We start from the raw sequence: 72,089 nt of genomic DNA, 5'->3' as shown, positions 1-72,089 counted from the left end.
TTTGGAGTACTATCATATTAATTACTTTCAACTATGTGGCTTTTTGTTTAGCTTTGTGCATTCATAAAATCATCATGATGAATTAGATTTATCAAACCACCAAATAAATAAGGTCTAAGCTATATCTTTTAGATTATCCTAGATCAAATGTATATACAGTAATAATTAGGGATGCCCAGATCGGGATCGGGAGAACGGGATCGGAGGAGATCGGGCCAATTTCAAAAGATCGGAAACGGGAGAAAGAGATCGGTAAACACCTTGTCTTTTATATTTAAAAAAATATATAAGCTGATGAGCTTTATTTTTAATTTGTTTTGATACAATGCTGCACTAAGTGAAAAAAGAAGCTTGGATAGAATGGATACTGTTATTTAAATTTAAAAAAACAACCTTAAAGGAGTAGTTCACCCCCAAAATGACTTTTTTTCTATTGATTACTCATGCCATGGAGAGTAGAGTTCAATAATATTTTTAGTTTTTTGTCACATTCCTAAGACATAAATGTGATAACAATAAATTTACCCCCATTCATTTCGGATGGTGACCCGTTTCGAAACGGGTCACCATCCGGAATCAATGGGGGTAAATTTACTCAAATCAAATTTTTGTCTTAGGAATGTGACAAAAACCAAAAAATATTATTGAACTCTACTCTCCATGGCATGAGTAATCAATAGAAAAAAAGTCATTTTGGGGGTGAACTACTCCTTTAAAGGACAACATAAAAGCATTTTTTCTTTTCTTTTTCCTTAATGCATTGCCGAATGATTGGATCGGGAAGGATCGGGATCGAATCGGGAGCAAAAATATTTGATCGGGATCAGGAGCAAAAAAACGTGAACGGGGCATCCCTAGTAATAATACTAATTTGTAATAATGAAATGAAAATTGGTTGTAACATTATATCAGATTGAGACTGAAACACAAGTTTAACATAACGTTAATTATGCCATAGTTTTGAACTTTTTTCTGTTGTATGTGTCTATGAAGTTAACATTATTCTAATAGGCCACCGGGTGGGGTCATAATGTGCAGATCTGTCTTCACCGTGTATTTGTGTTTACTTCCTGAAAGCTGAAAGCCTCTTATCCAAAAGGCCAAGTCGAAAAACATCCTATACTCATCCCCTCCCCTTTTACCATTCACCCAACACTGTGGGTGTGTGGCTAACTTCAAAACAAATCACCACCCACCTGACCACCCACCTGACAACCAGGGGTACTTAACTCTTTCTCAGCCACGTGGAGCCACTTAATATTAAAACCGGATTAAACCGTACTTCATCTGTACTCGGATTAGCCGACCGGAATTTTCCTAGGTCATTAAAACCGAAATAAATGATAATTATAATAAAAAATCAAAAAATAAAACGATCGGCAGCTGTCCTCAGTCTCTTCTTCGGCTGATATAAAAGGATCATTCTCTCAACCATCTGAACCGGAAGTGCTTCTGGTAGCTTTTTGTTCTCTATAGCCAAAATCCCGTTCACTTTCATTTCATTGTAGGAGGAGGACTCTCGGTGATGTTTTAGACCAGATAAAAGTTGAGATGGGGGGCTTCATACGGACTGGATTACATTTGTTTACCTCGATGTGCACAGATTTTTTTTTAAGTATAATCATAATACCTTAACATCATAGGGGAGAAACAAATCATGGTACTGCATCTTTAAGAGTAAATACAGCCTAAAAACTGTACCGTGTATGTTTCAACTCACCTTTGCTGTAGCATAGCACCCAGTGTGTTTCTGTACAGGAAGCGTCTCTCCACTTCGAGGTTATATGTATCAGGGCACAAGCCTGCTCTTCAACAACATCTGGCTCACTGTCAAACCAATATCTGAAATCGGTCTCTCCATTACCATGAAAGTCCTTGTCATCTAGACACCACTCCCAGCTGCCATGAAGCCCGATCCAGAAGTTTGGACTATTTCCTGCTACACCGACCACTTCAGCCATCCTCTCTTCATTTACAATGGTAGCCAGGTCCTTGAAGTTTTCTCTGCAGTAATGCTGGGCTTCAGTCCACGTCTTCTCCTGGTGCACGTAGTGGTACTTTATGATGAAGTTAGAGCAAAGATCCCACAGTCCTGTTGGGAGACAGAGCTTAATTCGCAGTGAGCTCCAGGGGCATGCTGGGCCCCTGATTCAGCCCGGGAAAAAGAGTTCGAGGCCCTCATTGCGCGCTATATAGAGAGAGATCTCTCCCTATAGCGCTGCTGCTACTCAAAGATTTGCCATTTCAGATCATGACAAGTGACAAGCCAGTGGGCCAATTTCATGAGTTATATTTTGTCATTTGTGTCATCAAAACCGTTTGTTTTGTATTCATCATTTTAAAAATGATTTAAACTAGTGAAAACAGCCGATCTACAAGCACACAACGCCTCGCACCGCGAGGCGTTGTGTGCTTGTAGATCGGCTGTTTACACTACTTTTGTGCAAACAGTTTAATTTTTACTTTTGTGCAAACAGTTTATTTTTTTCCTAATTGCCGGCCTGGACCGGCCGGGAATGAACCGGCCTTTCGGGAGTTGTCCTGCTTTTCCCAGTGGCCAGCACGTCCCTAGTGAGCTCGTAGATATCTGATGTTTTTGACAGATTCAGATTCACTTTATTGTCACTTATGCCCCATTTTCATTGAGCAAAACTTCTGGATTTTCTTTCTTCAAAAATGACTGCAATTTTGAAATTCAAGGCATGTGAAAACGGCCACTTGTTTTGTGTTCCGGGTTAGGGTTAGGGTTAGGGTTAGAAATTTGACGGCAAAATACCTAGTAATTTTTGCTGAAAGTACCGTGAGAATACAAATTTCCCTTCAGTGAAAACGGATACCGTGATTTTTAGTTTTTTTTTTTTTTTTTTTTTGACAAGCAGGTGTGTAAGGAGCCAATAATAACAGTTCAAGCAATGTATTTGGGATTGAAAACGATCTGAATGTGAATGGGATATACAGTAGAAATAAAATACAGACAAAATGTGCCGGTTCTGACAGTAAACTGCGACCTATGGTCGCAAGAATACATGCCTCTGAGATGTAGTGGAGTAGATTGTTAAAGTAGGCTACTGAACATTGGAAATACTCCAGTAAATAAGTAACTCAAAAAGGAGTAGGCTTTCTACTCCTGAAAAGTTGCAATGTTAAAGTGGAAGCCATTGTTCTCGCGATAATAAAAATCGAAATATTTTTTTCAAAAATATTGATTAATTATTTTTTGGGAAAATGATGATGTCACAAGACGATGGATTTCTGAACTTCCCACAGCTCTCCTAAGAGACTTGGACCGAGTAGAAAAAGAAATGGTGCTATTTTATTATGAACATTAGTGAGGACCTATTATATGAAGATGGGTTGAAAAGTGGCAAAGTCCTCCTTTAAGTACAGTCCTATACTTAGTTACTTTACACCACTGATGGGGTGTGGGCTAAACAGGGGGTATACATGCATGCATGGTTGTGTTCCTACCACAAGTGCAGTCTTTCAGAGAGTAGCCAGAGGTCGCACCCACAAGTGGCTGGAAAGGGGGCCGTCCAGGGCTGAGGTCCTTCAGGTGGCATCTAAGCCTATAATGGACACCAGGGTTAATGTGGTTAGGCTAAACATAGTATCATAAACTGTCATGACTTTTACAACTGAGGTTTGCCTCATGTTTTAGAAACACTTTAAAACCTTACATATTGAAATGTCTGTGCATGATAAAAGGTGAATACATGGATACTCAAGTCATCGGTTTATAACCCTGGTCTTTGGAGGTCTTGGTCTATCTATGGCTGGCTTTCTCATGTGCCAAATACTTTAATTGCCATTCAGGGACGTGCTGGCCATTGGGAAAAGCGGGCCAACTCCCGAACGGCTGGTTCATTCCTGGCCGGTCCAGGCCGGCCATTAGGAAAAAAATACAAATAAAATGTCGGCCCTCGTTCCATTTTGGGGGCTGGGCGGCCAACAAAGTAAATCGTCACTGTCGGGCAGAAACCTCATATCTCCAAGTTTCAAATTTGTAATTTTTTCAGATTGGCTGTTTTCACTATTTTAGTTCACTTTTTTAAATGATATAAAAAACGAATGGTTTTGGACATATAAGGTTTTCACCTGACAACAACGATAATCAAGTCAATACTGGAGATGTGGTGTACGGCATGGATTTCCACACAAAAGATGCTGCATTCAAGTTCAGGAGAAAGAGAGCATTTGCATTTCTTTGCGTAGCACATGCAAACAAGCTGTCCATCTCTAACCGACAAGGTGTGGTTATTTAAAACCATTGTTGGAAAATGGAAATAAGGAATTTAATGTCTTTATTCTATGTGCAGTGTGCATGCATGGATATGCAATTCTGGGTTAAGCAGGTGGTGGACCTAAAGCAGAAAAACATGAAAAATTATATAATGCAATTGTTTTTACTAATATTGTGAGTAATATCAATATTGCGGAATTCAACAACGTTATTGAATATCAAAGGTTTTCCTAAAATCACCCAGCCTTACTGTATACACATAAATGCACCATTTCCATTTGTCATGATGTACAGTATCGGATCTGACTCGGGTTTGAACAGCTAAGAAATGACAAAATCTAGGTGAATATTATACATTTAACTCACTGTTATGATTGAATAGCCGCATAATTGCAGCAAATCAAACCCTGAACTTACCTGCGGTAATCCTCGTGCCAGTCGGGTCGTAAATAAGTATAGAACGTGCAGGTTGGGTTCTGAGTACATGCCTTCCGACAATGTTCCACATTAGGAGAAATGAATATATCAACATCTGCTCCTGGGATGTCAAAGTCCACAAAAGTATGCTTACAGTACTCTGGACAAAAACAATAACAACACATACACACATACACACATAGAAATTATTCCTTATTAGGACTCAGATTTGAAGGTATACAATAGATGCATAGTACTTAGAGATAAATAGAAAAACAAGTTATTACCTTTTTGGCAGAGAGAGAGTCCGCACAAAGAGAGCATACCCATTAGAATCCAATAAGCCTCCATCCAGACTTATGCTGAAGTTCACCTCAAGCTACGGTAGCAAGTTTCTTCAAGCTCTAGCTGCAGCTCCCAATTGCTAAATGTAAAAGAACAACAACAACATCCTGAAAATAGCTCAAATAGTGTTGCGAATAGCCACGTCGTGATGCGTTGTGTTGTAGCCTATATTGCTGTCAGGTAGAAACCTTGTAGGCTACAGTACACTTCAAATTGATGATGGCATATGTCCAGAGATGGACAGAGTACTGAACTCCAGAAGGAGTGAGAGTATGGATACTCATGGTTAAAATTGACTCCACTCCAAGTAGCTCAGTCGAAATGTTACTCAAGTAAGAATAAAAAAGCACTTGCTTTTAAAGAGTAAAAAAGTACTTGCTTTTAAATGTACTTAAAAATGTAAGAGTAGATAGTACTCAAGTAAATGTACTTGAATACTGTACTATGTACTGTATGTGTACATATTCAGAGTATTTGTTCTTTACTTGAGTATTAGATTTCTTTGATACTTATTACTCATACTCGAATACATTTCTAGACAAATATTTGTACTCTTACTCGAGGAAGGCTTTCTAGGAAGGCTGAAACTGAGTACTTTTATGTTGTCTTTTAGTTCCCCGGTTTCATGCCAATAGAGGATTTCTGCAAAAAGAAAAAAAAAGAAAACAAAAAAAAACACTCCATTCTAATTGAAATGCATTGGCGGAATGCGGATTCCACTCTTAGGGTGCCCTCAGACCAAAATGCCTACGAGAGTGGAATCCGCGTTCCGCCAATGCATTTCAATGAGAGTGAAGCGGTTTCATGCCAGCAGAGGATTTCTGCAAAAAACGCTCCCTTTTCATTGAAATGGATTGGCGGAACGCGGATTCCACTCTCATAGGTATTTTGGTGTGAGGGCAGCCTTATAGGTATTTTGGTGTGTGGGCACCCTAAAGCAAGTATTTTTTTTACTCAAGTACATTTTTGACTGGGGTACTTTTACTCGTGTTGGTAAATTTTGACCTGTAGTATTTGTACTCTTACTCAAGTACTGGTCAAGTATTCTGTCCATCTCTGCATGGAATGCATAGCACATGCATTCCATACACTCCATAGGGCATATGGGCAAATTGCATCATCAACTTGTGACGGGAGTTGTCCCTTGAGTGAAAGATTAACTATTTTTAAAATAAATAAATAAATAAATAAATGAAATAAGGTGTTTATCTCTTTCTAATGTTAGTTATAGATGGCAATTATAGTCTATTAAGGCATACGTGTACAGCTTATAGTCCTTTTAAAGCTCTTGGACCTTAAAATGCAGAAGCAAATAGTAATTTGATTCCTATTATATTTACTCCGTTTCAATCTCATTTTAACATTTTATGCCATTTAATGTATTAAATAAATTCAAAGCATTTGTTTATTTAATTGACCCACTAAATCATGTTTTAAATCTCTGAAACATACCTGATAGAGGATTATGTTCATCTGTTGTCTCTGTCTCACACAGTCAGGACTGAGCTTTCAATTGAACTAGACAGGCTTTCAAGGAGAACCTGAATACCAAAGATGCAAACTACTTAAGAGGACGTAATCAAAGTAGAATATAGATGCAAACAAGTGCACCCCAGCTTGAACCCATTTGAGTAATTCAAATTCAATACTTTAGTTGTAACCACCATGCACGCTATGGTTTGAAGTCAAAAGGAGATGTGGCATCATTAAACAGAGTCTAGCTAAGATGTCTGTATGCTATATTATGTCAAATAATGTATATAGGTTCATGTCTAAATTACCTGTTAGAACACACAAGCAAAATGGGAGGTCTCATGCACAAGAAATCAACATTATCCAAATCGAGAAGGTGTAAAAAAATCAAACCTCGGTTCGAAGTGTGGTAAGAATATTTATAGTGTAACAAATGTATTACAAATGTGCAATATGTGTATGTAGTCTAAATCTCTCACAAGGCTACTTACTCATGTAGATGTACCTGCAGCTGTCACTCTAACAGCTGAGTTCTCTCCCCCACTACTTCACTCTGTGTCAGCATAAAACCTGTACTAAGTGAACCTATACATGGTCATTGCAACTTAACCAGTCAGCCTTATTATATACTGTATGGTACTTAGTATAGCTGTTTAGATTCTCTCTCCATCTAGGGAGAGCACCTTGGTGTATAAGAGGTGTCCCATATGACACTTCAGGAAGTCTTCTGCCCGACAGGGCAAAGCTCTGGCCAGCAGGCCAGAGCTCTCTGATGCTGTGTATGCTGTTTCTCTGTTGCTGAAATCTTCAATAAATGTTTGACTTCACCCTGACTGGATATTAATATTTTTCTATCATAATTGGCGAGCCAGCCAGGAGCAATATTTCATCTTTCACCATAGATGGATACTTGCTCAAAAGAACCTGGGGATGAAGGAATTTTTTGAAAAGGAGATTTTTGAAAGCAGACCTAAAGCAGGTCAACCACCATGAAGGACAAAGAGGAGACAACGACAGAAGCAAATTGCAAGCTATGCAAATTCAACAAGAACTGACTTTCATCAAATCTACAAGAATGGAACCTCGCGGATCGATCTATTCTGTGAAGACAGCTCCAACATCATGGACAGAGGGAAGCTTGCTGTTCACTAACAAGGAAAGCAAGCCTACCACCAAATCACACAGATTGACAGCAGAGGTGACGGAATCGACACCACGTCGAACACCAACAGACTTTTGCCACAGCAGGATACCAAGCCAAGGAGACACACATGCGGTGTGAGAGCCACTGGACGCTGGACCCCACCAGACCAGTGGAGATCGCTGAAGCAAAGACATTAACCGTCACATGCCATAAGCCAAATGAAGATGGGAGGAACGGAGAGACGCCATGAAGACTACAACAACTATGTGTTTGATATTAAGCTGAGTAATTTATATAGGAATAATATTAGCTGAAAGTTGATATCTAAAATATGAGTCAACAAGGCATTTGCCACTAATGTGAGAATATTTGTTTTTATGGTCTACATTCTGATATTCCAACATAAGAGTTGTCGCAGCTCTGCATGGTGACTAAGGGTCAAGGAATGACTGAGTCAGTTGAGAGTGGACATGCGGGCTCTTGATTTTGGAAAACAGAATTTCAAAGTACAAACAAATGGATTCACATTTACTAAATTCTAGCTCTCTTATATTTCAGTGTAAACAAGCAAGCCAGTTGGTAATGTTATAAAACATAACATAAGATACCAAGAACAAGTCAAGTTTGACTGAATGTAGGACTGTTCATTATCAAAGGTATAGATTTCACATTTACTAATGTTTCTGTTGAAAACACTTGTACGTGAGGACTAAATTCCATGTTACAAGATTCCATGTAGCGAATTGCACTATTGCAATTCCACGTGATGCTATGTTTAATTCAGACAACCCATAAAAACGAGAGAAACGTCTCAAACCCAAACAAGCAGATCTACTATTCTGTAAGGTATAGCTCAACATGTAATTGTCTGAAATGTCTATTGATTTGGCACTCTATAAATATCCTGTTGTATGTAAATGAATAGATTATTCATTCACAAAAAAAAGGATGGAATGTAGTAGAAATATTTATAGTGTAACAAATGTATTACAAATGTGCAATATGTGTATGTAGTCTAAATCTCTCACAAGGCTACTTACTCATGTAGATGTACCTGCAGCTGTCACTCTAACAGCTGAGTTCTCTCCCCCACTACTTCACTCTGTGTCAGCATAAAACCTGTACTAAGTGAACCTATACATGGTCATTGCAACTTAACCAGTCAGCCTTATTATATACTGTATGGTACTTAGTATAGCTGTTTAGATTCTCTCTCCATCTAGGGAGAGCACCTTGGTGTATAAGAGGTGTCCCATATGACACTTCAGGAAGTCTTCTGCCCGACAGGGCAAAGCTCTGGCCAGCAGGCCAGAGCTCTCTGATGCTGTGTATGCTGTTTCTCTGTTGCTGAAATCTTCAATAAATGTTTGACTTCACCCTGACTGGATATTAATATTTTTCTATCATAGAAGTGAAGCGGTGAACTGTTATTCTATGTGTTCTAGAGTTATGAACTCCGTGATCTGTACATTCTTTATATTCTGAATGAATGAATGAATGAATGATTTTATCTGGAGGGCCGAATTGTCATGTGAAGCTTGACCAATCCTCAAAGTATCCAATCATCAGACCGGGACGGACAGTACACACATATTCTGGACGTACGGGACAGATAAAACCTGTTCATTCTGGACTGAAAGGACCATATATGGACATGGGACACACATTTTGTTTTTGAAAAAACCTGTTCATTCTGGACTGAAATGACCATATATGGACATGGGACACACATTTTGTTTTTGAAAAAACCTGTTCATTCTGGACTGAAATGACCATATATGGACATGGGATACACAAAGCCACTCCTTGGTAGCGGCTTTCACCGCTTCAAAAATAGATAAGCATACTGTACAACCAAGCCTGAGTGCCTGACCCCCATGTTCTGTTCTTGTATTGACTATAAATGGTAGGCCTATGTATTCATGTAAAATATGTTGTTGATGATATGGATTCAGAGAGTAGCCACTGTAACTGTACAGTAAGCTAATAGGGATCTAATAAATACTATAAAAGGTACAGTAGACCTACATTATAATACATTATCCATTCTTAGGCGATAGATGTCTTTTCACATTTGATAGATTGTATTTTATTATATTTATTTATGGAATACACATTATGTTAAAAGGTGAGAGTTCATGCTAAACCCTATAATAAGAATGAGGGCCAGTGCTCTCAGACTATAGGGACCAAAGAAGCGGCAACCAAAGGGAGAGAGCCGGTGCATTTAGGTCATCTTAAAAACTATGAGCAAATATAATTATACCAACACAGCACAGAGTCTTCTTCTTCTTCACACTCTGATACTGTGTACTGATTTGTGTGATTTTTGGATAAAATCTGAAGGAGTAATATCGAAGAATGTATTTTACATACTGTAAGTCGGCCTTCTGGTGGCGTTATAAAAGGCAGATGTGAGAAATACAGGGCACAGGTTTTTCCTTGGCCTCTGGGAAGGATGCATACAAAGTTTTACACTAATCGGTGGAGTTATAAAAAATAAAAAATAAATTCGCCGAGACAGATCTGACCGTATTGGTCCAAAGTTCATGTAAAAAAAGTTTTGTGCGCGTGACGCGGTCAGAGGTCAAAAGTCAGAGTGTAAAAGTTGTTCGGCATGAGGAGACGCATATGTGTGTCCAGGACAGGTTTCATGGCTGTGCATCAAACAGAGCAGGAGCTATACCTGTTCAAAGTTTGCACTTTCAAAGGCTTCCTGCAGCGCCACTCTTTGGTCAATTGGTGTGAGCTTCGTGTTTTAGCCGTTTGGCATAGTCCTCTACCTTACTGCTGAGTTTCATAAAAAGCGACTGCACGGTCAAGCCACGAGAGAAAAAGTGGCGGAAGAATAGAAATGATGAAGTACAATATCAATGAGTGGCCTTTGCCACTTCATGGCTTGGCCACTAATAAAATAGAAACCTTTTTCGCCTTTTTTCTATTAACCACTTGAAAGTTGAACGCTAGCGTCCATATTCTGAGAACTTTAGCCAAAAATAGCAGATATACAAGCTCACAAAGCCTCGCAGTGTAGATCGGCTATTTTCGGCAAAGAGGTTTGGCGTAGAGGGAAAAAAAGCAGACCTAGTACAGAGTGAAATGTCAAGTTTATTAAGTATTGGCGGTTCAAGCGGTTAAATATCTGAAAACACACATAGTCCTAAATGATTGTGCTGTCAAACAATGAAACTATATGGAATCTATGAAAAGGTTGTGGGGGTCCCTGCTTCATCTCTCTCTCTCTCTCTCTCTCTCTCAAATAAGGGTTCCTTGGACTGAAAACATTGAAGACCCCTGCTCTATACACTTAAAGGAGTAGTTCACCACTTTTCAACCTGTCTTCATATAATAGGTCCTCACTAATGTTCATGATAAAACATCACAATTCTTTTCTACTCGGTCCAAGTCTCCTAGGAGAGCTGTGGGAAGTTCAGAATCCATCGTCTTGTGACATCATCATTTTCCAAAAAAAAAATAATTAATCAATATTTTTGAAAAAAATATTTAGATTTTTATTATCGCGAGAACAATGGCTTCCACTTTAAAATTGCAACTTTTCAGGAATAGAAAGCCTGCAGTTTCTATAAGATGGATTGGTAATCGATGATGTCACAAGACTATGGGTTTCTGACCTGCCCACAGCCCTCCTTTGAGAAAAAAAAAAAAAAAAAAATAGAAAAGCTATTTTTGAGTGAGGACCAATTATATGAACATAGGTTGAAAAGTGGTGGAGTGCCCCTTTAAACTTTATGTTGGTTTGTTTACTGTTGAGTGACAAAACAATGGGGCACCTCCCAAAATAATTTTGGGACCCCCCCCTGGGACCCCAGGTTGAGAACCACTGCCATATGACGTACTGTATATACTTTAAAGCATACATGGGCAACTGGCGGCCCGGGGGCCACATGCGGCCCTCACCTTCACTTAATGCGGCCCGCTGGTTAATACCGGAATACTGATATATTATTTATTAGTTATTTATTATAACTAAATGTGTTTGAAATTAAATCAAAATGTTACATTTCAGGATTCCAATTAAAAAGTAACAAAAAATAAATTAGGATTCCAATTCAAAATAGCCGATCTACAAGCTCAAAACGCATCGCAGCGCGATGCATTTTGAGCTTGTAGATCTGCTATTTTTGCTTCTTTTGTATGAGATACTAGAATTACAAAGTAGGAAGTAGCAATATGCAATGTGGCCCTCTGGAGTGAAGGTGGAAATATAGCGGCCCTTGCCATCATCAAAGTTGCCCATCCCTGCTTTAAAGGATAAACAGTAACACGAAAGCAACCTGTGGCACTTTCATGGAATGAAATATAGGTTAGGCCTAAATGGGTTAAAGATGGAGTACCATTTTTATTCATTATTCATGTGTTTGTAGGACAATGTATTGTATACATAATGGTGGGAGTAGATTGTATAGTGTTGTCTGTTGACAATGTGTTGTCCACCTGCTATCTACAGATACAACTGCTAAATGATATGTAGCCTACTGTATGCTCCACTCAGTTCCTTTAATATGCAACTCTCTGGTATAAAGGATCGGCAACCAGGGGTCCTTGAGAGGGCTCCAGGGGGTCAAGTGGATTCTTATGGGTCTGTAACTCTTAGTGTTCAAATGAAACCAAATGGATCCTAGTAATTAACACTGATGACAGTGTAGATTGGTGAGTGTCTGAGAGATGAAAATGTTATCAAATGGGGGTTGTGGTCTAATGCATATCAAACTGGGGTTCCTTGAAATTAAAATGGCTGAGAATCACTGCTAAAGCCATAACAAATCTTCTCTTATGGGGATATGTGGGCTAATATGTGTCAATGTGGGGGTCCTTGACATGATAAGGTTTGAGAAACACTGGTAGTCATATAGGGTCCTCAACCTTTTCAGGCCACTGCAGGCCGGCACTGCACTCCGCGCCGCGGCGGGGAACGAGCGTGCCGAATCTGAAGCCGGTGGGACAAATACGCGGATTACATATACACACAGACAGACAGAGAGTTCTCGCATTTATAGTAAGCGTCTTCCGCCTCTTTTACTCTAGAGGCTTGACCTTCGCTTTTTACGAAACTCTGCAATATGGTAGAGGACTATGCCAAACGGCTAAAACACGAAGCTTGCAACAATTGAACAAAGGGTGGCGCTGTAGGAAGCCTTTGAAAATGCAAATTTGAACAGGTATAGCTCATGCTCTGTTTGAGATACAGCCATGAAACCTGTATGCACTTATGCGTCTCCTCATGCCGAACAACTTTTACATTCTGACTTTTGACCTCCGATCTTTAGCTCTTCCACCATTTTGAATTATATGAAAAACTGTAAAAATCTATCTCCTCCTGGGATTTTCGCGTCACGTGCATGAAACATTTTTTAAATAAACTTTGGACCAATACGGTCAAACTGTCTGGTCAGATTTTTTTTAAAGTGAAACATTATTTTTTACTAATTCACTGAATATTGCAGTTTTATGCAAATTATTCTTCTGCCTCTAAATCATACATGCAAAGTTATTGCCTGGTTCCAGACCATAGACCCCGCCCACTCTCAGAGTGGACTGTTTCTCTGGTCTGGAGCTGAGTACATGAATTGGCAGTTTAACAGCCAAAAACTGCGTCTGATCCAATGAGCGCGGGGGGTGGGGGTGGGTTTAACGAATATCCAATCCGCGCAGCAGTCGAAACGATTCAAACGAAGTTCACACACACAGGCAGGCTGAGGCAGGCACACACACATGCACGCGCGCGCTGATTTCACCGAGCTGTTAATGTTGATTACATGTTTCTGGTCGCAGTTCTGTGTGGAAGCAGTCACTGGCACAGACAGAGACACACACACAATCACACACGCCGCGACCGTGCGTTGCGTTCACCCTGCGTCGCGATCACTCGCACGCGCGTCCACGCTCGCAAAAAAGTCCCTCCCCCGTAAATCGCTCAGAATAGGGCACAGTTTCAGACTAAAGCGTGAGCTGAGTCTGAAATCAGGCTAGCAAAGTTACACATTCATGGCATTTGGCAAAGATGTAGAGGGTTAGTTCAAATATCACTGAAACCAATCTTATTCCAATTGGCCAAAGGGGGACGCTATAGGGTGTGCCAAATGTAGTTCTAAGAGCGGCCATTTCTTGGGTAAACACAGCCTTACACAGGTGTTCTGATTAGACTATAGCATTAGTTCTATGCAATCAAACAATTGAAACACCTGTGTTTTTACCCAAGAAATGGCCGCTAAGGACTACAATGACGTAGGCGCTGGCACACACTATACAAAGCGTTTGAAAATTCAAACTTCAAACGGGCATAAGTCATGACTCATTTTGTTTGAAGACATGCAACTTGCTTACACGCGTGCCTTGACTCAAGCGGAAGACAACTGTGTCTTTGTTAAGTAAGCTCCGCCCTTAGATTTTCCGCCATTTTGAGCAGTTTGTAAAACACTTAAACCCGCTTTTATTCTGGAATTTTTGCACAGAACGTTTTAACGTGCACAGAACTTTTTTTACATGAACTTTGGACCAATATCTAAAGATCTGTCAGATACGCCTCCTTTTGAGATGAACGGGATGCGTGTGCTCCCACACGCAACACCAGCACAGAGTGAATAGGCCTTGAGTTATTCAAATCTTGTGCGTGCGTGAGCTCTTGAAGCCAACGAAAGCAGTGCTGCTCTGCGTGTAGGTCTGTCTGTGTGAAATGACAGGGACAGTGTGACTGTCATTCAACAACAGCCTTGTGGACTGAAGGCGCACATAATTGCGTTCCTATGCGCTTTTACACTGTTTTTTTTTTTGTTTTCCTTGGTGTGAATGCAGGTTTACACTAACTCAGATTGGGTTTATGCAAATAAATGAGCCTCGTCTTCACACGCACTGACGGGCGTCCCTCAAACATGAAAACAATAAATGACAGTCATATCATATTATACTACCAGTGTGCATCCCCAAGTAATGAACAGGTCATTATGTATTTATTAATATGCAGCATTATTATTATTATTATGTTTAATCTGCAGCACAAATGTAATCTAAATGACAACATTTTTAGAGGACCAGTATGTTGTACCAGTGGTTTGAAGTAACTTAGTACTTTTACTTGAGTACTGTAAGCTACTTCAGTACAATTTTGAGTTATACTTTACTTGAGTGTTTCCAATTTCCAATAGCCTACTTTAACTTTTACTTTAACTTTTTGTATTTTTACTCCACCACATTCTTTTGAAAACTTTACTAGTTACTACTGTAGTTACAAGTTAGACTGCTTTGCAGATATAAATTATAATATCATAAAACATAGGCCTACATGAACCACTTTAGCCCTATTTTATACCATGACTATTTGAAAATAGATGATCTAGAAGCTCACGTTGTGACACGTTGTGAGCTTGTAGATCGGCTGTTGTCAAACATTTTGCACTTATACTTTTGGTAGCCTACTTTAAGTACATTTTTATGACAATACTTTTGTACTTTTACTCAAGTAGGCCTACATTTTGAATTACGGACTCTTGCTTGTAACAGAGTATTTCTACGTTGCAGTATTGATCCTCTCACTTAAGTATAAAATGTGAGTACTTTTCCACCAATGTGTATTACATACTACTACAAAAATAAGAAATATGCCATGAATAATAAGCGAGTGCTGTTTATAAAGCCCTGCATTGACTTGTTTCAGCCAACAGGTGTCATGGTTATGACATGCAGTGGTCTGGTGTGCAATATGAGTGCAGTGTGCAATATGAGACAGAACATAAATGTTGTTTTTGCCTTTTGTAGTCAAACGTGTTTACATTAACTTGTTTAGGTGTAGTTACATCAATAATAATAATGCCACAGATAGTGTCTTGTTTTCTTTAACATTTTTTTATAGATTTTATTGATCTATTTAGCTCACATGCTTTCTCTCTCCTCTCTTGTTTTTCTCATGTGCTCAGCGCGCTTAATATGCGCTGTAATCAAATAGTAAATAATCGTGCTCTGTAATGACGTCAGCGCTCCGTGCTCGGGTTGCGCAGCAAGTGTCGCTTCATTTGGCCAATTTGATGTGACTTGCATGTGACCTGCATATAACTCAATGGGGTGGATGTAGTTGCTGCCATGATGGAGTCCAACGTGAACGTAAACAAAGGACCACACGCGCTGGTAGCAATGGACGAGCCGAGAGGCAACGATATGCTGAAAAAATCGAACTACCGTAATCGGTGTCGATCCGTACAAAATTAACAAGAGGGAGTCTAGTGTGAATAAGACATTGTAAACTATTCAGTGTATTTGCGCAGTGCTTACACCACAGACCAGTTCATGGCTTACAAGCCTGGAAGCCTACAAGTTCTTCACGGCTGGTTGGGTGAGAGAACCGTTGGTCACCGCTCTCAGTAACCTCCATGTAACGACTCAGTATGCAACATGCAAGCCCCAGGGTAGCTGTCCTGCTTGCCATTTGTTTTACAGGCCTGATGTCACACGGGCTGCTGCCTGACTCCATGCTGTCCGTCACTCTAGTGCCATCATCATAACGCTTCATTGTCAGGGCTAAGTAAAGCGTAATGCATGTCCATGCATTTAACATAATCTATGCTGCATCTTAAATGATTATTATGCAAGGATAATAATAATACAGTAAAATGTGGGAGCTGCAGGAATGGAAACTCATGGTATAAAAAATCCATACATTTTCAAAGTGAGAAAAAGACCACATACATTTGTCAAGTTTATTTGTCACAATGGGTGCTCAGACAGCTAAACAAGAAAGTGTGAAACTGTAAAATTACAGATTATGCAATAGAGAGACACAAATAGTATGAGGCCTACAGCATTCCAGCAACACAAACATAAGAGGCCTAATTAGCTGTTGTATACAAATTGAATATTAGTCTACAACTTCACATATGCTACAATAAGGCAATGATGCATAGTTTCGCATTTTCACCACATAAATTCACATAAAAAACCTGCATAATTCACTGCATAATCAAGAATTTTTGCCCGCAAAATCAAGCTTTGCCTGCGTTTTTCTGGAGGGTTTAACTAGAAACTCAGTTTCAGTTGACCTTGGGCATACCCCCCCCCCCCCCCCCCCCCCCATTTCCATTTGGAGAACAAGGTAACAACAAAGAGAACATGACTTTTAACACTGCTCACCCACTTTCACTTCTCCACTCATGGCGGGGAAGTGAAAGTTTTAACACACACATACGCGCGCAGGGAGGGACCCACGGACCCACTCACACAACTGCCGATTGGCATGAGACAAATTAGACATTTTGACTTAAGGGACTGTATTTGTGTGTTTATATTTGCCTAGAAAGAGAGGAACTGGAGAGGAGAAACATTTCTCTTCAATTGTTTAATAGGTAGGCCTATATTATGTTCTGGATAGTACAGTCATGCATACTGTGCGTGTTGATGTGTAAAGCCACATTTACTGTTTGAACTAAGATGTGGCACATAGATACTATAGTAGAACACCAATGGAAACAAGCCATGGGCTTTCTTGGGGGAAAATTCCTTGTATTGTAAAGTACTTCCCTGTACCTGTCTTTGCAAACTGTTAATAAAGTATTCAATCAATCAATCAATCAATCAATCAATCAATCAATCACTCACAGCATTTTAGCTAAGGCTTGGCTTACACAGGCTAAGTACATTTGTTCAAGTACTGTACTTAAGTACACTTTTGAGGTATTTTACTTTACTGGAGTATTTCCAATTTTCAGCACTTTTATGTCCTCTCCACTAGAGACAAATGTACTTAGTTACTGGTTACTTTGTAGATTTTGATTATTATTACAAAACATACCTTTGATAGCCTGTCTACAAGCTCACAATGCGTCGCGACATGATGCACTGTGTGCTATTTTCAAAGGTTTTTATGCATTTTATCTATTTGAAAACTTGTGAAATGGGATATTCTGCATAATGAGTACTTTCTACTTATGGTTACTTTAAGTACATTTTGATACCAATACTTTTGTACTTTTATTCAAGTACATTTTCAATTCTGGATGTTTACTTGTAACAGAGTATTTCTACATTGCAGTATTGATATTTTTACTTTAATAAAACATGGGAGTACTTTTTCCACCACTGACATAAACACATTTATTCATTCTGAACATCCTGAGGGTACTTCCCGTTATTACTGTTATTTCTGGGGTTTCACTTATATAAATATGCCTGTAGCTGTGGTCAAAAGGACTTCCATGTAACATGAACCGTCTCAAATGATGCTTCATTCCTTTCACACTGGACGTATGACTGTCGCCGAGTTTTAGGAGTTCAGGTAGGCTTCAATATTTAAATTTCTTGCCTTTCTTGCCATGGTACTGGAATAGTCATATTTCCCCCAAAATTGAATAAATTACTTACCAATAAAGGTAAAAAAGGGGGGTTGTGATGACCTGTAAAGGTGGCTATCGCCATTGTTAGTCCAAGGAGTGTTTTTTGTGCAAAACAAATGCTTGCAATTGATTCAGAATCATGAAAAACACCCTCTCACATGCTATCAAAGCAGCTTCATTTATGTTTTCCTGCAGTTTGTGAAGTAAACCAGGACTATGCAAGACTACTAAGATTACTGGGTACAGTAATTAATTTTTTTTTAAAGGAAATATTCACACATCCACTTAATTTGGATTTATGCGTTGAACAGTGAAAACTGAAGCAAACATGAAAACAATATTTCCATGAACAAAAACTCCCACACACTGCTCTTGCTCAGCAGCCTATTAACAGACATTTCGACACTGGTTAAATACAACTTGCAGGCAGGTACAGTTTGCTTTTTGCTTGACCGACCGGGCTAGTGCGCTTTAGTTGGTTAATTGTGACCATATAGGTCGCATTTTACAATCAGAACCATCACATCTTGACCATATCTGTTTGTCTGTCTGTATGGGTAACGCTTGTCTTTTTTGTTGATTGACTGACTCTCATGGTCTGACATCACTGTGATGTCATGTGAAACAAAACCCTTTTATTGACATATATGGAGATCCCTGTGATGCCAGGAGAACCAAATCCATTTTATGCCCATATATGGAGATCCCTGATGTCATCAATATTAAGCCCATATCTGTGAATGTCAATATATAATCACTGTGATGTCAGGGGAACCAAATCCCTTTTATTGACATAATATGGAGATCCCTGTGATGCCAGTGGAACCAAATCCAGTCCAGATGACCAACACACACACACACACACACACACACACACACACACACACACACACACACACACACACACACACACACACACACACACACACACACACACACACACACACACCTCGCCTGTGGCAGAGATGTTACTTATATTCATTGGAATACATTCTGAGGGCAGGATTACATTTTACTGGTTCTCACTTCCAATCAAAATTCAAAATTCCATAGACCATATTCACCTGGTGGCCATGTTTGATAATTGCATTGAAAACTGCACCTACATAGGGTGGCAATTAGGGTGGCATTTCATTGACCTAATGGCAATATGGCCACTGTGTGAATATGGTCTATAGAACCCCCCTGGCCCCCTCCCACCCCTGAACCCGCCTTCCACTCTTACTGATTGGACGGGCACGAGAACCAATCACATTGAATGCTGCCCTCAGAAGGTGTTCCAATGAATATAACTCACATCTGCTCAGATGTGCTGAACTGAAAGTGACTGCAGTTGTGTAAAAAGTCTGTTTGTAGTGGAAAATGTAGATTGTAATGATGAGGAGATTGTTGCTGACGTTCATGAAGCAGTTTTGAAGCTAGGGGATAACAAGGCATGTGGTATGGACACTATTACAGCAGAACATCTGGCCAGTAAGAAACTGTGTCCATTGGTTGCTATGTGTTTTATTGTTATTTTTTTGTTCTCATGGGTTTTTACCTGTTTCCATGCTCTCTGGTGTATTAGTGCCGGTAATTAAAGACAAATTGGGTAAGCTAAACAGCTCAGATAAGTATATAGTCTGGGGCCTAAAATGGTAATTTCGTCTAAAAGCGCCATATTTTGCACAGATGTAGCCCAGGGCATGATCCAATGATTTAGCTACGGCACCCGAGTCGGCGACCTTCGGGGTCGCCACAGCGGCCAAATCAAGTTGACTCCCTTCGACACTACTACTGCAGGAAGAAAATACCCAGTAAAAAATCTGCTCTAAGTAGGATGTGAGGCATCTAACTAGGGGTTTGTCATGATTCTGAATCCATTGCAAGCATTTGTTTTGCACAAAAAAAAAAAAATCCTTGTGCTAAAAATGGCCCCCACAAAACTATGAAAAGTGATGACTCATCACTAAACCCACATCTTCTGAGTGTATGCTCACAGTATGGCCTTGAATGCAATGCTAAAAAGAGTAAAATTGTGATTGTCCGAAGTATGGAAAACAGACAACCAACCTTTCCTGACTTCTATCTGGCGGACTTTTGTGTTGTTATTTTATTGTGTTGTACCTGTGATATACATAGATCTCCCTGGTTCTGAAATCAAGATTGCTTGATTGATAACTGAGCTATGAGCCATAAACATCTTAGCTAAAACAGTATTTAAATGTGGCTTTACATATTAAAATGCACACATGCCAACAGTATGCATGGCAGTATGTTCAGAACATAGAGAGAGAAAGATTGGAACATTAAATCTCCTCTCCACTTCTCTCTCTCTATAGGCATATATACGTGTACACACAAATTCGGAGACCCTTAAGTGTAAATAAACTGCACGTTCATGCACATGAGCATGTATGCACACTTAGGACAGTTTGGTAGTGCATGTGGAAAACCAGCTGATGTGTAGTATAGGCTGAGAATCTACTGAGTTAATGAAATATAAAGTTGCATGTGTAAGCTATTGTGTATTGTGTACTGTAACTGTTTTCCTATTCTCTTTAGATCATCAAAGCTGAGCAGTGTTGTCACCAGCCAGTGTCCACAGCAGTATTACTTCACCAAAAGTACCTGATACTTCACCCTGAAGACAGCAATGATGCCCCAGACAGGAATATGGCATTGTTTCCCTTTCTTACTTCTGTTGTGCACGCTTCATCTTAGTCCCATACTGGCTTACTTCCTGAAAGACTGTACTATTCTTTACTCTGACAATGTCACTGCTGGTCTTTCAGTGGATTGTGGGGACTGTGATCTTGTTACCATGCCAGATGACATTCCAAGAGACATTATATCATTAACACTCCAGAAAAATTACATTCAAATTATAAAAAAGGCAGATTTTTACAATCAGTCGAAACTCAGAGAATTGGACCTCAGTTTTAATTCAATAACTCAAGTAGATGATGGGGCTTTTGTCAAATTTTTGGAACTTAAAGTGCTCCATATGAACAGTAACAAACTAACGACACTGACAGACAATATGTTCCAGGGACTGTCTAACCTCTTGATACTGCGCTTGGACTGGAACAAAATCAAATTAATCAACCCTGTTGCTTTCCTATCACTACCCAACTTACAAGCAATAAATCTAGAGTTCAACTACATACATCAAATTACAGATATTACCACAATCTTACAACTACCGTGCTTGCATGTGCTGAACATCTCAATTCATGAGTTGGTGTCTTTTCAGTCAAAAGATCTGCCATTAAACTTGTCCTCTGAGCTCAGGGAGTTGAGAATTGATTCAGGGTCAATACAAAAGTTTAGCATCACAACAGCTATATTTCCACATCTTGAGGCAGTCGACTTTTTAGGCTGTTGTAACACTTCTGGATGGGAGTGGGACATACCAGAGAAGCATTTTCTCAGGAATATAACTAAGGTGTATTTTAGTGATCCGTATATATCTTTCAACACACTCATGAAGTCTCTACAGAGCTTTGATTCACTAGAGTACCTACAACTGTCTTTTATAGATAAGTGGATAAACAGAGGTCTCTTAAATGTTGCCTGCAAAATAACTACTCTGAGGACACTGAACCTACAGTACAACAGCATTGCCAACCTAAGTGAAAAACTTTCACCGTGTACTCAACTAACCAACCTAGATCTATCATATAATGACCTGAATGAACTGTCTAAGGATTCAATAAAACAAATAAAACAACTGAGTCACCTAAACCTCGCCAGCAATGAGCTCTCTAAAGTTCCAGATGATGTTAAGGATCTTTCCATGCTTCAAGTCCTAAACATGCGTTACAATCATCTTAACGATTTAAGCTGTTTAGACTTCTTCAATTTAACAAGACTCACACACCTGCATCTAGATAACAACCATATATCTCGTCTCAAACCATGTGTTTTTCAACGTCTCAATGAGTTAAAGGTTCTAACTGTGACAGACAATGGCTTAATTGAGTTTGGCAATACATTTGAGATTGGTCTACAGAAACTAGAATTCTTAGATTTGAATAGGAATGAAATGGGCGTTAGCATAAACGAGGGGTTTAAAAGTCTAAAATCGCTCAGGCAAATATACCTGGAATCAGCTGAATTGGGTCAAAGTAGCAGCATTCTTTTTGATGGACTCGATGAACTTGAAACTCTTCAAATCTCATGTAACCGTGACACTGTTTATCTCATGGGCCTCAAACTTAAACAAATACTTCCATCACTAAAGAGCCTGAAGAGCTTTAAAATACAATGTACTTTACAATTAGTAAATCTACACTTTATTACTCTTAACATATCATACATCACATTTAAAAACATACCAAATCTAGAGTTTCTTGATCTCTCCGAATATGGTCTGAAATCCCTGGATTTCCTGTCACATGCCAACCTGACTCAAGTCTCTTGGCTGGACCTGAGCCAGAATGAGTTGACGGTGATCAATGTCTCTGTGTTCAGTTTTCTGCCTGCTCTCAGCTATGTTAACATGACTGGCAACCCTTTTGCATGTGCTTGCTCTAATTCTGACTTTCTGCAGTGGATGCTGAACAACCAAACACAGGTAGCTGATGCTCCCAGGTACACTTGTGGTTACCCTCTTGATAAAAAGGGAACCAGGCTTCTGGACTTTGACATCCATTCCTGTGAACAGATGGATGCCAGCTTTATCTGCTACATTTCCTCCACTTGTGTGATTGTGCTAACTCTGCTCACATCCTTCACCTACCATGCCCTGAGGTTGCATCTTCTCTTTTCCTACTACCTCTTCCTGGCCTTCCTTTATGATGCCAAGAAAAGAAACAGGGGGGCTCCTCAGCGCTACGATGCCTTCATCTCCTACAACGTTCATGATGAGCTCTGGGTTTACAGAGAAATGCTTCCAGTGCTGGAGGGAGCGCAGGGCTGGAGACTTTGTCTACACCACAGAGACTTCCAACCAGGTAGAAAGCTCTCTCTGTCTGCCACTTTTATTTCATTCAAATGTATTAACTGTCTGTCTGTATCTAATTTTAAACAATTAACAACAATTATCTAAACATTTTAAAGTCTGTAAACAGGTAGGGACCTCAATGTGTCATATGTTGTTGACCTTAATGCCATTATCTATCTATCTATCTATCTATCTATCTGTCTGTCTGTCTGTCTGTCTGTCTGTCTGTCTGTCTGTCTGTCTGTGTCTGTCGGTTGTGTGAACTAACTTGAATAATGTTGGTATGTTTCCAGGTAAACCCATCATAGAGAACATTACAGGGGCAATCTACGGCAGCAGGAAGACCATCTGTGTGATCAGCCGTCATTACCTGGAGAGTGAATGGTGCTCTAGAGAGATCCAGATGGCCAGGTGGGCCATTTCTCTGAGATTTCTCAGCTAATCCTGAATATTAATTTAAATCTCTGCAAGGCGAGGCGGACCACTTGGCCCGCTTGTTACAGGTGTAAAAAATAGAGTTAAATAGAGTCACTTAAAACAAAAAACAAAAAACTTTTGGTCATTTTATCATCTAATCAGGCTTTATGAACACGCTGAACAGATTTTAAGTTGCTTCATTCAATATTTAGATATTTGATGTAAATGTAATCAGGCCCTCCAGGCTGAGGGCCTCTCCCCATACACACCCGTTGTAACTTCAAACTCCATTTTAACCATGACAAATGAATTAAAACACCCATTACTTTTTTCTGGTGACTCATACTACCCTCCTAATACGTGAGCAGGCTGTATTTTATTTTATTTTTTATATATAACTTTTTTCATTTCTTTTTAACTGTCTTACTGCTACGGACGTTCGCGTTCACCCCATTTTTGACTGCGGCGCGATGCCAATAGCTCGTTCTTTGGCTCGTTCTTTTGTACCTTGTTTTGATGTCTGTAAACTGATGAGGGGTCACGCGGGTGTGTACAGTAAAAGCGTCTCCCGTAATCCTGCTTTGAAATCTCCACCTCACGTAAACATCAACAATGTCCAAATTCACTTCTTGGCTGCTAGCTGTCGATCTATTGCTCTGATGCGACTCTGCGCCCTGAATGTATGGAAGCCAGCAGCGGCCCATTTCACATTAATTCTTGCATGAGGCTGCCCTCTGCTGCCAGTATGGCCAAAGTACATGTCATTTAAAAAAATAATAATAATCATAATAAAAAAAAAAAAAGTGGTTATTTTTCTATAATGTCGCATTTGCTGGCACCAGACCCAATAAATAAATAATAACATCTGGCAGTAAAACTGTTAATATTTTGTATTGTATTTTTTCCCCCAAATAATTATTTAAAAAGAAAAAAAAAAGAAAAAAAAACAGCCTGCTCACGTATTAGGAGGGTAGTATGAGTCACCAGAAACAATAATGGGTGTTCAGGGTGTTCATAAAAGCCGGATTAGACAATAAAAGGACCAAAAGTTTTTTTGAAAGTGAAATATCCTTTTGATTTCATTAAGCGCCCTGCAAAATTTGTATAATTTGGGATGAGGCATGTGATGTGACAACAACTAACCCATTGTGAGGTGAGGGCTATGAGTTAATTTCTTCAAGCGTCCCACTAACCAATCATAATGCGTCCCGAGAAGCTTGGTTAATGGCGTACAACAAACGTTGAGCCCTGACATTTAAAACATGTTTTCCCGCCAGTTTTCGACCGGTCAACAAACTGTTTGTGAAAGGATGTAGGGTAGGCCATATTTAAACTGGATGCATTTATGAGTTCATTTCATTAAGCGTTCTGCTAAATTTGGATTTTTTTACATACGGTATGGGATTGTGACAACAAACTTTGAGCCATTTGTGTCAGAATGTAGACCAGATTTATAAGCCGAACAGATACCTTTTTACACCTAATGTGAAGTGAGGGGTGCTATGAGTTAATTTCATCAAGCGTCCCACACGCCAATCACAACGTGTCCTGCAAAGCTTGGCCAATGGGACCCTGGTGTAAAATAAACTTTGTGGCAGAAATGTTTTAACAAATTTTTCCCCCGGGTATTCGGACAGACAGCACATTTTGAGCTATTTGTGCCAAGATGTAGGTTAGAATTGAAGGCCGCGCTTTAATTTACTGGGTACTGTCATCATAAAAAAGTGAGTATTTTATTTGTTAATATTTTTATGATGTCATTGTGGAGTTACGCAATAAGCCTATCACACAGCCAGACAGCCTCTTCCTGGTCGGGAGCAAGGAAGTTATTTAAGAAGGAAGGGAAACACGTGACCACTGGGCATGGCTATGAAGCTCAGCATGGGTGCCAGAACTCGCACCGGAAGTACGATAAAATACATGTCAGTGAAGCGACCGCAGTTTTCCCAGTGACCCTGAGCGCAAAGGTGGGGGCCGATGGGCAATAGGCTTCCCACACTCCCGCGCCCCCACCGTTGCGCTCAGGGCCAAAACTGTGGTCGCGTCAGTGAATGGAGCTGGCTTGATCAGCTCATGAACAAACCTGGAAAAAAAACTATTTATTAACTACTGAGACCTTTGTCATCTAATCTGTTCAGGAATATAAAAGAAGACATACCAAAGGTATTTTTACAATCACTTGCTTTTCGATGTGCACAGTACATAATGAAATAATAATAATAACAGTAAATAATAATCGTTTCTGTCTCCAAAGTATCGCAAGATTTGGTTCCCAGACAGGAAACGGTGGATAGTCTCGCGATACTTGGCTCGTTTAGAAACATACTTTTTGCTCTTTAGATACTGCTATAAAATGACACAGTGCACACATCGAAAATCCACACAGCACAAAAAAAATGTGTGACATGCCTTCTTTTATTTTCCTGAGCTGAGTATGTTATAAAGGTCTCACTTTTTCATAAATAGTGTTTGTTCATGTTCATGTGAGCTGCTGGGAGGCTGCTCCACAGTCTTCCACCGAACTTCCGGCTGCAGTTTGGCACCCATGGTGCGACGAATCTGCCGGTTGGAACTGCGAGATAGCGAAAGGGGCGTGGCTGTCTTTACCTCTTATTTACCTTGGTCGGGAGAAATGCTGATAAACATGGTGTTTCTGAAATTCATTTCATCAATATATCTACCCTCCTTCAAATCACTCCAACATTGGGCCTCATTCACCAATATGTTCTTAACTTTCTTCTTACATTTCTTCCTAAGTGAATTCCTAAATGAAGTCCAGTCACATTCATGAAATGTTAAGGCAAAATTGTTCTCAACTATGTTCTTATCATGATGAATGCCAATCCTCGTACAGTAACTTGAAGGGGTGTGCCCATAGAGTTATAATAAGAATAGAGAGGGCAACTGATATCCCCGCCCGTCCACTTGCATTGAGTTGCTCACCCAGCGCATGAAGCGTACTTCCGCGTTTGAAACGCCTCTGAAACGTGACGTAGTGGGTCTACTATTTGGCTTCTGAGCCAATCGCGACGGTCGGGGAGCGAGAAACGGGGAGGCGGGGGTAGCGGGGGGCTATCTGCCTCAACTGAACTAACTGTTTGAATAGTAGACCCAACTGCAGTACCTCAAACGGCCACCATGTACTTTTTGCTTCAAAGCGCCCCCAGGGTTCTGGGGGCTTGGGTGTGCCAGGTAATCCCAATTATCATAGGTAGACGCCACACTATCCTAATTTGCATCCCTATTACCATAGGGAGCCACCCACAAATCCCCATATAAGGCACAACTTCATGACACTCTCTGCAGTCACACCTGTGTTTGATTGCACAGAACTAACAAGAAATCACTCACAGAAATAAAGTTTAGAGAAAGAAGTCAAGAATAGCCTAAATAAAGTGTAAAGATGGTGGAACACGAGACACCAAACATAAAAAAAAAATATATACTTCTGTGGAGGTACTTCTGAAGTGAACAGCTAATTATTTGTATTTAATGAATGAATGTATTTTATTATTTCACTATAGACATCAATGTAAATTTGCTGAAATTAGAATGTTATCCATATTTCATGTTTGGAAATACATTAGTTGTGGATATAAAACATTTTATTACTGAAAGCTGGTAGGTGGGTATATAGGGGCTTTAAGTTAGCAGCTGCTTGATATGTAATGGGGTGGAAGTAGGGGTGTGGTGGTTGGGATTTGGTGCATGGTGAAAGGGGGGCTTTCAGGTAGGAAGGAGACAGGAAAATGGGTGTGTGTAGAGATGGGGGTAAGGGTGTAGGGAGTTGGGATATGGGGGGACAGGGGGGGACAGGGGGGTGGGGGGTGGGGGTGATGAAGGGTTGTGCCGGGGGGAGGGTGGGGGGCGTAGGGGGTGAGTATGGGGCTTGGGCTTCAACTCAACCGGCTCATTTTGGGTTGGGATGCAATTTTCAGACTTGTTGAAAACTAGTCAGTAAACCAGTGGTTCTAAACATTTTCATGTCAAGGACCCCCAAATTAACATGCATTCTGTAGACCCCCACCTGAAAATATTTTCTGCCTGGGAAGATTTTTCAAGATTTATCAAAGTGTTTCAAAAATATCCGATCTATCTACAAGCTCAAAATGGGCTGTAATGGTAATGCCTTCGGTTGTGAGCTTGTAGATCGGCTATTTTCAAACAAATTTTAAAACTGGGTTAAAATGGTAAAACTCTTCCTAAAGGACCCCTGGGGGTCCCCAAACCACACTTTGAGAACCACTGCTCTAAAGATATGATACAAATATTTTGATGTTTTAAATCATATTATTATTGCGACCGTAGGTCGCAGTTACTTGCACACTATCCAAACCTCCACCGGCTGTCCCTCCGTCACTCCCTCCGTCACTCCCTCTGTCACACGTCACACGTCACACTTTTGCCCTGCTCATATCTCTGCAACCGTTGCCCCGATCCATGCCAGATTTTGCACACACACTCCTTGCCTGCCAAACTACAACCTCCAAGGACCCCCGGAGTTTCGGGGACCCCCAGGTCCCTGGGGGACCCCCAGGTGTAAAAAATTACCAAATGTGCAAAAATGACCAAATGACCACCCCAACGGGGCTGCTCACGGGGCATTCCCGGGGACCACCCACTCCTGGTGCTCCAGAACGGATGCAAAAGTGGTGGCGCACCCAGTGGAGGACCCCCTGCCACTGCAGCTCACATAAAATGCCGTAACTCGGGCTAGGAGCGACCGGGAGAGCCGGGGCCGGTACCTATTCGTCCGCCTTGGCGGCGAGGAGACCCCACCCCTCATTTCTCACATGGCCCTCTAGCGCCACCATGAGGCCGATTCAGATTTTGCCCTAAAATCACGAAAATCACTACACAGTATGTCTACACTCATGTCAACAACATGGATCAGGAAGATTTTGGAAAAACACATTTTTGCTCTATTTATGGAGATAAGCGACCAACGGTCGCTTATCTCCCGATTAGGGAGTCTTACTGGTACAACTGTAGAATTGATGTCACACTTAAGAACTAAAAGGCCACCCTAAGAGTGCTTTACAGTGTGCGTAGATTTTTTTTCTTAACATAAGGACAAATCACAGCTAAGAAAACATTGGTGCATGCCAAATCTTCTTAAAAAACGTCTTAAAAGGGTCTAAGAACAAATTTCTTCGTAAGAACGTTCGTAAGTAGGTTGGTGAATCGGGTCCAATGTTCATAAGAAGTTGTTTTTGTATCCGTATATATTAAAAGTTAACTATAAAGCCACGGTGGTCACTGGTCGCTGGTTACATACATGAAATTAATAGTTTCAGAAACGCAGTGTTCATCAGCATTTCTGCCGACCAGGAAGAGGCTGACTGACTCCTTCTCCTCCCCGCACTAGAGGGCTGGTAGGCGGGGACAGTCAAGCCTGCCCTCTCGGTGATGAACCAGGGGGACTAATTTTAGCTTTTTCGCCATTTCAATAAATAAGTATAAACAGACATATTACCATGAACAATGTTGATGTAACAACCAGATTTGTGTGGAAATATAATTTTTATATACATAGATTTATATGTAAAATACATTTCTGTGTAGAGTTACTTCCTTGTTTGTAAACGGATTGGATTAAAGTTGGAGGGGGCTGCGGGCGATGGGATCATAGGAATCAGACTGTTCTCAGATACTATGATAATTTCAGGGCTTGTCAGCAGAACTTTAAAGAGGTGGTGGCATGATTTCCCCCCCCCCTAAAACATGATGATCAGGTATTATGATTATACTAGGAGGAAGATTTGTTTCCAAAAAAGAACGTGTTAAAATTATGTTTTTATGTGGCCACACCCACCAGTTCATTAAGTATGCCTGGTTTGCAGGTGGGTGGTGATCCAGCTGAAGTTAGCCACACCCACAGTGTTGGGTGTATGGTAAAGGGGGAGGGGTTGATTATATGATGTCATTTACTCAGAGTGGTCCATTAAGAAACTCGCCTCAAGCGCGGCTTAGCGCCACCCATATGCGTTATTGCTATTAAGAAATGCGCATTGAATGTAATCAGCGTGCTAAACGTTATGTTTTAGCGTCACTCGTATATTTAACGCAGGGGGTGTGTTTTTATTTAAATCAAGGTGCAATGCGGCAATGAAGCTTGACCTAATAAAAAAATAGAGCATAATGTTTAGATGTGCTCAGAGCTGCTTTTATGCGCTAAAAGCCATGTTTATTTGGCCAAATGAGAGGCCGCTGCTAGGCCTACTGTTGGCCTATAAAGAATCAACGGCTAGATTTGTTCACATCTCTGTCAATTCTGGTCGAATTTTATAGGCCTAAATATAAGTGTCAAAATATTCCTTGGGATGTGTACATTATTATTGTTCTCCATAGCAAACTAAATCAGGGGGAATATATTTTATTTTATTTATTGAATCATGCTGGTTCCATGAGCAGATCTTTATTTTTCGTGTGCTGTCTTTTGAGTACAGTAGAGCCACAGCTGACGTCGGGATGGAAAGCAAATCCACAGGAGCATGGATGTATCCCTTTCGATTTTTTAAATCGCTTCATAATTGACCGATCTACGGTATGAGCGAATCAATCTGCTGTGTCTTTCTTTGCTTATAGTCCTAGGCCTATAGATGCGTGATCGTGATGTGTCACTAAAAAAAAAAAAAAAAAAAAAAAGCTATCGAAGCTCTACATCATGGCATGTTGACAGCTTTTAGGTCTAAATATGTGCTGCTCATAAATGTGTCCAAAAAACAGATGTATAAACTGTCAACACGCCATGGTGTAGTGCATTGATAGCTTGTAACTCTGTTTATTTGGATTGGCGCATGCCAGGCACATCTGGTGTTGGAAGCATAAAAACACTGCAGATTGATTCGGTCATAGGCTCATAGCTGTTATTAAGAGATTTTTACAGATAAAAACATCTCCCAAATCCTTGGAGAGTACCACTTTCATGACCAATGACTAATTGTGTCCCTATTAAATCTATAATTGGCTATTCGAAACATGCCCATGAATAATTCTTCAGCCGCTGAGCGCACAATGAACAATTGTCAACAGCGCAGAAGTCATAATAACCAGCTGATCAATATTCATGCGTCCAAAACGTTAGTGGATAGACGGAATCTCCTTAGCGTGGCGCTAAACACCGCCGTCTTAATTGGGCCCAGAGGCTTTCAGCTTTCAGGAAGTAACTATTGACCACCAATACACAGGGAAGGCACATTTGCACATTATAACCCCATCCCCGTGGTCTATTAGAGTAATGTTAATAGATACATACAACACAGAAAAAGTACACAGCTATGGCACCACCTCTTTAAGCGTTTACACTTTGGAATGTGTTTTCCCATTGGGCTCTGACCGGACAAAGCCAGATGTAGGAGCTGTAGTTCCTGTTCCAGGAGCACCGCTCAAAAACATTTGCAATACATTTGTGACCAGATTTGGCCAATCAAATCTAGATGTTACTTTTGTGACATTTTGTGTCACAAACGCAACATCTAGATTTGATTGGCCAAATCTGTAATATGGGATACAAGGCACTGTGTAATTATAATTGTGGCCTATTTCTCTGCTCTCCTGTGTGCAGCTACCGTCTGTTTGATGAGAAGAAGGACGTATTGATCCTGGTGTTTCTGGAGGACATTCCAGCCCAGCAGTTGTCTCCCTACTTTCGGATGAGGAGAGTGATGAAGAGACAAACCTACCTGAGCTGGTCCCAGGCTGGACAGCACACTGCAACATTCTGGCAGAATCTACGCAGAGCTCTGGAAACAGGAGACACAAATCTGTCTATTTGAGTGAATAATGCATTTTCACACACACACACACACGCACACGCACACGCACACGCACACGCACACACACACACACACACACACACACACACACACACACACACACACACGCACACACACACACACAAATATGTGGGAAATGTGAGACATTAAAGAGATAGTTCGCCCCCAAAATGACTTTTTTTCTATCGATTACTCACCCTATTGAGACTTTTTTTTTCAGTTTTTGTCGCATTCCTAACCCAATAGTTTGTTGCCTGATTCCAGACCATAGACCTGCCCACTCTCAGAGTGGACTGTTTCTCTGGTCTGGAGTTGAGTAGGTGAATCCGTCGTTTCCCTCTCCAAAATTGTCGCTCCTCCAATGAGCGCGGCGGGTGTTGGTGGGTCTAACGAATACCCAATCCGCGCAGCAGTTGAAACGATTACGTTTCAGGAAGTTCACACACACACACACACACACACACGTGCGCGGGAGCTGATTTCACCAATCTGTTAATGTTGATTACATGTTTCTGGTTGCAGTTCTGTGTGGAAGCAGTCACTGGCACAGACAGACAACCTCACACACACGCCGTGACCGTGCATCGCGTCGGTCGCAATCATGGTGTGTCGCGATCTCCGTGCGTTGTGATCACTCGCGCGCGGCCACGCGCGTGCACGCTCGCACAAAAGTCCCTCCCTCAGAACTTGTTCAGACAGGGCACAATGTCAGACTCAAGCGCCTATTTAGCCTGAGAAATCAGGCTAAATAGTTTGAGGAGACTCTTTGTGTCTGCACAGGGAACAAAGCAGGCTCTTAGTGTCTCCATAGGGAACCACTGCTAGTCATCAATTGGCTTAGGAATCCGACAAAAACTAAAAAATGAATTAAAGTCTCCATGGGCTGAGTAGGCTAATCGATTTTTTGGTGATCTATCCTTTTTTCTGCCCTGAAAACGTAACGCAACGTAAATCAGCTACATAATTGGAATCACACCGCTGAATGAGATAATGATTCATCATTATTCGTAACAGCTTAGTTCATTTAACACGACACGCCAACACGTCGACCGCTCGGATGCTGTAGCTTGTAGCTGTAGCTTACTGTACAAGGCACCCGCGACTGAAGAGAAACACTCCAAATCCGAAAATGCAACGGGTATCACATGACCGGGAGGTCCGGGTTCCTCATAGACAGCAGTGTTATCTCAAAAGTGGAGTTTTCTCCTAATCTAACTTTTAAATCAGCTTCAAGTTTAAAACACAACCTTCTCTACCGGCCGTTACAAAAGCCCTGATACCCATGATTGTTATTTTTCTGTTCTGTGTGAAAGAAAATACTATCACAAAAGAAAACAGGACTTACTCGGATTACATCTACTCAGATTACTTTTACTCTGAATCTCCGAAATAGGGTAAAATCAATTATATTTTGGGCACTATGAGATCTTAGTTTCATCTCTCAATGTGTTAACAGGAAATGATTAATTTTTGACTTTTAGGGACATTTTCTTTAACTTTTGTGGCGTTATTGCACCACCTTGACCGTGGATAATGCTATAGGAGTTTGAAAAGCATTTATATATATATATATATTTTTTTTCTTTTTTTTAATTTCTTGACATCTTTAGAAGGTCTTGACTTCAAATGTTGTCCTGAATATGTACAACTACACAGTCACCTCTCTCTGAGGGTCTAGTTGCCTAACTTTACATTATTTAATGATTTGGGAATACTATTATAATCCAGATAATTTACTGGTATTATTTGTTCATTAGAATAATTCATTATTATTTTTTGTTTTTCTTTCTTTTTTTCTTCATTATACGCTTACATAAAGTTTACTGTTTTACTATTACGTTTGGTGTTGGCTATTCCTTTTTAATGATCATCTTGCTGTTGTATTATTAATAATGCTACTGAATATACTGTAAGTATTGGGGACAATTAACTCAACTGCTAATACATGCTTACAAACAGTTTCTATTGATTTGTTAATTATAGATGATTAAATGATTAATTCCAATTATTGGAGCATTGGGTTATTAAAGTTATTCATTCTTCAAAGTCTTTTTTTTCTGGATAATTTGCTTTGTGCTATACTGTATCAAAATGATTTAATGATATGGTTGAGATTGATTATACCGCTTATTACACAGCTATTTAAAGCTATACTATGTAACCTTTTTAATAAAACAAATCTTAAAATTGTCCTAATTATTAAATCGCTAAAGTTTTAGAACACCCACTCTGTTCATTTCAGCTCCCAAAGCCTTTTCTTTATGTGTTCTACTGAGCCCTGGTGGCCGTGACCGGGGCTGTAATGCTACTGACCACTAGTTGAGCAACTTACACAGTAGGCCTATAGCTTTAATAAATACATTTGTAAATTGACCCAAATGTAACAACAAAACACAGGCATACTTTGCTCACGGTAATTTGTCCATTAATTTCTGCCAGCTGTGTTCAGTGCATCACAGTTGCCTCGGAAAACAACAGGAAGTGGAATAGAATCTATATTCTGCTGCTGCATTGTCTATCTTGCTTCAAATGTTTCTTGAGAGCAATGTTTAGTTGTATGACACTATGGACTGATTTTTGATTGTCTTAAGTACCAGCTCTTATGCCTTAATTTAAAGGCCTGTCCATACTGTCTCCGACCACCAAACTTTTCATCAGAGAGTTTTGACTTTCCGACACACAGCTTTCCGAACACTAATTTGGGGTAATGCTTTTTCAGAAGATGGGAGTGACATCATTTTGTAGTTGAACCGGACCTTTCCGATGAAAGGTCTGTGGTCGGAGACAGTATGGATCAGTGATGATGAGTTGGAGTTTGATGATGAGATATGATGCTAATCAGTGAAATAGTGTTTTGATTACTTATATACGTATGTTATAGTTGTATCCAGCCCGTTCTTACTCCCTCTGCTTCACCCCACCGACGCATTCCCGACTCGCTTTCAGCGTCACCCGTGTGGCGCTTTGGAACGCTTATAGCGTCATCCTGTCAGACGCGAACGGAGAGTCTTAGTGCACATGTTTACTCGAACGCCTCTGTGATCATGAGCCATGCTGCCCTACCGACTGAGCTAGCAATTCTGGCTGACAAAGCCACATTTTTTGTGCTTTTATCGTTATTATATTATTATATATATTATTGACAATGTGGATTCTAACGCAACACGGAGGATTCTAACGCAAAGTGGAGGTAACGTGTCCGACCACCCAAACTATGTCTAACTCTAACCCAAACCCTAAACATAACCTTAGTAAAACTATGCCTAACCCTAACCCCCCCCCCCCCCCCCCCCCCCCCCCCCCGACACCTTGGGGGTGAGAACCTGTTGTTGTATTATGCCTAAAGGTTTGCCATTTTTATTTGGGTGTCAGTGACCTTTCCATTATATTCCTGGTGTTAAAATGGGTTTATTTGTCTTTGTATGTTGCCTGGTGGATATAAAAAGCAGCCTTTTTGCCCCTCATGTGGACATTGATTCAAAATGGTTACCAAATGAACCCCAAAGCATAGGACATTAATGTATTGGGGCAACAAGAAAAAAAATAGCGTCCTAAAAACAACAAAAGAATATATAGATGCGATTTGAACCCTTTTTTTTGGTCCTGAAATAGATTTAAGATGTGCTTGAATCTAAACAATCATGAATTACGCAAGTACATTTTATTTTGAACAATGAGTAGTACTCTATACTGCTGATGAGTACAGACCAATTTCAAGTATGTCTAGGATCGCTCTCAATTAATGACTCCTGAATAGTAGCCTACTTCCTGACAGCCTGATTGAAAGAAACTTCAGAGCAACATAATGTAGCGTGACCGCAAGGCAACAACCAGGAGGCGAACCCGGGCCGCTACTTAACAGGGCGCGTATGTTAACCAGTCAGCCAAAGAGCTGAGCTCGTTGGCGAGTGACCAACGCAGCACCCCGGAGCCTACAGTCGTCCCCTCTACCTAGATTAGAAGCACGACCACGCGCGCCGGCCAGGAGCTAAGCTGGACTTTGAAACCGCCGACCGGGGGGTCCGAAACGCAACCAGGGATGGAGGATCGACATCTCCTCCTACCACGACTCTAGTGTATCAGCAGACGTGTTAAGAGCTAAAACAAGGTGAAGCATTGTTATTCAGCTGCAGCAGCCCATTAATGACACAGCACTCACAAGTATGAATTGCAGAGACATTCAATGTTAGATACACAACTCATTTGTGAACTACACCTTGACACCAAGCCTCTATCAACAGAATATGTCATAGCCAGCCAGGTCATTGTCCAACTGCCTCCAAACGTGCCACAAGTATATGGTGAATATTATTTTCCATTCTATGACTTGTGTAGCTTGTTGGAACGGCAAGCTCCACTGCAGACTTTTGGTGATGTGTTTTGATGTTTTCATCTGGATTCAACCTCTCACAAGAGTGCAGGATGACCTTATCATAATCTAATAAAACTGCTGGTTTATTTGTGCATAGGTAACCGTAATGAGTAGCCTATGGGTAGCCAACTACACCACCTAGGAAATTGCACCATAGGAATACTTTTCTAATAGGCCTACTAATAATCTAATGCTTGAAAAGCACCTGAATACACACTCCTTACACAATTTGTCATACAAATTAAATAGTAATGGCAGAAGCTTAGGTTGGTTCTGTACAAATGGCAATCCACGTAAATCTCGTAACATACAACATTTAAGAACATGTCATACATGAGGCATCCACGGATTAAATATGTATGGGCGTGCATTTCAACAGTATAAATTGTACCTCTGCAGAGGTCGATGCTGAAGAAAGAGAAACAATACATTATTGCGGCACAGTACCATACAGTGGATTAAAAGACTTTTCACAATACCAGAGGTAATAGCATCTATAGGCGACCAGGAGTTTCACTCACACAGAGTAACCAAAATAATTCCAAAACAACAAATCAAAAAGAATAATACTACATTGCCACGTCTAAGTGGAGGGGTGTAAACGACGATGGTTTATAACAAAATATGTCATATTGCGTTAATTATTTTCCCAGCGCATTTCCCAGCTGAGTGCAGAATGTAGTATTATTATTCTTTTTGATTTATTGTTTTGGGTTTATTTTGGTTACTCTGTGTGAGTGAAACCCCTGATCGCTTATGCAGACCCCTAATGGTCTAGCGTCTTCCGTCTTTATGCACATTGGTTGTTTAAGAGGTAGGCCTATAGATGTGTGTTGTTATAGGCTGCCAAGAGTTAAATGCATCCCTGACTGATTTAAATTAGGGTTAGGTGGCCATGGGTAGCCTTGGAAAACACAATTGGCCGTATTCATTTCAGTGATAACCTCACGCAGCGCAAACTGTACCCTGACAATTGGGAAAGTCCCGAAAGCGCGAAGCCCGAAAGCGCGAAGTGGGGAAATGTCTCCTACCGCACCGTTAGCGCGAAGTGGGGAAATGTCTCCTACCGCACCGATATTGTATGGTAGTACAGCTCCTTGTGAACGTTGATAATATGCAGTGCTCGATATTGTATGGTAGTACAATGTCTCTTTTCATTCACATGCTCCACTGTGCACGCACTGAGCACGCAGCTCATAATATGCAGTGCTGTCTGCACTCAGCTTGTCTCGCAAAATAGCTGATCTGCAAGCTCACAACACGTCGACAACGTGAGCTTGTAGTAGCCCTTCACAATAAGGGTCCAGGAAGATATATTGTGTGGTAGTAGACCTACAATAGTTTCGACAGGGGGCACCCTTTTTCATTTACCTGTAGTCAAATAGCCTATATTGTGTGGTTGTGTAGTTTCTTAGGGCTTAAAATGTCCTCACGCCTCCCCTCCCCTCCCCCCGCAAAGTGAAGCCGATAGCCGAAGGGTGCTAATAGTCGGCTAATATAGCCTGCATTTGCATGCATACGTATGCATTTCCCCACTTCGCGCTAACGGTGCGGTAGGAGACATTTCCCCACTTCGCGCTTTCGGGCTTCGCGCAAAAGGTACGCACCCTGACAATTAAGGAATAAACCACAAAACCATCCCCATGGCATAAACTTCGTCACCATAATAAAGCCTGCATAGGCTACCCAAGTTATTATAAACACTCATACGACCATGTCCTATAATGTGCTTCCTATTATATTTCCTGGTGGAATTATTCATGTCAACTACTGTATGTTGGCAAACCCATGTATCTTGTCCACAATTTTCTAGATCATGTTTGCATGATTTTACTAGAATATTGTAACTAGATACTTTGCTCAAGATTTAATTAGTTCCCACATTTTGGTTAAACCGCACACAAATTGTGCAAATTCTGTGCGCAATTAATTAAATTGTGCGGATGAATTGTGGAAATTGTTCGCACAATTTAACAAATACAGTAGGCCCATACATTAACAATCTAGTAACTCGTGTGCACAAAATAGTTTTTTTTTTGCACTTGAAATGGATAAAATAAACAACCATAAAGACTTTAAAGGTCATATGACATCGATTTTCCTTTTTTTATGATTCCTGACCTCAATTACAAAAAACAAGGAAAAACAAAACAAAAAATACTTTCACATTCATTTTTTCTGCAATCTGTTATTTTTTGAATAATTAGGTCCATCGTCCAGGGGAGGGTGTGGTTTTATCACCTTTGCTGTAACATTTACAATTGTGGTTGTTGCATTACAAAAGAGGCGATGATTAACAGGAAAGTTCCTGAACTACAACACCTACTATTCTATTATCTTTGCTAGTCAAAATGCAACAGAACAAATCCTGCCAGAAAAAGAATCCTGCCATGGTTCACTGGAGTGGAGTTTTCAGTTTTAACATTTTAATACAGGTTTTAAGGACCAGGACAAAGACTGTTATGATAAAAACAGCATGTCATAATTGCCATACTGTACGGTTGCAAACCTTGTCACTTCACACTTGTACTGTGACTTAATATATATATATATATATATATATATATATATATATATATATATATATATATATTGTGTATTGTATATCTGTATCTATTTTTTAATCAGTTTTCCAAAACAATGGTGTTAATTGTTACAAACCTTTGACATCAAATAAAGGCTTAACTAGAAAGTAAAAAAAAAAAAAAAGAAACATTTACAATTAGAATAAAAGAAGAAAACCGGGTAAATAAACAAAACACCTACAGAGGTCTTAAGTGCATTACAAGTTGATACTGAATTTTCAATAATACATTTTTCTGGGACTGAATGGAATGATCACAGACTTCTTTTTCAAGAACTATCATTTATCAGTGGTATATTTTGGGTTAAGTGTCACAAAATGGTCTGTTACGCCTATTTGTAACAATATATATGTACAGTACTGTAGATTACATTGAATATTCATTCAAACACAGATCAGTGTCTGGTGTGTCCAGAGCTCTGCGTAGGTTCTGCCAGAACAGTCCAGGGTGCTGTCCAGCCTGGGACCAGCTCAGGTAGGTGTGTCTCTTCACCAGACCCCTCATGCGATAGTAGGCAGACAACTGGTGGGCTGGAATGTCCTCCAGAAACACCAGGATCAATACGTCCTTCTGTTCATCAAACAGACGGTAGCTGCACACAGGTGAGGAGAGCAACTTATTAAGCTACTTACTGTATACCTACCAAGTGATGTGAAACTTTGAATTAAGTAAACCTTATTCACAGTAAAAAGAAAAACAAAATCCTTTTGTACCCGGTATTAAGATAACGAAGACAACCTCTTCCAAGTGTACTGGGGAATGGACCACCGGATCAGAATCTCTCGTGTGAATTCACCCTAAAGTACCACTTACTGTAAGATCTAGCAGTGAAATGTCAGAGAAATATTTTCCCCACCTGGCCATCTGGATCTCTCTAGAGCACCATTCACTCTCCAGGTAACGACGGCTGATCACACAGATGGTCTTCCTGCTGCCATAGATGGCCTCTGTAATGTTCTCTATGATGGGTTTACCTAGAAATAAATAGTTCAAAGATTAAACAAATTAGGCCCAGACTGCTGGCACAGCGGTCCAGGCACCAATAGGCTCTAAAGTAGTCGGACAGTGTATTGCGGTTCGAGTCCTGTGATGCTCCAACCCCCCCATTTCCTGTCCATCTTCACTTAAAAAGGGCATATGGACCGACGGATATAATGAAATACCAGAAACACTATTTCTTTCAGACAGAGAGAGGTCCCTACCAGTAAGTATTGGTGACAGTAAGAAACAGACAGACATATTTAGCTAAATTCAAAGTGTACCTGGTTGGAAGTCTCTGTGGTGTAGACAAAGTCTCCAGCCCTGGGCTCCCTCCAGCACTGGAAGCATTTCTCTGTAAACCCAGAGCTCATCGTGAACGTTGTAGGAGATGAAGGCATCGTAGCGCTGAGGAGAACCCCTGTTTCTTTTCTTGGCATCATAAAGGAAGGCCAGGAAGAGGTAGTAGGAAAAGACAAGATGCAACCTCAGGGCGTGGTAGGTGAAGGATGTGAGCAGAGTTAGCACAATCACACAAGTGGAGGAAATGTAGCAGATAAAGCTGGCATCCATCTGTTCACAGGAATGGATGTCAAAGTCCAGAAGCCTGGTTCCCTTTTTATCAAGAGGGTAACCACAAGTGTACCTGGGAGCATCAACTACCTGTGTTTGGTTGTTCAGCATCCACTGCAGAAAGTCAGAATTAGAGCAAGCACATGCAAAAGGGTTGCCAGTCATGTCAATATACCGGAGAGCAGGGAGAAAACTGAACACAGAGACATTGATCACCGTCAACTCGTTCCTTCTCAGGTGCAGCGAAGAGACTTGAGTCAGGTTGGCCTGTGCCAGGAAATCCAGGGATTTCAGTTCATTGTCTGAGAGATCAAGAATCTCTAGTTTTGGTGTGTTCATACAGGAGATGTATGACTTGTAAGGAGTAATATCGGATTTGGTATGTATTGTAAGTTCCTTCAGGCTCTTAAGTAATGTAAGCTCATGAGTAGATGTGTTTGTTATGTCAATCATATCAAATTCTAGACTAAGAGTTTCAAGGTTGTCCAGTCCTTCAAACGCGTTGCTGTCCATTCTCACAGGTTTTTTGGAAGACATTTTTAAGTCCTTGAGTAATTTCAGACTTTTAAAATCCCCATTTCTTATCAATGTAATTTTACACTCCACGTTCAATGTTTCTAGTTTATGTAGACCGATCTTGAACGTATCAAGAAATGTACTGATTGGATTGTCACCAATATCTAAGAAAATTAACTCATTGAGATGTTGAAAAAAACACCCTTTGAGTTGAGAGATGTAGTTGGAATCTAGATAAAGATGTGTGAGTCTTGTTAAATTTAAGAAGTCTGAGCAGCTTAAATGATAAATCTGATTGTCACGCAGATAAAGTTTTTGAAGCATGAACAGATGTTTAACATCGTCCGGCACTTTAGAAAGGCTGTTAACTTGGAGGTCCAGACGTCTCAGTTGCTTCATTTGTTTTATTGAATCCTTAGACACTTCAGTGAGTTGACTAAATAATAGACTCAGGCTGGTTAGCTGAGTACAAGATGACAGTTTTGCACTGTCAATGGTGTTATACATTAGGTCAAGTGTCCTGAGTGTGGGTATTTTGCATACAATATTTAAGAGGCCTCTGTTAATCCACATCTCCATGCTATGCATCTTTAGGGTCTCCAGTGAATCAAGGCTCTGTAGACACTTCCTCATGTTGTTAAAAGACAATGTATTATTAAATCTATTATCAAAAATCACCGTAGTTATATTCCTGAGAAAATATTTGTTTGGTATGTCCCACTCCCACCCAGAAGCATTACAACAGTCTGTCAGGTCGATTGTCTCAAGATGTGGGAATATAGCTGTTGTGATGCTAAATTTTCTTATCGATCTTGAATTAACTTTCAATTCCCTGAGCTCAGAGGACATGTTTAATGGCAGATCTTTTGACTGAAAAGACACCAACTCATCAATTGAGATGGACAGCACCTGTAAGCGTGGCAATTGTAAGATGGGCAAGATCTGGTTGGACTGCAGATCTATTATCTGTAAACTGTGGAGTGACTGGAAGGCAGAAGGGTGTATGAATTTGATATAATTTCGATTCAAGTACAGTTCCAAGAGGTTGGACAATCCCTGAAACATATTGTCTGTCAGGGTTGAAAATTCATTAAGTTTCATATCGAGCACTGTAAGTTCCGTCATATGGACAAACGCCCCAGCATCTACATGAGATATCCCATTTTGACTCACATTCAGGTATCTGAGATGTAACAGTCCCTGAAACATATTTTCTGTCAGTGTTGTTAGTCCATTATTGATCATATCGAGCAATTCAAGTTTTGCCAAACTGAGAAAAGACCCATCATCTACATGAGTTATTAAATTAAAACCCAGACCCAAAAGTCTGAGATTTGTCAGATTGTAAAAATCGGTCCTGTTTATCTTTTGAATGTCATTACCTTGTAAATCTAAGAATACAACGTCTCTGGGGATGTCATCTGGTATGGTAACAAGATGACGGTCCCAACAATCCACCAAAACACCATCAATGTCATCAGAGTCAAAAATATTGCAGTCTTTCAAGAAGTAAGCCAGTATGGGACTAAGATGAAGCATGCACAGCAGAAATAAGAAAAGGAAACAAAGCCAACTTCCTGTCTGGGGCATCATTGCTGTCTTCAGGGTGAATTGTCAGGTACTTTTGGTGGAGTAATACTGCTGTGGACACTGATTGGTGACAACACTGCTCAGCTTTGATGATCTAAAGAGAATAAAATAGAAAAAAACATGTATTCACAGATATCCATGTCTTAAGTTCCCTTTAAATTAAAATACCAATACAAGCAATACGTCATCCATTGTCACACTCTTTCTCGGGGGGAAGGCATATACCATAGTGTAAATAATGTTTTTGAAATTATGTCTTTATTTTTATTATAATTTTTATTTCCAAAAAGCTGAACGTCCTTTGGGAATGACACAGATGAACAGTTTTTGCCCTGATTTTTGTTTGCCACCACCAACATATTTTTACCCTTTTTTAACAGACTTGTGAAGTAATAATATCCTCTCTGGGACAATACACATTATTACCCTTATTAATATTATTATTATTATTATTACCCTTATTATTTTTATTACCCTTATTATTATTAACCACTTGAACCTATAGCAGATCTGTGAGGTGTTGTGAGCTTGTAGATCATCGTTTGGCAAAGAGGTTTTGTGTAGAAGGGAAAAAAGCAGACTAAGTACAGAGCCAAAGGTCAATTTTACTTAGTATTGACGGTTTAAGTACAATGTCTGAAAATACACATTAACAAAAATCCAACACTGATGAGAGCGCTGTCAAACAAGTCTACGAAGGTATCTATGAAACCTTGAAAAAAGGTTTAACATAATGTTATATAATATGCAGTGGGGGTCCCTGCTTCATCTCTCTCTCATCTAAGGGGATCTTGGCCTGAAAAACATAGGAGAGCCCTGGCTTAGATATTTGTCAGTGAATAAATGTTCCTATACTGTTACGTTTCGGTAGACTACAGGGACTATAGTTTCGGTAGGGATTCATATACTATCTATACTATAATTTTGCGAATGTCTGAGTGAGTGAGTGAGTGAGTGAGTGAGTGAGTGAGTGTCTGTCTGTCACAGCGTTTCTCCTCGGTGGCTGGAGCAATTGATCTGAAATCGCATCACCATCAGCATATGAACACACCTGACATAACTGTGAAGCCCGTTTGTCACTTTCACAAATCATATGCTGTATATTAGCATTTTTATGGTGTAGCTACTATCTATTCTGCATCTAGCTTGAGGGGGGGTGGGGGGGGGGGGGACAGTATCTCATCTCTGTAGCCATTAAACGAAACGGGTTTCTTACATTGATGCTCCTACAGTACATCATGCAAGCACCAGTTAAAGTTACTTTCCATCCCTCATATACTGTGTGCACAGTGCACATCCCATAACCCACACACTGCACATCATTTTGGAGCTCATATCTTTGAACGGGTAAGGGCTAGTAATTATAAACTTAAAACAGCTTCAAAAGGTTGAAACTATGTTTGTGTTGAGAAAACAATATATAGAAAATACACATTTCAGGGTCTTGCATAAAGGTTTGAGGCTGTACCTCCAAATCTCTGCAAACATTGGCATTTTTCAACCTGTGAAAAATCCTGTATAAAAAAAAAAAAAAAAAAAAAAAAACGCCTAGCATATACACAGCATATTGAACAATTTTGGAATGGCATGGTCTCATTTTGAAGGTAACTTTTAGGTTTTCCCCAGCAAAAAGAATCAACTGACATTGAGTAATACAAGTTTGAGCTTACTGGAATAGAAGATTTTTAATTCTCACCTAAATATTTTCTATAATGCCAAGCCCATTATATTATATTATATTATATTATATTATATTATATTATATTATATTATATATAAATTAATTTTTCACAGAATCAATGATTTACCAGAAGTCTGGATGGCTTGATTCTTGGCTTAAAATAAGCCTATAATCTTGTAATAGTTTGCACCATGTTATATACCTAATGGTATATCGTGGTATAGTATTGTACACTTGTTTGTTTGTCTGAAAAATGCTAAAATATCCAAGATCCCGCAGGGGGGGGGGGGGGGGGTGGCTTAATGGATTAATTGTTAACAATGCAGTGTTTACACATTTTCAGTTTCAAATGTGTCACTAGTTCCCCAGTGGATTTATTTATTTTTTTGTTTGAAACTTAAATATGATATGGATATTTTCTTTCTTTCATAAGTTACTTTTACTTGAAGGGAAGGCTTACGCACACCCAGTTCCTCTCTTAGCAGTTGCGTGGGTAATAGAACATTAGGAGGAGGAAATCTGACTAAAAGACAGACTGACCTGCACACTGCCGCTTGTCCGTTTCAGAGAATTTATTAATGTAGCAACGTTTCGGTCACCAGACCTTTCTCAAGCTTGAGAAAGGTCTGGTGACCGAAACATTGCTAAATTAATAAATTCTCTGAAACAGACAAGCGGCAGTGTGCGGGTCAGTCTGTCTTTTAGTCAGATTTCCTCCTCCATAAGTTACTTTTACCAAATGGTGGGTCAATTCACTTCCATTTGCTCCATGTGTATACTCAGAGTAAAATTAACAAGATTTGACTGTACACAAATCATGGTCCTACAATGGCATAAAATGATGGCATTATATTACGCCAATTTAATCTACAAAAGTATAGAGTATACTTTAGTGCTGAAAAAATACATTGTTCATCCGTGCAATTGTTGTAATCTTTACACACTCATGAGGTATATTATGTAAATATTGAAGCCTACCTGAACTCCTAAAACTCAGTGACAGTCATCCTTCCAGTGTGTTACTGTGAGAGGAATGAAGCTTTTGAGTGTGTTCATCTGACATGAAAGTTCATTTGTTCACAGGTCACCCGATGCCTCATAAATAACATGTTGTGGCACAGGCATGTGCACACATAGACATCATAGACAAGGGGGCTTGAGCCCCTACCCTTTCATCCGTCTTTAAAAAGTGCCCTCTCCAGACCATGAATGCAGTTTTTACTATAGTGAAAGAAATGCAAATGCCCTCTTTCCATGCCATACCTGAAGGCAGCATTTAAGAGAATTACCTCGTCCAAACTCTCATGAACTTGAATGCAATCTTGTGTTGAAAGAATCCATGCCATACACCACATCTCCAGTATTGACTTGATTGACTTGATTATGCTTAGTTCAGTGTGGTATCACGCACTGAAAATAGCAGACCTCCAAGCTACTAATGTGTCGCGCTGCGACATGTTGTGATCTTGGAGGTTTGCTATTTTCCATATTTTCACCAAAAGGCCCTTTTAGAAATTTCAGCCCCTGCCTCTCTAACATTCTTTGCACGTCCCTAGTGGCAACCACATGGAGAGAAGTGAAAGAGGAAGCATCCTAAACATGCCCACGTCCCACAAATGCATTGGTTAGACCTCCATTGGTTAGACCATTGGTTTTACTGAGGTTAGGGTTAGGATTTATAATGGACTGGTTGAGGTTAGGTTTAGTTGGTCTAACCAAAGGGAGGTCTAACCAATGCCATGTTACCCACAAATACTGCATTATCAGCAGTTGTGGAAAAAGTACTCACTTAAGTAAAAGTTTCATGCCAGTGAGTAGAGGATATCTAAAAAAAAAAGTTCAATTCTCATAGAAATGCATTGGCGGAATGCGGATTCCACTCTCATAGGTATTTTGATGTGTGTGCACCCTTACAAGTCAAAGTCCGGTATTCAGAATTTATTCGAGTAAAAGTACAAAAGTATTTGCATCAAACTGTACTTAAAGCTATACTGTGTAAGATGCCCAACTAGTGGTCATTAGCCCTATAGCAAACCGCGGTCGCGGTTTGCTATAGTTAGGAGAAAGTTAGGAGTTAGGAGAAATTTAAGATTTGTTTTATAAAAAAAGTTACATAGTACAACTTTAAAGGACCAAAAGTAAAAGTACAAAATGTTTGAAAAAATAGCCTATGTATAAAATAGGGTTAAAGTGGACACAGTGGATGTTTTATAATATAATCATTTATATCTGCAAAGTAACTAGCTACTAAAGTTGGCAAATAAATGTAGTGGAGCTGTGGAGTAGAAATAAAATTATTGGAAATTGGAAATACTCAATTAAAGTACAAACACCTCAGAATTGTACTTAAGTACAGTACTTAAAGGGGCTATGTCACCTAAAGGGGTACTGTCACCTTAAGAAATCATCTTAAAAAACAAGTTAATATTTTTTTGATGTCTTTGTGGGAATGCGCGATAAGCCAATCAAATTCAACCAAAAAACACTAAACTCACAACCAAGGGTGGTGCTATAGCAAACAATTGAGCGGCATAGCTCAGGGGTAGAGAAATAGACCTACAGCAAGTGCTCATAAAAGGCCTTAGTTTTTGCGATACCCCTACCCAAGTTAGAACAAAACACAACCATGTTTTTTCTTATCTTTAGGTTGTCCCATTAATGAAATGGATTGTTGTGAAATGTATTGTTTGGAGGAAATTAGTTTTTGGCTATTCTTTAGACCTACCCCAATATCTGAAAAAGGCAAATCCGAATAGGGCTAAGATGACAAAAAAGCCTATAACATCAGAATGCTCAACCCTTTCCTCATCAAATTTGCTGAGGTATGAACCAGGTGTCTACCATACATCACCAAAGAGTCAGAAATGTAATTTACCTAAGGAAATGCTGAAATATAGTCCTTTAAACATACATTTAGTTTAGGCGGAAATTGTACTTTTGTAGTGAGGACTCTACTTTCTCTCATTTAGAAGAAAAACTAAATACATTTATGTCAAATAAGCTGTTTCTAAATAGCCTAAGATGCTATTAAACAATAAACAGTGGTTGTGTGGAGAGATTTTGTAATATTGAACTTCTACCCCTTCTCTGGAATCATGAAACATTATTTTTATGTTGGCATAACACTTGACTTTTTGATATACCAAATAAAAAAGGTTTTGGGAAATATTGAGGCAATCATGTCTGTGAGAAAAGTACAACACCTTTTCAATCACACTCACACTATTTATTTGTGTGGCAGGGGCAAGATAAAGCCATGCCATTTAGAATTGCAGGCCTCTAAATACAGAGCAGCATTACACACATGGATTCCTGTGATAGGTAGTTTCTTTAAGCAGTAAATTGAAGTCAATTAAGTCCAACCAATGAGAGCAGGGGAGGAACTGTGGTTACACAATTTTATCCAAATCCTCACACATGGCTTTCCAGGGGGAGAAATGTGCACTCTGCCATAAAATAAAGAAACCACCGACCAAATGACCGATAACAGGTAACACAAATGTCTACACAAATGTAATACTATGGAATTCATTAAATTGATACATATTTAGATTATAGAAATGTTTGTTGTATTACATATTTTATATCACCGATCAGCTTTCTGAGGCAATGATTGAAGTCAGCATTACATAAGCATAAGAGTAACATATCTTTTTGAAGAGCTTAAATTTGAGGCATATTTCATGTTACCATAACTATTATCAAAATGTCACGTTAAAATATATATATATATGTAACACAAATGAACTGTTCCATATTTACCAGAGTTTACCACAGTAAAAATGGAGCCAACAGAGACAGCAGACACGCCACATGCACAGACACTGGATGAAAGGTTGTGCTTATTGTGTGAAAAACCTCTAAAAGGAGGAGATAAAAAGAATCCACATGTGAAGAACCCAACATTGGAAGGACTCAAAACAATACTGAATGTTGCTCAGGAACGGGGTGATGATGTCCATAAGAGACTATCCCCCCACTCAGATGACATACTGTCCTTTAAGTTAAAACTTTCATATCACAGGTCATGTAGGGCAAATTATTCTAGTTCAAGTAACTATATGCCTACATCCAGTGTGCAAGAACCAGCCACTGCAGCCAGGGATCAATGTAAAACCAAAAGACTGACAAGAGAAGCAGGATTTGACATCCGCAGCCAGTGCTTCATCTGCAGCCAGAAAGCCAAAAAGAAAGAAGGCCTGACTCCTGTAAGTACTGGTACAGGTGAAAGCACAAGGACAAAGGTGCTCAATGCAGCCTCTGAGAGATGTGATGAGAAAATTCATCTTCGCATGATGGCTCATGAAGATTTATTTGCTTTTGATGCAAAATATCACAGAAGCTGCCTGGGACACTATATTTCTGAAAATAATATCAGAGCAGCCAGAAACAAACATATGTCCGAAAAGAAGCTCAATGAATATGAAAAAGCTTTCATAGAGCTTACTGAAGAAATAAGTAGGACAGTGTTGTCAAAGAATATGACCGTCACAACACTAAGCACTCTAACACAGAGCTATGGAGGAAAATTAAGTACAGCTGAAGAATCTGTGAGGTATCCAGCTTGGAAACTCAAAACAAAGTTGATCCAACATTATGGAGATAAGCTGATTTTCATTGAACGTCCAGGAAAATCTGATCTGGTCTGTTCAGGTGACATTACTGTGGGTCAAGCAATGAAAGAAGCTGCTCTCCTCAGAGAGAAAATAACAGAAGAAAGGGAGTCAATGCCCCCACAGAGAAGAGAGTCTCTAACTGATACACAAATACTACACCAGGCTGCAGGTATATTAAGGAAAGCTATGGAAGAGGTTGAGCATGAGCCTCAATTCTACATAAGCAGTGATAAGTTGTCCCTTCTCCAGTGCAGTAAATATGTACCAGACAATTTATATGATTTTGTGAACTGGTGTGTGAGTTCACATGCATTTAAAAAAGCGCAGACCTGTAATGATGACCTAGCTTCAAAGGATAACATAAGTGTTATAACCTTTTGCCATAATCTAATTGCACAGTGCTGCAGCAGCCGTACACCTATCACACTAGGACTGGGCATCATGATCCATCATGAGTTTGGCAGCAAGGCCCTCATCGACAGGCTGCACACAATGGGCCATTGTGTCTCTTACACTGAAGTGCGCCAATTTCTCACATCTGTAGCAGCAGATCAATTACAGAGAAGCAAAGGTGTTTACATCCCAAATGGACTGACGAGAACCACAGAACATGGGATAATTGATGCTGCCATTGACAACTTTGACCAGAATGAAGAGACACTGGATGGGAAGAATACAACACATGCCATGGCAATTGTTGTGTACAGAAGAGGTGATGTTACTATAGTACACAACCCCATCCAGAGAATTCCAGAAAGATCTCTCACAGCTCTAAACAACTGTGATTTGGACATTGAAGAAGTTCATCGGTAAATATGTTAAAATATTATCTATTTACAGACACATACACACAATAATATTATATTAAAGGAAAATACATTTTGATGAATGTAATTATTATTTTTCATTATCTTTGTTATTTCATTTCATATGAGTAAGGATACCTTCCTTTTAATTTCAGGTACATCAAGCCACCAAGGCGACCAGAACCTCCATCAGTTCTACCACAAGTCCTCAAATCAGACCACACAAAAGCTCAAGCAGCAGAGGACCAAGACTTAATTTGGAAGGTGAGCCGTATCATGAAAGAAAGAGAACAGAGAATCCCAGGATGGTCTGCTTTCAATGCCTACATATCCATGTCAGACATCCCATTAACCACAGTGCAATATATGCCCTTCATAAGAGCTTCACCATCAGACCTATCCACCATCTACACATCCCTCTTGAAGCTCACAAAGCTTGCTGAAGAATTGGGACAGAGTCACATTCTTGTAACTGCTGATCTTGCTATCTATAGCAAAGCACAACAGATTGTATGGAGTAAGCCTGAGTCTTTAGATGGGAAGGTTACAATGAGAATGGGAGGCATGCACATCACCATGGCATTTCTGGCAAGCATTGGAAAGGTTTTTGCTGACGGAGGTCTCTTTGACATCATAACAGAGTCTGGTGTGTATGCTGAGGCAACATCTCGACAAATGCTTCAGGGCAAACAACTTGCAAGAGGTGTTAGGTGTATTAAACTTGTATCTGAGGCTCTGTTTAGGCTATTTTGGATAGCAATGGTTTCCTGGCTTGACAAGCAAGGCCAACGTCTAATGACTGATGCACAAGAAAACCTTCTGAGAGATGTACAGCAGGCCTTTCATGGCAATGATCAGGCCTCTGCCATGCGGTTCTTACAAGAATTGGAGACCGACCTTCCTGATCTGAGGAGAAAAATAAAGCAGTTTTCAGAGAGTGGAGTTCAACAATCAGCAACTTTCAAGTACTGGCTAAAATTCATCGAAGGAGCTGATCTCTTAATTAGAATGCTACGTTCAGAGCGTGAAGCTAACTTTGAACTTCATCTCAACTGCATGTCTGAAGTAATACCATGGTTCCGTGCTGCTGGTAGGACCAACTACTCCAAGTACATGCCAGTGTACATAGCTGAAATGAAAGCCCTTGAAAAAAGCCACCCAGATTCCTACAAATTCTTGAAAGAAGGAGGATTCGTTGTGCGACACACACAGGAAAGAAAGTTCAACTGTGTGGCTACTGATCAAGCACTCGAACAAACAATAAATAAAGAAGGAAAGAGTCAAGGAGGCATTGTCGGCTTCACTTTACGAAAGGGAGCTCTGACTAGATGGCTCATCACAAGGCATGTTACCAGTGAATACATTGATGCCATGGATGGATTGTGCGATAGGGTGGCACATGCACAAAAATCCCACAAAGAGCATGGACCAGCCCGCATGGACAGGGATGAGACGGATATTGTACAGATTATGGAGTATGTAAAAGACAGGCAGAACCCATTTGATTTGGATACAGTTCCTGATGAGCTCATCAACATTGCAAGTGGACAAGTAGCATCACAAAAGGTGGCAACAGCTCTCTCAAGCTTTCTGGAAGATGGGGAAACACGGAATGAAGCTTTCATTGAGGAACGCCTAAAGAGTGAAACAGCTAAAGGTTTCTGGGACTCAGAGAAAAGACATAAATTGGCAACATTCACAGATATGAAAGCAAGCATTGCAAGCACTAAAACAACAAAACTTCACATGGATTCAGATGTGCTCTTCAGGAGACTCCTGGCTGTTTCTAAACAAAGAGATGTGTCATTGGAGAATGTTATGTCTCATGAACTGGCTGCTGTCCCACCCTCTCTCTTCTATGATGATGGAGGGATGAGAAAGACCACTAAAGCGGAACTTGCTAAGAAACTGGAGTCTGTGGTAGAAGTGGTGCAGGAGCTGCCTGACAGCACAGAGAAATCTGCACATATCATTGATGGCATGGCTATGCTTCAAAGTCTCCATGAGTCTGCATTTCAGACATTCAGTGACCTAGCAGAATGTGTCATGAAGAAGATCTTGTACCTTTTGAATAGAGAACAAGAAATGAAATGTGTGGTCATGGTATTTGACAGGTATGACAACCCACTGTCAATCAAAGACCTTGAGAGGAAAAGGAGAGGTGCAACTGATGGAAGACCTACACATGTCATCACTGGCAACACAAATGTTCCAAACTACAGGAAGTACCTGAGGAGTAGTGGAAACAAGACTGCACTGTGCACATTTGTGAGCAACTACATCGTCACTGAAGGCCCACAGAGACTACACTCTGATGACTCCATCATCTTGGCAGGTGGATTTGACAAAGGTGAGGAGGTGATGAGCATATGCAAAGCAGGAGTGAGCAGTTTGACGTCTTTGTACAGTGATCAAGAGGAGGCAGACACAAGAATGGTGTTACATGCCATACATCTTGCACAGTCATATCCTCGCATCATCGTGCGATGTGATGATACAGATGTGGAAGTACTGCTTATTTATTATGCAAGCAAAGGAATGTTTGGCTCATCTACAGTTTTCATGCATGCAGGCCATGGAATGAAGGAGAGATATGTTCCCATCAATGCCATATCCGAGAAAATTGGAAAAGACCTGTCCAGCTGTCTACCAGCCTGTCATGCACTCACTGGCTGTGACACCACCAGCAGTTTGTACAGGATAGGAAAAAGTACAGCCTTCAACAAACTGAAGACCAATCTCAGTGAGCTCAAAGATCTGGCCCATTTTGGAGATTCTGCATGCTTGGAAAAGTCCTTGCCGGTAGCAAGAGAGTATGCACTTCGACTTTATGGAAAAAAGAAAAAAGAAAATGGACGACTGTGCACCAACTTGGATGAACTGAGGTTCGTAATTGCATCAACAACAGATGCAGCCTCTGCAAATCTTCCACCAACAGAGGATGCATTTGAACAACATGTACAAAGAGCAATGTACCAGACAGCAATATGGTGCCACAGTCACATCCCTAAACCCACGTTGTGGAGTCCTTTCGACAAGGGATGGATTGTCAGAGATGGAGCCATTGAACCAGTCCTATTTAAGAAACCATCTGCACCTAAAGAAGTGAGAGACATAACGCATTTGTACTGCAAAGATGAAAATTGTAGAGAGAGTGGAAAGTGCCAGTGCCTCTCTGTTGGCCTTTCCTGCACGGAGTTCTGCACCTGCTGTGCAGAATGTCAAAATGTGTCACCAGATGTGTCTGAAGAGCCTGATATTTGACATTCTAACCCCCCCCCCCCCCCCCCCCCCACACACACACACACACACACACACACACACACACACACACAGAAATGTTGTTCGTTTTCCAGTTCATTCTCCTTTTGTTTTCTGAAAGGACTATAAGTGATGTTGAGATTTGTCTAATCTTTATTATTATTATCATTTTGTCATGTCAAGGCAACATCAACCTGGGATTTAGGAAGGAAACACACATTTTCATGTTTCAATAAAACTCATAATTCTATGTATACTTTGTATCTATCTGTCTCTATGTTTCACAGACCTTTAATGTAGATACACTTTGTAGATGCATGTAGATCAGGTCACTCATAATGTACATCAACCTGGACTTAACCAAAATATGAGGACAACTTACAGGCTTACAATATGTCACCTATGTCACCTCACTCACCTGTTACATTCAGTGATTTAATGTGGCTGTTTCAGGGAAGGGGCATGCCTAAAGAAGTCTCATTTGCAATAAAGCTTTACAAGATCTCTCCACACAACCACTGGTTATTGTTTAATAGCATCTTAGGCTATGCATTAAGCTTATTTTACATACGTGCATGGTTTATTTGGTAAATGAGATAAAGTAAAGTTGTCCTTACTACAAAGTACAATTTCCGCCTAAACTAAAGGTATGTTTAAAGGGCTATATTTCAGTATTTCTTTAGGTTAATTACATTCTGACTCTTTGGTGATGTAGGGTGGTCACCTGGTTCATACCTCATCAAATGTGATGAAGAAAGGGGTGAGAATTCTCATGTTAAAGGCTTTTTTGTCAGCTTTGCCATATTCGGATTTGCCTTTTTCAGAGATTGGGGTAGGTTTAAAGAATAGCCAAAAAAACTAATTTCCCCCAAAAATAAAAGTTCACAACAATCCATTTCATTAATGGGACACCCTAAAGATAAGAAAAAACATGGTTGTGTTTTGTTCTAACTCGGGTAGGGGTATCTCAAAATCTGACGGCCTCTGCTGCTATACTAAAACTGTTATTAGAGCACGAAGGGTTTCTGAAGGGTTCCCAGTTCGAATCCGGGCTCCCCCTGAGTGAATGTCAAAGGGTCCTTGGGCAAGACTCTGAACCCCTAGTTGCTCCCAGTGAGCAGGTTGGTGCCTTGCATGGTTTCCTCCGCCACCGGTGTATAAATGTGTGTGTGAATGGGTGAATGTAATGCACAATCTCTGTAAAGCGCTTTGGATAAAAGCGCTATATAAATGCACCATTTACAATTGAAAATTCAAACTTTGATCAGGTATAACTCATGTTATGACATACAGCCAGGAAACTTCAATACACATGTGCGTCTCCTCATGCCGAACAACTTTCACACTCTGACCTTTGACCTTTAGATCTCTCACCATGTTAAATTATAGGAAAAACTGTTGAAATGTCCTGCTGGGATTTTAGCGCAATGTGCACAAAACCTTTTACACATGAACTTTGGACCAATATCTATAGCTGTATCTGAGCGGATTATTATTACTTTTTTATAATTAAAAAAATACGTTTGTATGAGCAAATGAATATTGCAGTTTTATGAAAATTATTCTTCTGTCCCTAACTAGAGCCCTACACAGGCTTAAAATCTGGGGCCCGGCCCGGCCCTGGCCAATGGAATTCAGGCCCAGCCTGGCCCCTGACCCGTTTGGTACTCGGAACGAGCCCTTATTTATTTCATTCATTCTTTTTTAACATGCACTTTCACTGGTGCGCGTAGCAGAACACTCTCAGCTGTGCACTTGCGTTCAGCCACTGATTAAAACAAACCCAGAAGCCGTCAAGAGCACAGCAACACAAGAGCACAGCAACACAAGAGCACAGCAACACAATCAAGCAACTCAAAAACTATCCTCTGTTCCCAAAAGCCTGATTAGATGATAAAATGTGTGAAATATCCCTTTAATGAATGCATTAAAATCTTTTAAGATAACATGAAATGCTTTTTCTGAGTAGTTATTTTCAATGTATGACATCATTTTTTGGATATCAATACTTGAGATTGATTGTAGATTAGTGATGTGTCGTTCATGAGTGATTCGTTCATAAGATTCGAATCATTAGCATGACTCGTGAACGATTCGTTCAAATCCCTGAAATGGGTCGTTCACACTTTCGTTCACACCCCCGCCCCTCCCCCTAAAAGCCCCGGCCAGCAGACAGGACGCGAGGGCAGGCTGTGCTCCCGCGGTTGTGTTTTTCACGGGACGATCGCACTATGAACGAATCATTTGAACGAATCTTTTGAACGGATCATTACCATGAACGTGAACGAAATGATCTGATCACTGAAATGAACGGGATTGCCCATCACTATTGTAGATCGGCTATTTTCACTAGTTTGGCTCCCTCGGAGACATGACATTTCTACTTTGGGTCTCAGGCTAAAAGGTTTGGGAACCTTAGGAAAGTAGTGTTGCTTGGTTCATAACGGAACAACATTTTTATAGTCATCACCAGATACCAAATTAAAGTCCATTGCTCTAACTCAAAGGAAAGAGTAGGAGTCCAAAGGTCAAGGGTGAAAAGTGGGTAGAGGAGGGTGGGAGGGATACATCTATCTATAAATGCGACAAATCTCTGTCTGCGTGTCTGTATGTAATCCGCGTATCTCGAGAACCGTTCATCCCACCGGCTTCAGATTCGGCACGCGCGTTCCACGCCGCGGCGCAGAGTGCAGTGCCGGGCTTCGACCCGACCCGACACGCGGTTTTCCCGAACCGGCGCAAAACGTTCGGAATCTCCTTATGCGGAGCTGATTGTTGACATCAGGCTGTTCCGGAGGAAATCGGCGCAATCGCTGACTCATTGTGACATCACATCATAAAAGGCTCTGACATCACGTACGCCACATGAGTCAACAAAAAATAAAAGGCTCTGACATCACGTACGCCACATGAGTCAACACAAAATCTCTGTGAATGTGTATGTATGTATCCGCGTATCTCGAGAACCGTTCTTCCCACCGGCACGCGCTTTCTCCAGATATGGGCATAAAATGAATGCCCGTATGCGGAGCTGATGTCTGACATCAGAGTTTTCCGCAACCGGTAATGTGTGTGCAGAGATCTCCATATGGGCATAAGGGGACAAAGGCAAACAGATGGTCAAAACGGGTCCTATGACAACAGGTATATTGGGGTTTGCATTAAAGGTTGGGGCATTCATGGGGTCCGCTCCAAAAAAGAAAAAGAAAATAAAAGAGACAAAGACAAACATAAGACAAACAACAAAGCGTGGGACTGGGAGGATGACTTGAATGATGCAGATTTAAGCAGGCTGCGTATTCTGCTTAAAGAAGAAACAAACAAAAAGCGACAGAGATCTCATATATGGGCATAAAATGGACGCAGATAAACAGATATCTCCATATATGGCATATATGGGCATAAAATGGACGCAGAATCACAAAGATCTCCATATATGAGCATAAAGGGACACAGACAAACAGATAAAGAGATCTCCATATATGGGCATAAAATGGGCGCAAATAGACAGATATCTCCATATATGGGCATAAAATGGACCCAGAACTATATCTGCAGTGATCTCCATATATGGACATAAAATGGACGCGGACAGACAGACATATACAGATATCTCCATATATGGGCATAAATGGACACAGGCAAACAGATGGTCAAAACGGGTCCTATGACAACAGGTATAATGGGGTTTGCATTAAAGGGCGGGGCATTCATTCCCTATTTATATCGTTCCAAAGTTGGCCAGGTCGCCGACTAGACGCTGGGCCGGCCCAGCTTCTAGTATTATTAATAAAGGATAAAATTAAATAAAGAGTCCATATAGGTCATTCCCAGAAACAAAAATCCCTTATATGCCCATATATGGAGATCCTGCTTTACTCTGATTTACACCCTACCTACCTTCCCAAAAACGTTAATATTAAGTCCATATATGTACATGGATATATATTAATAAAGGATAAAATAAATAAAATGTCCATATACAGTATGGGCATTCCCAGATGATGCCCTGTTAGGGTACCTACCCCTTATGCCCATACATGGAGATCCCCAGGCATCAAACCTAGGCCCTAACTTGGCAAGGCCCTGCTTGGCTTTACTAATTAACATACGATTTATGCCCATATATGGAGATCCCTGTCCCAATGTCATCAATATTAAGGACATATCTGGGAATGCCCATATTTGATAATGTCCATATATGAGCATGTTTGGACATTACATTGTTGACTATCATGCAGGGGTCTCCATATATGGGTAACTGGTCTGATATACATCACTGGCCAGATGGCCAAGAATTGGCACACTTTAGGGCGAGGTCGCATGTCGCCCTGAGGCGTCTTACTAGTAGTTTTTTGCCCCGTAATCACTGCTTGCAGCTATATTGGTGTTTAATTTTGGACTCCATTGTTAAGTTAAATTATACATTCACAATGTGGTAGGCCTACCATATAAAACAAGTGTGAACAAGCCAAGACCTGAGCTACCTTTCCTAAATTTACTTGACCTTGTATGCCCTGTAGGCATGTGAGCTCTCTCTTCCCCCCCCCAGCACTGTTGGAAGCAAGGAAATGAAACCTTTAACACATACGCGGAGCCCCTCTCCAATTGCAAATCTGGACAAGGAATGGGAACTAACAGAAATGTGCATCACCACCTCCTTTCATAAACCCCAAAGAAGAACAGGATATGAATCTTCTAAGACACACACCCCCACACAAACACATAGTCTAGTTGAAGATCGGAATGTGGAATTGAAATTAAACATGTTCATCACTTCCCCCTTCAAAGTTTGGAACAAGGAAATGAAACTATTAACATACACGAAACAGCCTTTATATGGTCTGTGTGGACAACCTTTGATTTCAGGACAAATCTAAGTAACGTCATGATACTACAACAGCAACCACTCGCCCTGTACTTCGTCCCATCATTGTGTCAAACTGGTGACCCAGGTCGCTTGCAAGTATGAACACTGACTGAGTCTCTGCTGTCTGTACAAGCTCAGTGTCAAGTAAAAAATAGTATTTAAGCAAATGGCTGCAATGGAGACTTATTATGAAAATAGAGCAACAGACTGAGCTTGTGCTTCCTTCATCCAATCCAATCCAATCCACTTTATTTATAGAGCACATTTAAAAACAACAAGTTGACCAAAGTGCTTTACAAGAATCACAGCAAGCAATAGAAATAAAAACAATAAAAACATAGATAGGCATAAAATAGAAACTCAAAAAACAAACACAGAATAAAAATTCACTCTGGATTAAAAGCTTGGGAATAAAAATGTGTTTTAAGACGGGTTTAAAAACAGTGAGTGAGGGTGCCAGTTTGATGGTGAGGGGGAGTTCATTCCAGAGTTTAGGGGCAGCCACAGAAAAGGCTTGATCACCCCTATGAACTAGGTTGGATCTAGGGACCACCAGCAGCAACTTCCCTGCTGATCTCAATGTCCTTTTGGGAACATAAAGTTCAAGGAGATCAGATATATAACTTGGGGCTAGTCCATGAAAAGATTTAAAAACAAACAATAAAATCTTAAACTTAATCCTAAAATGCACAGGGAGCCAGTGGAGTGAAGCCAGCACAGGGGAAATGTGGTCACGCCTTCTGGTGCCTGTCAAAAGGCGAGCAGCCGCATTTTGTACCACTTGTAGCCTATGAAGGGCGCCATGGCTAACCCCCAAATAAAGTGCATTGCAGTAGTCAAGGCGAGTGGTGATAAAAGCATGAATCACTTTTTCAAAATCCACAAACGATAAAAAAGGCTTGACCTTTGATAAAATCCTAAGCTGAAAAAAAGAAGATTTTAAAACTGCATTTATTTGCTTGTCCATTAAAAAATCACTGTCCATTTTAACACCTAGATTTGTTACAGTGGGTTTAATAGCTGGTTCACAGGGGTAGTGCTATCACGTTTTATGGGGAGGTATATTTGGGAATCATCAGCGTAAAAATGGAAAGACATGCCATGTTTTCTTAAAATCGACCCTAGGGGAAGTAAATAAAGTGCAAAAAGAATGGGCCCAAGGATCGAACCCTGGGGGACTCCAGAGTGGAGGGGGGCAGGGGATGACATGGAACCACCAATGTTGACTGTGAAACCTCTACCAGTGACATAAGATTTAAACCATTCCAGTGCAGTGCCCTTAATACCCACACCGTGCTCAAGACGAGAGATTAAAATAGTAAAGTCTAAAGTGTCAAATGCAGCCGTCAGATCTAAGAGTAATAAAATGGCAAAATCACCAGCATCTGTCGTTATTAAAAGGTCATTAAAAACTCTTAAAAGTGCAGATTCTGTGCTGTGACGTGCTTTAAAACCGGACTGGAATATCTCAAAAATACAATTATTGTCTAAAAAGTCCTGTAATTGTAGGAGTACAACTTTCTCTAAAATCTTTGAAATAAAAGGAAGTTTTGAAATGGGTCTAAAATTTGAGAGGACTGATGTGTCTAGATTTGGTTTTTTAATTAGAGGCTGTACAACTGCCTGTTTAAAATATGTTGGTACAATACCTGAGGCAAGACTACAATTTAAAATGTTCTGTATGCTAGATCCCACAGTGTCCCAGACTTCTTTAAAAAGGCGTGATGGGATAATATCTGTGGGACAGGCTGAAGGCTTTAGTTTTGAGACGATACAGGTTCAAAATGATTAAAAACAGCAGTGGACGGGACAGTGATGGAAGGGTCAAAAGAGGGGGGGGTGATCTGAGCTCTAATTGTAGCGATTTTTTCAACAAAGAAGTGTAAAAAGGCTTCAGCGGTCTCAGGGGAGGGTTCAAAACAGTTTGCTTGGGGTGGATTAAGAAATAAATTAATTGTGCTAAAAAGTACACGGGTTTATGAGAGTTAGTTAAAATAATTTCAGAAAAGTGTTTTGTTTTCTCCACTTTAACAATTTTCTGGTAACGGCGCCAACTTTCCTTTACTATAGTATAGGACACTTGCTGTTTATCTTTTTTCCATCTGCGTTCGGCTCTCCTGCACTCCTGTCTAGCAGATCGAGTGGTATCATTTAGCCATGGTTCTAATTGTGATTTGGGACGCATGATTTTAAGTGGGGCAACTGTATCAAGGATGGCTTGACAAGAGGAGAGAAATGAACGCATAGTCCGCTTCTTTTCACCTAACAGGGGAGTTTCCCCGGTAGGGCGTAGCACATGGAAGGCGCCCCGGCTGAATAGGGGGAGGCAGTATACAGATGTTTTTGTTCCTACCCTAGGGGACACAGGAGAACATGCAAACTCAAAACAGAAAGGCCCTTTCGCCAACCACCTGGGCACTGATTACCCGGAGGAGGGAACTGTTATGGGGAGAAAAAAATCCACAAGGATGAAGGATTGACAAAATTGTACTTAAAAGATCAAAGAATCGAGCAGCATATAACAACATTACAGACCAGTGGAGCCAGGCCTCCTGGCCTGCTCCTGGCAGCCCTCTCGGGGCACAACCCTCTTGAAGTGTCATACTGGGACACCTCTTACAGACCAAGATGCTCTCCCTAGATGCAGAGACATACAGTATGGACACCCTGCACCCTGTGGAGGTCCATGCTTCATCTCTCTCTCAACTAAGGGGTCCTTGGCCTGAAAATGTTGAAGACCCCTGAACTACAGCCATGAAACATCATTACACATAATGTGTCTCCTCATGAGGATCAATTGTGTCAATTTGACCTATGACCTCTGACATTCAGATCTCCCACCATTTCGAATGATGTGAATTATGTTAAAATCTATCTTCTCCTGGGATTTTCGCACCCCAATGTGCCCAACACTTTCTACACATGAACTTTGGACCTATACAGATACAGACAAAAACACATACAGTTTAGTTTAGGCAATTGGACTAGGTGAAAAATGGGTTCTTTAGCCCCAAAGATTTGCTAAAATGGAGGGACAAATGAGGAGAAAATCAACTTAATTATCAACCTCTCTCTGTCCCAGCAGCATACTCTTGCAGGATCTAGCAGCACTTTTTTGTGTTTTGCGAATTTGTGTTATTTCGTCCCTCTAGTGTGGCTACAATTGGGATGGTGTATATTCCTAAATTAAAGTTATACTATGTAACTTTTTTATAAAACAAATCTTAAAATTGTCCTAACTGTTAAATCGCAAAAGTTTTAGAACACCCACTCCGTTATTTTCAGCTTCTAAAGCCTTCTCTTTATATGTTTCCTATGATCCTGGCCGGGGACCGGATTTCGCGGCAAAATTACGCCATCTGCATGATCTGTATACGTTGTGTATACGTTGGCCGGCCAATCACAGCGTGTCTGCCGTCTCTTTATGAAGTAGCCTCCCTCAGCAACCTGTGTTTACGATGGTGAAGGATTCTTAACCTCTTACTCCCCAAATCCTGCTCAGAAAATTATGTTCTACCCCTCTAAGGATTCGTATCGGTCGCGGTGGTTTGCGGCCCCGCTCCGGTGGTCCGCAGCGGTGGTCCGCGGAGACTCCGGGCAAAAAACGGCTGAAAAAAACAATAGGCCTACCGCGACCACTAGTTTAGCAACTTACACAGTATAGCTTTAACAATCTTTGACTGTTGTCCTGAAATAGCCAGGTCAATCAGGAGAGACAACAAAAGTGATAAAAAAAAATATGTTTAATATAATATAAGGCAAGGTTTCATGCCGATTGGTCAAGCTGTGCCTGAGATTAGCTGCTCACAGACTCTTGCTCTCTCGCACGCACGCACGCACACACGCACAGGTTTGGGTGAAATGTCTGCACATCGCTATAGGTGCAGGGGTCATCACCATGTTGGTTTGTGGAGGACATTTTATCAAAATTCCATTTTTAGCAAGGGACATACAAAATGAGTGGGCAATAATATCACCAGAAACACGTAGAGAGAGTAACCAGTACCAGTTGTTGGGGATCCTTGGAATAAAATGTTTGAGAACCACTAGTTGACTGATAATTGCCATAGTCTCGTAGTACCTGACATTCAGGAATTGGGTATTATTACGTGGTATATTTTTATACCTCTTTATTATGAATATATACTAAATGAATAATAACTGTTTTTACCCAAGCTCTCACATTAGTCTGAGCTACACTATTCTGGGTCTCACCTGGTTAGAAAACAGATAACCAGCAGTAAAACATTCACCCCAGGCCACTTGCTATTTGAAAGTTAGGCGTCTTGCAGTCTAGTCAAGAGGGGTCTCTCTCTGATAAAGAGAATTTTATAATGTGCTTTTATTTTAAACATATAGGCTATTTTGCTTATATTAATATGCATGTGCATTAAAGATAGACTGTGAGCCAGTGTTTGTGATATGCTTAGCCTATATGATTAACTCAAACTACAGTGACTATCTATTTAACTCCAAATTGCTTAGCCTGTGATGAACTCAAACATACAATGACTTGCATTGTCACTTCCTGCTTGTAGCCTACCGTGGAACCTGGAGGTGTGGCCTGCCTGGAAGGAGGGGCATGCCCCTTCCTTCTAGGCAGGCCACACCTCCAGGTTCCACGGTACCAACAGGATAATTCTCTTTATCACTCTCTCTCTCACACACAGACACACCCTCACGGGGAAATCTCGCTCTTTCGACAAGTCAATCTTTCGTCTATGAGTGTCGGCAGGTAGCTACTCACCAACGTCACGGTTACTGAGGTTAGGGTTTGGGGGGGGGGGGGGGGGGGGGGGGTAACCTCTTTGTCTCCCACATACATCGGCTATTTAAAGATGGGGTGCCATGATTTCTTTCCCACCTAGAATATGATGACAGCAATCCTATGGAATAGCCCCTAGTTCAGATCTGGGCGGAAGGTAGTTGCTTTCAGTGTACAAGCTTTGCTTTATGTTTTTTTTTATCCCTAAAAATCGTATGTTAAGATGTACAGAAGGATACCTCAATAGCCCAAATATTTCTTTTTTAAATAAGTGTATAGTTCTTCTTATAGTAATCATCTGTTCTCCAGCTCTTTAGTAAACAGAAAATGCATTTAACAATTTCATCGAATCAGGAGAAAGAACGCAGACAGATAAGTGAAATTGAATTGAAGAAACAAATTCATGGACAGAAATAAGGAAATAGATTGCAGCTGGAATGAAAGCTGATAAATGATAAATATTTCTGTTTAGTAGAGAGACAGGGAGGCCCCTACTGAACAAACAATCTGTATCAATGATAACATCAGGAAATAGAGCTTTAGCTTTTTAACCAACTTTTTATTTCATTCTTTACTCTTTACTATTCTCTCTCTAATCTACTTTCATATTTGTATTTCATATTTGTATATTTGTGTGTGTGTGTGTGTGTGTGTGTGTGTGTGTGTGTGTGTGTGTGTGTGTGTGTGTGTGTGTGTGTGTGTGCGTGTGTGTGTGTCTGTGTGCGTGTGCGTGCGTGTGTGACGTGTGTGTGTGTGTGTGTGTGTGTGTGTGTGTGTGTGTGTGTGTGTGTGTGTGTGTGTGTGTGTGTGTGTGTGTGTGTGTCTCGCTCGCTCAATCTCTCTCTCTTTTTAAAAATCAATAGAATGTACTTTTCTTTCCATGTACGGACAATCAGATATGTTGAGATGTGATAGAAACCTTTGTTCTCCTTTTTTTTATATTAACCACTTGAACCCTAGCATCCATATTCTGAAAACATTAGCCAAAAATAGCCGATCTACAACTTCGGCTATTTTCTGCAAGAGTTTTGGTGTAGAGGGGGGAAAAGAGCGGACTAAGTACAGAGTGAAAGGTCAAGTTTATTAAGTATTGACGGTTCAAGTGTTTAAATATCTGAAAACACAAATCCCAAAAAACACTGACAATTGTGCTGTCAAACAATGAAGCTATATGGAATCTATGAAAAGGTTGTGGGGGTCCCTGCTGCATCTCTCTCTCAGCTAAAGTACCATGCATAGTAGTACATAAGAACCGCAGGAATACATAAGCAACGGAGGGTGAGAGAAATCTTGTCCGGTTGATCCGGTCTGTCTCCCAAGCCTCTGTACTCCGGATGATTTAAATCCGTATACGGACCCTTACGGAGAACTCCCAACAGGACGGACTGAACGCACAAGATATATCCGTCGCAAGAAGTACCCACGGCCACCGTTATAAAACATAGGTGCAGTAGTGATGAAAATTACTTTAACTCTGCTCTAACAGCGGTTCTCAAACTGTGTGTCCCAATAATAAATATATTTTTTATCAAGAAACGGAAAAAAGGTTGTTACACAACCACTTGAAGAGGACACCTCGACCTGAGTAGTTATTTTCAATGTATGACATCATTTTTTGGATATCAATACATGAGATTGATTGTAGATCGGCTATTTTCACTAGTTTGGCTCCCTCGGAGACATGACATTTCTACTTTGGGTCTCAGGCTAAAAGGTTTGGGAACCTTAGGAAAGTAGTGTTGCTTGGTTCATAACGGAACAACATTTTTATAGTCATCACCAGATACCAAATTAAAGTCCATTGCTCTAACTCAAAGGAAAGAGTAGGAGTCCAAAGGTCAAGGGTGAAAAGTGGGTAGAGGAGGGTGGGAGGGATACATATCATTAATAAAGGATAAAATTAAATAAAAAGTCCATATAGGTCATTCCCAGAAACAAAATCCCTTATATGCCCAATTGCCCATATATGGAGATCCTGCTTTACTCTGATTTACACCCTACCTACCTTCCCAAAAACGTTAATATTAAGTCCATATATGTACATGGATATATATTAATAAAGGATAAAATAAATAAAATGTCCATATACAGTATGGGCATTCCCAGGTGATGCCCTGTTAGGGTACCTACACCCTTATGCCCATACATGGAGATCCCCAGGCATCAAACCTAGGCCCTAACTTGGCAAGGCCCTGCTTGGCTTTACTAATTAACATACGATTTATGCCCATATATGGAGATCCCTGTCCCAATGTCATCAATATTAAGGACATATCTGGGAATGCCCATATTTGATAATGCCCATATATGAGCATGTTTGGACATTACATTGTTGACTATCATGCAGGGGTCTCCATATATGGGTAACTGGTCCGATATACATCAATGGCCAGATGGCCAAGAATTGGCACACTTTAGGGCGAGGTCGCATGTCGCCCTGAGGAGTCTTTACTAGTAGTTTTTTTCCCCGTAATCGCTGCTTGCAGCTATATTGGTGATTAATTTTGGACTCCATTGTTAATTTAAATTATACATTCACAATGTGGTAGGCCTACCATATAAAACAAGTGTGAACAAGCCAAGACCTGAGCTACCTTTCCTAAATTTACTTGACCTTGTATGCCCTGTAGATACGTGAGCTTTCCTTTCATAAACCCCAAAGAAGAACAGGATATGAATCTTCTAAGACACACACCCCCACACAAACACAGTCTAGTTGAAGATCGGTATGTGGAATTGAAATTAAACATGTTCATCACTTCCCCCTTCAAAGTTTGGAACAAGGAAATGAAACTATCAACATACACGAAACAGCCTTTATATGGTCTGTGTGGACAACCTTTGATTTCAGGACAAATCTAAGTAACGTCATGATACTACAACAGCAACCACTCGCCCTGTACTTCGTCCCATCATTGTGTCAAACTGGTGACCCAGGTCGCTTGCAAGTATGAACACTGACTGAGTCTCTGCTGTCTGTACAAGCTCAGTGTCAAGTAAAAAATAATATTTAAGCAAATGGCTGCAATGGAGACTTATTATGAAAATAGAGCAACAGACTGAGCTTGTGCTTCCTTCAATGTACGCATAGTCCGCTTCTTTTCACCTAACAGGGGAGTTTCCCCGGTAGGGCGTAGCACATGGAAGGCGCCCCGGCTGAATAGGGGGAGGCAGTATACAGATTTTTTTGTTCCTACCCTAGGGGACACAGGAGAACATGCAAACTCAAAACAGAAAGGCCCTTTCGCCAACCACCTGGGCACTGATTACCCGGAGGAGGGAACTGTTATGGGGAGAAAAAAAATCCACAAGGATGAAGGATTGACAAAATTGTACTTAAAAGATCAAAGAATCGAGCAGCATATAACAACATTACAGACCAGTGGAGCCAGGCCTCCTGGCCTGCTCCTGGCAGCCCTCTGGCACAACCCTCTTGAAGTGTCATACTGGGACACCTCTTACAGACCAAGATGCTCTCCCTAGATGCAGAGACATACAGTATGGACACCCTGCACCCTGTGGAGGTCCGTGCTTCATCTCTCTCTCAACTAAGGGGTCCTTGGCCTGAAAATGTTGAAGACCCCTGAACTACAGCCATGAAACATCATTACACATAATCTGTCTCCTCATGAGATCAATTGTGTCAATTTGACCTATGACCTCTGACATTCAGATCTCCCACCATTTCGAATGATGTGAATTATGTTAAAATCTATCTTCTCCTGGGATTTTCGCACCCCAATGTGCCCAACACTTTCTACACATGAACTTTTGACCTATACAGATACAGACAAAAACACATACAGTTTAGTTTAGGCAATTGGACTGGGTGAAAAATGGGTTCTTTAGCCCCAAAGATTTTCATACTAAAATGGATTTTTTTCAGAGGGACAAATGAGGAGAAAATCAACTTAATTATCAACCTCTCTCTGTCCCAGCAGCATACTCTTGCAGGATCTAGCAGCACTTTTTTGTGTTTTGTGAATTTGTGTTATTTCATCCCTCTAGTGTGGCTACAATTGGGATGGTGTATATTCCTAAATTAACAATCTTTGACTGTTGTCCTGAAATAGCCAAGTCAATCAGGAAAGACACCAAAAGTGATAAAAAAATATATGTTTAATATAATATAAGGCAAGGTTTCATGCCGATTGGTCAAGCTGTGCCTGAGATTAGCTGCTCACAGACTCTTGCTCTCTCGCACGCACGCACGCACGCACGCACGCACACACGCAAAGGTTTGGGTGAAATGTCTGCACATCGCTAAATAGGTGCAGGGGTCATCACCATGTTGGTTTGTGGAGGACATTTTATCAAAATTCCATTTTTAGCAAGGGACATACAAAATGAGTGGGCAATAATATCACCAGAAACACGTAGAGAGAGTAACCAGTACCAGTTGTTGGGGATCCTTGGAATAAAATGTTTGAGAACCACTAGTTGACTGATAATTGCCATAGTCTCGTAGTACCTGACATTCAGTAATTGGGTATTATTATGTGGTATATTTTTATACCTCTTTATTATGAATATATACTAAATGAATAATAACTGTTTTTATCCAAGCTCTCACACTCTGAGCTACACTATTCTGGGTCTTTTGACATGCTTAGCCTATATGATTAACTCAGACTACAGTGACTATCTATTTAACTCCAAATTGCTTAGCCTGTGATGAACTCAAACATACAATGACTTGCATCGTCACTTCCTGCTTGTAGCCTACCGTGGAACCTGGAGGTGTGGCCTGCCTGGAAGGAGGGGCATGCCCCTTCCTTCTAGGCAGGCCACACCTCCAGGTTCCACGGTACCAACAGGATAATTCTCTTTATCACTCTCTCTCTCACACACAGACACACCCTCACAGGGAAATCTCGCTCTTTCGACAAGTCAATCTTTCGTCTATGAGCGTCGGCAGGTAGCTACTCACCAACGTCACGGTTACTGAGGTTAGGGTTTGTGGGGGGCGTAACCTCTTTATCTCACATACATCGGCTATTTAAAGATGGGGTGTCATGATTTTTTTTCCCACCTAAAACATGATGACAGCCATCCTATGGAATAGCCCCTAGTTCAGATCTGGGCAGACTTTAGGCTGGAAGGTAGTTGCTTTCAGTGTACAAGCTTTGGTTTTATCCCTAAAAATCTTATGTTAAGATGTACAGAAGGATACCTCAATAGCCCAACTATTTCTTTTTTAAATAAGTGTATAGTTCTTCTTATAGTAATCATCAGTTCTCCAGCTCTTTAGTAAACAGAAAATGCATTTAACAATTTCATCGAATCAGGAGAAAGAACACAGACAAATAAGTGAAATTGAATTGAAGAAACAAATTCATGGACAGAAATAAGGAAATAGATTGCAGCTGGAATGTTTCTGTTTAGTAGAGAGACAGGGAGGCCCCTACTGAACAAGCCATCTGTATCAATGATACAATTAGGAAATTTAGCTTTTTAACCAACTTTTTATTTAATTCTTTACTTTCATATTTGTTGCGACCGTTAGGTCGCAGTTACTTGCACTCCTATACTATCCGAACCTCCACCGGCTGTAACTCCGCCAGTCAGTCAGTCAGTCAGTCTGTCTGTCACACGTCACACGTCACTCTTTTGGCCTGTTCATATCTCCGCAACCGTTGCCCCGATCCATGCCACATTTTGCACACACACTACTTACCTGCCAAACTACAACCTCCAAGGACCCCCGGAGCTTCAGGGACCCCCAGGTATACACCTATACACCAGTTTTGGTGTATAGCTGGGGCAAATCTGGTCAAAAATCATCAATTTTGTGCACTTGGTGCAAAGTTTTTGATTTTTGGTATGGTGTTAGATATGGGTATAAGGTTTTCAAAAACCATCGCAAACAAGTTGGGCTCGCCCCCTAGTGGTCTGTTTGCAATGAATCAAATATTCGATACATCAGTATATGGTTAAAACCCCAGATAATTGATAAAAGAGATTTTTCAATGGATTCTGTTACTATTGGGTATGATAAACACCATACTAAAAAATTGGGAAAAAATAACTACCGGAAAGGCACCATTTTCAAGATGGCGTCCACGATGGCTGCCGGGAGCTGAAAATGCCTATAAACTGGGTTTTAATGTGTAAGAATTCATAATAAATCCGCACTTGGTGAAGAGTTTTTGATTTTTGGTATGGTGTTAGGTATGGGTATAAGGTTTTCAAAAACCATCGCAAACAAGTTGGGCTCACCCCCTAGTGGTCTGTTTGCAATGAATTCAATAGTAGATCTGTCAGTATATGGTTGAAACCCAAAATAATTGATAAAAGAGATTTTTCAATGGATTTTGTTACTATTGGGTATGATAAACAACATAGTATAAGTTAAGAAAAAATAACTACCGGAAAGCCATCATTTTCAAGATGGCGTCCACGATGGCTGCCGGGAGCAAAAAATGCCTATTTAATGTGTAAAAATTCATATAAAATATGCACTTGGTAACTAGCTTTTAAATTTTGACATGGTGTTAGGTATGGGTATAAGGTTTTCAAAAACTATCGCAAACAAGTTGGGCTCACCCCTATATAGGCATTTTTTAGCTCCCGGCAGCCATCGTGGACGCCATCTTGAAAATGATGGCTTTCCGGTAGTTATTTTTTCCTAAACTTTTAGTATGTTGTTTATCATACCCAATAGTAACAGAATCCATTGCAAAATCTCTTTTATCAATTATTTGGGGTTTCAACCATATACTGACAGATCTACTATGGTATTCATTGCAAACAGATCACTAGGGGTCGAGCCCAACTTGTTTGCGATGGTTTTTGAAAACCTTATACCCATACCTAACACCATACCAAAAACCAAAAACTCTTCACCAAGTGCAGATTTATTATGAATTTTTACACATTAAAACACAGTTTATAGGCATTTTCAGCCCCCGGCAGCCATCATGGACGCCATCTTGAAAATGGTGCCTTTCCGGTTGATATTTTTCCCTGAATGTTTTGTATGTTGTGTATCATACCCAATAGTAACAGAATCCATTGGAAAATCTCTTCCATCAATTATTTGGGGTTTGAACCATATACTGATGTATCGAATATTTGATTCATTGCAAACAGACCACTAGGGGGCGAGCCCAATTTGTTTGCGATGGTTTTTGAAAACCTTATACCCATACCTAACACCATACCAAAAATCAAAAACTTTGCACCAAGTGCACGAACTTCGCCAGATTTTCCCCAGGCTGGGTGATCGCTCCCAGAATGCAACAGACGCCGGTAGCAAAACGCTGAAGCTCCAGCAAACTTTTAGCCAATACTGTCTATTTTTACTATTTTTAGGTATCTGTCAGCACTCAAGTGCTCCGATTAAGCCTACTTCAATCGGCCCTTTTTAATACACTCGGCTTGTTTTAACAATCGGATGCACCGTTTTTATGTTTTTATTGATTCTAGCAGACCCGCGACCCTACCTGGGCTGCTGCAAATAGCCGGCTATCGGCGGCTAGCCGTGGCTGACTTGACAGCCCCTATCCAGCGGGCTGTCAGTGGCTTTGATCCCGCTTGCTTTTTTCATGCACTTTAACTTTTAAAAAAAAAGGGATGTCATCCAGACGCTTCACTTTAAAGCGTTGATTTCCGACCACCAGTCCTACTGTCGCTTAACCCGCCACCAGCTTGACAGCCCGGACCGGTCACGTCAAACCGTGACGCCTCTCCCCTGGACGATCATCGAGCCACTACGTCTACTCACCGCATCGGGCCACTTTCTATGTGGCCCCGCGGGTAGGTTTTATTTCTGCACAACTGCTCTGCTATCCTGCCTGTCATTTTAACCTGACTGATTCTACTGTGCATGCAGTATCACTGTGTCTACTCACCGCATCGGGCCACTACTGTGGCCCCGCGGGTAGGTTTAGTTCTGTCCTGCTGCCAGCCTACTACAGCCGACTACTACGTTATCCTACCCTGTCTCTCTTTATCCTGTTGTTTTACCAATTTACTGGCCATAGCTGTTCTTCCATCCCCAGCTACCCACCCCCATGGCACCTACCTGTGAAGAATGTATCCGGCTGTCCCAGGAGGTCTCCGACTTGAGGTTAAGAGTATCCCGCTTATACCAAATAAGAGATGATGAAACCCTCCTGGATTCCCTCTGCCCTGATGATGATGTCCACTCAGCTGTCAAGGCTCCTTCCCCCGATCCGGTGCCTCTCTGTGACCCAAACTCCAACACCAACTCTGAGCTGGACTATACTGTGCCCGCCATCCTCGGTGGCCAGACTGGCCACATTGCCGCTGCGCTGGACGATACTGTCCCCGCGGCCCCAAGTGGTCCCTGGGTCCATATTACTGGCGAGTTGGATGACACTGTTCCTGCCCTGGCCCCGTCCAATGTTGGGTCTCGTAATGGTGCCAGATTATCGGTTCCGATCCTAGTTAGCTCTACTCCAGTGATTCCTTGGAAAACAATCTCTCGGGGGGGGAAACATGACCAACCATGCCCCCCTTTCCTCCCGCACCCGGCTCCCGCACTCTCCACCAAAAACAAATATTCCGTTTTGAGCACTGTTGACTTCCCCCCACTTCCTGGCCACGATTCCACGTTATCAATTCCTGCTCCATCCGTTGTCCTCACGTTACCTCCCCAGCCAGGGGGGGCTTCTCAGGCATCGGCTTCTGGTCGAAAAAATGACCGTAAGCAGCTGCTTAAGGCAGCCATTAGGCGCCAGTCTGTGGGTCCCTCTAGGAGATTATCACAACCACATATATCTCCCCCCCCGCAACAACAACAGCCCCCACCATCCGCCTCTCCTCCTGCTGAAATAAACACCACGGCCGACAACATGGTTCCATCAATTCCACCATTAATTCCGCCTACAGTCCTTCTTGTTGGCGACTCCATTATAAAACATGTGAAATTCCCTAACGCAATCACGCACTGCCTCCCTGGTGCGACAATCCCCGTTCTATTAAATAAACTTCCAGCTGTCCTCGATACACTCCCATCGTCCATTGTTAAAATTGTTGTCCACATTGGCTCAAATGATACATCCTCATGCCGTTCTGAGCTTTTAAAGTTGGACTTTCTGAAACTCATCGATTTTTTACACAGCAGGCAGCTTGATTTCTTCCTCTCCGGTCCAATCCCACCATATGACCGTGGAGACGCAGGTTTCTCCAGAGTCGCGGGACTAAACACTTGGCTCAAGCGACTTTGTCGCACGCATGATTTCAAGTTTATAGACAATTTTAATTTGTTCTGGAATCGTCCATCCTTCTTCACTCGCGACAGACTTCACCCAAACAGACAGGGAAGCCAAGCGCTGGCGGCTAACTTTATCATAGGAATACGCAGCTATAACTCCACCACTTTCCCCTCTGAAGCTGACGGACAATTTTCGCAGACGGACCCGTTTGCAGTGTCCGACGGCAAATGATGTCCCCCCGGTCCTAGCCCACAGCACGTTGGTTCCAACGGGCTAGGATCAATACATAACGCATTTTTTCATCAGTATACCTCCTCGCTTAGCTTTCCTACCTACATAAATATCATCCCGGTCTACATTTCAACTAGATCCGTTGTCCCCATTTCAAACCGCTCTGCAAATTGCAATAATTTAATTACTATTACACCATCTGCTCCCCCCTGCACCCCACTGATTACACCCACTAGATTTGGGTTGGTAAATGCCAGATCCCTATCTAATAAAAGTGCAAATTCCCGTGATTTCACTCAGAATAATAATTTGGATTTTTTCATCATTACAGAATCCTGGACAACCACTGCAAACACTAAATCCCTGATTGAGGCCACTCCTGTGAACTATTCATTTTTTCACCAACCAAGACCTTCTGGCCAGACAGCAGGTGGATTAGCAGTCATTCATAAAGACACCTTTAAATGGTCCCCTGTAAATTCCCTGGGTTTATATAAATCATTTGAAATGCTTAGCTTTTTGATCCACGGCAAAACCCCCCTTTTATGTGTCGCTATTTATAGGCCTCCAAAAAGTAGAGGTTTTCTTGATGAGTTCTCAGAACTCCTATCTATTATTACACCTAGTTATGATCTCGCTCTAATTCTGGGAGATTTTAATATTCATGTTGACTGTCCTTCTCATGCTCTTGTTAGTGATTTTATTAATCTTACAGAATCATTTAACCTGGTCCAGTCCATTCATGAACCCACTCATACAAAGGGTCATACTCTCGACCTCGTACTTTCCCTAGGCATTTCCCCCACGGAGTTGCAATTTTTACCGTTTCCCCTATCTGATCACAAAGCCATTATTTACAATTTGCCCCTCTCTCCTGCCATTATTGATGTCCCCCCACCACCTCGCCACTCTCGCATTATTAACAGTACTACGGCCTCCAAATTTGCTGACATTTTTCAGCTCTCCACAACACTTCCAGAATTTA

The 72,089-nt window shown here is 40.8% G+C and overlaps 2 protein-coding genes across 2 annotated transcripts; one reads left to right on the top strand and one right to left on the bottom strand.

Moving 5' to 3' along the window:
* Positions 1 to 22,439: 22,439 nt before the first annotated feature.
* Positions 22,440 to 31,078, top strand: LOC308283060 (toll-like receptor 13; the record flags this gene model as incomplete). Its single annotated transcript, XM_080723447.1, has 3 exons — positions 22,440 to 22,893; positions 23,177 to 23,294; positions 30,868 to 31,078. 3 exons carry the CDS (start codon positions 22,440 to 22,442, stop codon positions 31,076 to 31,078), a joined length of 783 nt encoding a protein of 260 aa, XP_080579573.1.
* Positions 31,079 to 38,401: 7,323 nt separating this feature from the next.
* On the bottom strand, positions 38,402 to 40,735 carry LOC308283059 (toll-like receptor 13; the record flags this gene model as incomplete). The annotated part of the gene is made up of 4 exons (XM_080723446.1): positions 38,402 to 38,627; positions 38,892 to 39,009; positions 39,298 to 40,266; positions 40,591 to 40,735. 4 exons carry the CDS (start codon positions 40,733 to 40,735, stop codon positions 38,402 to 38,404), a joined length of 1,458 nt encoding a protein of 485 aa, XP_080579572.1.
* Between the last annotated feature and the right edge of the window lie 31,354 nt (positions 40,736 to 72,089).

Source organism: Nannobrachium achirus (genome assembly GCF_963921795.1).
Source record: "Nannobrachium achirus genome assembly, chromosome: 4".
Lineage (NCBI taxonomy): Eukaryota > Metazoa > Chordata > Actinopteri > Myctophiformes > Myctophidae > Nannobrachium > Nannobrachium achirus.
Note: the sequence above shows the minus strand (reverse complement) of the source record. Positions and strands in the feature narration are given on the sequence as shown.